Source organism: Muscardinus avellanarius, assembly GCF_963383645.1.
Source record: "Muscardinus avellanarius genome assembly, chromosome: 9".
In the NCBI taxonomy this organism is placed as follows: domain Eukaryota; kingdom Metazoa; phylum Chordata; class Mammalia; order Rodentia; family Gliridae; genus Muscardinus; species Muscardinus avellanarius.
This window is the reverse complement of record NC_137795.1, coordinates 42862117-42926197: the sequence shown is the minus strand read 5'-3', so window position 1 is coordinate 42926197 and position 64081 is coordinate 42862117. Positions and strand designations below refer to the sequence as shown.

At 39.4% G+C, this 64081-nt stretch overlaps 2 protein-coding genes across 2 annotated transcripts; one reads left to right on the top strand and one right to left on the bottom strand.

Moving 5' to 3' along the window:
• Positions 1–12730: 12730 nt before the first annotated feature.
• Positions 12731–21036, bottom strand: THAP5 (THAP domain containing 5; the record flags this gene model as incomplete). The annotated part of the gene is made up of 3 exons (XM_080701546.1): positions 12731–13645; positions 14611–14803; positions 20957–21036. 3 exons carry the CDS (start codon positions 21034–21036, stop codon positions 12731–12733), a joined length of 1188 nt encoding a protein of 395 aa, XP_080557672.1.
• A 2235-nt stretch (positions 21037–23271) lies between these two features.
• On the top strand, positions 23272–25398 carry DNAJB9 (DnaJ heat shock protein family (Hsp40) member B9; the record flags this gene model as incomplete). Its single annotated transcript, XM_080701050.1, has 2 exons — positions 23272–23494; positions 24947–25398. The coding sequence occupies exons 1-2, from the start codon at positions 23278–23280 to the stop codon at positions 25396–25398; spliced, it is 669 nt and encodes a 222-aa protein (XP_080557176.1). The 5' UTR covers positions 23272–23277.
• Positions 25399–64081: the final 38683 nt, after the last annotated feature.

Here is a 64081-nt window from a genome sequence, read left to right as displayed (position 1 = left end):
GGATTACAGGTTCACGGCCAACCTCTGCTACTTAGTGAGGCCCTCCATAACTTAGTGAGACTCTGTTTCAAAATAAAGAATAAAAGATAGAGCTGGGATTGTAGCTTGGAAGTAGAGTGCCCCTGGATTCAATCCCCAGTTCTGAAAAAAAGGTTTTGTTTATAGTACTTATTAACAAATTTATTTCTAAGCCAGGGATGGTGGTGCACACTTGTAATTCCACTCATTCAGGAGGCTGAGACCGGAGGATTGTGGTTCACAGACAGCCTTAGCTACTTAGTGAGACCCTCTGCAACTTAGTGAGGCCCTGTTTCAAAATAAATACAAAATAGGGCAGGGGGCGTAGCCCGGAAGTCAAATGCCCCTGGGTTCCATTCCCAGATCCTCAAAAAAACTAAAAATAAATTAAAAAATAGGGATGAGGGTGTAGCACAGAGGTAGAATGTCTCCAGGTTCAATACCCAGTCTCCCTCCCCAAGTATTCCTGCTGGGAATGATGGTACACGGCTGTTATCCTAGTACTTGGGAGACTGAGACAGGAGGATTGCAGGTTCAAAACCAGCTTCAGCAATTTAATGAGGCTCTTAGCAACTAAGAAAGACCCTGTTTCCAAATAAAAAATAAAATAGGTCTGGGGAGATAGCTTAGAGGTAGAAGGCCCCTGGGTTCAAACCCCAGTACCAGAAAAAAAAATGTATTTCTGTGGTGATATCCAGTAATATGTTTCTGCACACTCACAAAGCAGACTAGATTATATTACCAAGCCAGATTCTTCAGTCTTCTGAGTCTCAGCCTTATGTTTCTCCTATATTATACAATATTTGTTTTCCCTTTTATCATTTCCCAAATTAAAAAAAAAAAAAAGCTAAACAAGTAGACTGGAAGTTCATGTATGTTCCAGACTCTCAATCCACCAAATTTTAACAGGGCAAAAATATTTAACATGTTACTTAAGGGTCCAAGAAAGAGTAGACATTTATTACTGAATGGTTTTCTGAGGATTATTTGAACAATCTGAATAATATCCTTTCCTTGTTATACCTATCGAAAAATTGTTCACTCTTTTTGGTTTGTTTTGTGGTACTGGGGATGGAACCTAGGGGCATTCTATCTCTGAGATACACCCCCAGCTCTACTTTTTTATTCTTTATTTTTGAAACAGGGTCTCACTGAGTTGCAAAGGGCCTCACTAAGTAGTAGTCGAGGCTGTCTGCGAACCACAATCCTCCTGTCTCAGCCTCCCAAATGCTGGGATTACAATCATGTGCCATCACACTTGGCTTGTTCACATATTTTAATAACACGCCACTGAATTGATTGACTTCTTTTTCACCCATGGTTTAGGTACATTTGAGTCTCGTGCCAGTGAATTCATTTTCATCTAGCCTAACCAAGACTGAAAACTCAATAAAATTAACTTCATTTCACATTTATAGTATGCTAATTCATTTTGCATATTTAAGCACCACACCATTTTTATTAATGAAAATATGAACCATGCATTAAAAATACTAAAAGCTAGGTTCTCTCTGAAATTGGCTCTCATTTCATTCCTTTTCATCTTGAATTGTATTTCAGTAATCAAGAAACAAGAAGCAAACTTACATATTATTTCTCAGTGATCCAAAGGAACACTTACCTAACACCAGGATTTACTTTCTGACATTTCTTATAGTAATTTTAATACTAGAATTTATTTCCCAGAAAATTGGGAAATAGCCTTTAAATCTAAGATTAAAGAATTTAAAGATTGTAAGAATATTTTGTAGAATTTATCCAGCTTGCTTTAGATAATGGGCCTATTTTTCTTAAACACAGAGCTGAATTGACATTTGTATATTCAAGTTTATTTATTTATTTTTGCAGTTGTGGGACGGAATGCAAGGGCATTCTACCTCCAGGCTAACCCCCTAGTTCTATCTTATTTTTATTTTGAAACAGAATCTCACTAGGTTGATGAGAGTCTCACTACTTGCTGAGGCTGTACTTGAACATGTGATCCTCCTGTCTCAGCCTCTCAAGTACTAGAATGACAGGCATGTGCCATCATGTCTGATTTATTTTATTTTATTTTACTTTTTGTGGCACTGGAGATTGAATCCAGAGGCATTCTATTTTCAGGCTACCTCCTAGTCCTGTTTTACCTTTATTCTGAAACAGGATCTCATTAGGTTGATAAGAGTCTCACTACTTGCTGAGGCTGTCCTTGAACCTGTGATCATCCTGTCTCAGCTTCCCAAGTGCTGGCATTACAAGCATGTGCTAGCATGCCCGACAGTCCTTTTTTATTTTGAAACAGGGTCTTGCTAAGTTGACCAGGCTGTCCTTAAACTTGGGATTCTCCTGTCTTAGCTTCTCCAGTTCTGTGGTTACAGGTGTGCACCACCGCACCCAGTTTCTGTTCTTTTTTGCTTTAGACAGGATCCCACTAAGTTTCCCAGGCTGGACTAGATTCTGAGGTTCAAGCAATCCTTTGCCTCAGCTTCTGAGGGAGCTTGAACTTGGTAGGTACATACATACCAATGTGCCTAGTGGGAGCCATTCTATTCCTGACTGTTCTGTGTCACTTACTTTCTTTTTCTTCTTGCCAAAAGTCTCTAAGATCTTACTTTTGTATATAAAAAACTTTAAAATGTTTATTTATTTATTATTTATTTTGCAGTACTTGGAATGGAACCCAGGGGCATTCTAACTCTGAGCTATACCTCCAGGCCTATTTTTTTATTCTTTATTTTGAAACGGAGTCTCACTGAGTTGTAAGGAACCTCACTAAGTAGCTGGGGATGTCAGTGAACCGTGATCCTCCTGTCTTAGCCTCCCAAATGCTGGGATTACAAGCATGTGCCACCACATCTGGCTTATTTATTAATTTTTTTGGTATTGGAGATTGAACCCAGGGGCATTCTAGCTTCAAGCTACACCCCCAACCCTATTTTATTTTTATTTGGAAACAGAATCTCACTACTTGCTGAGGTTGTCCTTGAACCATCAATCCTCCTATCTTAGCCTCTCAAGTACTAAGAGTACAAGCCTGCGCCACCAAGACTGGCTAATTTTTTTTAAAAGCAATGTGAGTTCCTATTTTCACTCATACTAGGCACACAGTGGCCATTCCATGTGCAAATGCATATTCAGTTGTAGAAAAATGTCTCATATTATTGCTTTTGCTATTTACTTGGTTTTATTTTTTTCTGTTCTAACTCTAAAAATTTCTTTTATTTAAATATTGAGCCTCCTGGATGTATAGTCATACACTGCATATTGACATTTTGGTCAATGACATTGCATATATAACGGAAATCCCATAAAATTTTAACAGAGCTGAAAAATTTCTAATGCCTAGTGATGCAGCCATCAAAACATTGAAGCAAGCCAGGCATGTTGGATTATGCCTGTAATCCTTATACTTGAGAGCCTGAGAAAGGAAGCTCACAGGTTTGAGAACAGCCTAAGCAAGTAGTGATACTCTCATCAATCTAGCGGGACCCTATTTCCAAATAAGAAATAAAAAAACCTAGCCAGTCGTGGTGGCGCCTGCTTGTAATCCCAGCATTCAGGAGGCTGAGACCGGAGGATCGCGGTTCATGGGCAGCCTCAGCTACTTAGTGAAGCCCTCCGTAACTTAGTGAGACCCTGTTTCAAAATAAAGAACAAAAAATAGGGCAGGGATTGTAGCTCAGAGGTCAAATGCCTCTGGGTTCCATCCCCAGAACATGTCACCCTCCCCCCACCCCAATCTGGCTGGGGGTGTAGCTTGAAGGTAGTATGCATCTACCTTCAGTCCCCAGTAATACACACACACACACACACACACACACACACACACACACACACACACACATGAAAAATTGAAGCATTACTCACCTACTTGTGATGATGCTGGTGTAAATAAACTAACTGCATCAGCCGGTCCTATAAAAGTGCAGCAATATAATTATGTACTAATACTTGAAATGATGTACATTCCTTCTACTTATTAAAAAGGGCTTTCTGTAAGCCAGGTGTGGTGGCACAAATCTGTATTCCCAGTACTTGGGAGAATGAGACAGGAGGACTGCTGGTTAGAGGACAGCCTTACCAAGTAGTGAGATTCTCATCAACCTAGCAAGACCCTGTTTCAAAATAAAATAGAGCTGGGGGTGTATCTTGTAGAATGCCTCTGGGTTCAATCCCCAGTAACACACACACACACACACACACACACACACACACACACACACACACACACAGGTTTAACAGCAGCCAAACACATCTCATGCAGTAAACATCAAGAGGCCACATTGAATTATAAACCTGAAATGTAGAAATCTATGAAAATATACAATATTTACACAGTAACAAAATTATCTAATGACACAGTCCTTAAAATGCATGTCACTAAACAATGCATGACTATATTCATTTTCTAGGGCTGCCATGACAAAATACCACAGACTGGGTAGCTTAAACAATGGTAACTTATTTTTTTCAGTTTTACAGGCTAGAAATCCCATATCAAGATGTTGGCATGTCTAGTTCCTCCTGAGGCCTCTTTTTGTCTTACAGATGACTGGCCTCATGACGTATCCCCTGTGCTCTCCCATCCCTAGTTTCTCTGTGTCAAAATAGCTGGTAGCATAGGGCCCACTCTAATAGCCTCATTTTAATTTAGTCACTACTTATTTATTTAATTTTTGTGATACTGGGGATTGTTGAACCTAAGAACATTCAATCTCTAAGGCACGCGTGTGCGCGCACACATACACACACACACCTTATTTTTTGAAACAGGTCTCACTAAATTGCTGAGGGTCTTAGTAAGTTGCTGAGGCTAGCCACAAACCTGTGATCCTCCTGTCTCAGCCTCCTCAATCCTGGGATTACAGATGTCCACCACCATGCTTGACCATTTAATGGCTCTTTACAAGACTTGATCTCCAAGTACAGTCAAATTCTGAAATATTGGCAGTTAGGGTTTCAACATATCAATTTGGGGGAGACATAATTCACCCATAACCCTCAACTTGCTATATTTGGGTGGACTTACTGATAAGTTGGGTTCCTCCCTGATGTGATCTCACAGCAGAACAGGAGGTGGAATCCCAGAAGCCAGAAGCGGAGACATCACAAGACTCCAGATGCCTTGAGACTCCAAACATCATGAGACTACAGATGTCATGAGAGAATCAGCATGCCTATAAAACATCGGTGCCTCTGATCCACCAAGTGACTCAGACAGCTGATTAGGACTATATGCAACTCTCCAGACTCGTGGCCCATCGGTCCCTTCCCCCAAGGCTGGCTGACTCCTCGGAGGATACTGGGGTTGGAGCTGAATAAAGCAGCGGTCTCTGATAACCTGGTTGGTGTTCTTACCTCCCTCCAAATCCCCTAACTCTATTTTCAACCATTCACTTACTTTCCATTGTTTGGTAATTTTGGCTTACTTTCTGGGAGATTTCTCCAACATGAATCTTCTTTTTTTTTTTTTTATTGGTGCACTGTATTCATACATCATAATGGGACAAAAACTTGTGTAGAAAATACATGCACACATTGCCCAGTTAGCCCCTACTCAATCCCCACCCCATTCCCTCACCATCCCTCCTTCCATGCTTGGCTTAGTGGTTGACATCTAATATTATAGCAATTTGTCTAAAATTAACAATGATAATCTCACATAATAGATTCATCTGTCTGATATCAAACTTTTGATCACTTAGAGATAACATTTCAGTATTTCTTTTTGCTTTCTTTCTTACCAGAGGACATTATTTTTTTTTCAGAAAAAGTCTATCCTAACATGAAATATGAACTCTAAATAAACAAAACAATCTCGAATAAGAATAAAGCTAGAAAATGTACATTTTCTGATTTCAAACCTCATAGAGCTACAATAATTGAAACAGTATAGTACTGCTATAAAAACAGATATATAAATCAGTGGAGTAAAATAAAAAGCCTAGAAATAAATTCTTCCACATATGGTCAAGTTATTTTTGACAAAGTTTCCAAGAACATTTGGTGAAATAATAATCTTTTCACTAAATAGTTAACAGATAAAAATTACATGAAAAATAATAAGATTGGACCCTTACCTAACACCAGATACAAATATTAACTCAAACTAGATAAAAGACCTAAATGTAAATCTTAAGACTATAAACTTTTAGAAGAAAACCTGGGTCATAACACTTCACAACATTGAAACTGGCAGTGATTTCTTGGATATGATTTCAAAGGCACAGGCAACTAAAGAATAAACAAACTTCCTAAAAAATAAAAAAAAATGTACAATGTAAACAGAGTTAAAAGTTACTGATAGAGTGGGATAAAACATTTCCAAATGCTATATCTGAAGGTATATTAATATTCCAAATATAAATCCTAAAAATTAGCAACAATAAAAGCAAACAATACAGTTTAGATATACAATTTAGAAATAGGTAAAAGACTGAAATAAATAATGAATCTCCAAAGATTTTGACCTATAAACACATGAAAATATTCTTCTTTGCTTAGTTGTCTGCTGGATGGAAAATCTTGTTTCTCTGGTTCTGGAGTGTATTACCTATTTCTTCTTTGTAGTTTGAAGATATTATTGATCCTTTTGGTTTCACCTTCTTTTCCCTCCTCTATGCCGATAATTCTTAGGTTAGCTCTCTTAAAATGGGTCCATATTTCTTCAATGTCAGATTCCTGCTGTCTGATTTTTTTTCTAAGTTAGAAATTATGCGTTCGTTTTTGTATTGATCATCTTCTAGGACCGAGATTCTATTCTCCATGTGGTCTAATTGATTGTTTATACTTTGAATTGAGGCCTTTACCTCAATGATTGCTTCCTTTATTCCTTTAGACTCTCTTTCTGAAAGTCCTTTATTATTTCTACAGTTATATTCCTGATTTGATCTTCTGAAGATCTCTGAATTTCTGTGTTATCAGGTTCTGATAATATGGGGTTGTGGGCATTCATTGCTCTATTGTTGTTCCTCTTTCCCATGATTTCAGAATTTTGTGCCTTCCCTGGGTCACTACGACTTCACTTAGTGTGCTCTGTATCTTGAGTCTGTTGTAATCTCAGCTGTCACTACTCCTTTACTGGATTGTATCACAAAGTCTCATACCCAGGAAGTTAATCGAGGCTGTGCAAGACCATGGGGGTGCCAGGCTGGGCATTTTCCCATGGGGAGCTGTGACTAGGGTGTGGTATCTCTGCCACTGCTACTCCTTCACTGGGTTGGACTGCAAAATATCCGACCCAAGGAGATTATCAAAGCTACTCAAGTCCCTGGGAGTGCAGTACAGGGATTTCTCCTTTAGGGGCCGCAATTACACTCATGGTTATTGTGCGCATAGATCTGGAGCTATGGTGGGGCACGGTGAACTCGCTGTTGCTGCTGGCAATATGGTGCCACTGCCACGCCCTCGGCTGTGAGGATTGGCATACTTCTTTTCTGGTTTTGAGCTCCTTTCTGAGTCCCTGGAAGGTGTGATGAGCTTGGCCACTGGGAGTTTTAGACGTTCATTGTGCTGAAAGAACTGCTGAATTGCACCGAAATGATCCACAGCTGCTCACTTCAGCTCCTTGTTTACCTTTCCTCTCTGGAGCCTGGTGTTGTGAGGGAAGATGGCGCCAGCGCGGCTCTGCTGCTGCATTGCAGGCTTGATTTCTGGTCTCTGGTTGTTCTTTTAGTCTTTTTTCCCCTCTGTCCCTTGTGTTTACATTTTTTATTTCTCTGCTGATGGTGTTTTCTGGCTATGAAAAGCACTGATTTTGTGGCAACAGAGATCGAGTTTTAGCAGGACTCGTAAACGATGCTTTTCTCGGTTGCCATCTTCCTGGAAGTTCAACATGAATCTTCTAACTCTTCTTTTAAGTTTTCTGTTTTTGGAAAGGTAGCAGGAATTAAACCCAGGGGCATTCTACCTCTGAGCTATAACAAACAAAACCAGGGTCTCACTAAATTGTGAAGGGCCAAGTAGCTGAGGCTGGCTGTGAATCCGCTATCCTCCCTTTTCAGCCTTCCAAGTACTGGTATTATAAGCATGTGCCACCATGCCAGGTTTTACTTTTCATTTCTGATATCACATTTACAAAATATTTGTTATCTATTTACTTGTTGTGCTGGGGATTGAACCCAGGGGCATTCTACCTCACAGCTACTTTAGATTAATAGATTTTTAAAAAATAATATTCTTCCACTAAAAAGGTATCCTATTTTGTTTCTAGGATTGCAATACTCTCTGCTCTATAAGAACATTAATTATACTCTGTCCCCTAAATTTTCTTGTGTGTGTGTGTGTGTGTGTGTGTGTGTGTGTGTGTGTTACTGGAGATTGAACCCAGGGGAATTCTACCTCAGCTTTACACCCCCAACCCTATTTTACATTCCTTATTTTGAAACAGGGTCTCACTAAGTTGTGGAGGGCCTAAGCAGCTGAGGCTGTCTGTGAACCTATGATCCTTCCTGTTTCAGCCTCCCAAGTACTGGGATTACAAGCATGTGCAACCATGCCCAGCCCTCCATGTTACTATTTTTCATTTATTTTAGTCATTGTTCTACTGAAATGTGTTCCCTGAAATTCATGTTTGAAATTGAATTCCTAATGCATAAGTGTTGGGGTCTTTAAAAAAGATTAAAAAAGAATAAAATAAAGGCATGGTGACACACACTTGTAATCCCAGTGTTTGGGAGGTTCAGACAGAAGGATCACAGGCTTGAGACAGCCTCAGAAATTTAGCAAGAACTTGTTTCAAAATAAAAAAGTGGGCTGGGGATGTAGCTCTCTGTATAATGCCCCTGGGATCAATTCCCAGTTCCAAAGAGGTAGGGGGAATAAACTTTTGTACTGACTGCTCTAGCTCTTATATGTGATCAAATTCCATTTTGTTTATTCATATATTATCTAGGCTTTATTTTTCCATCTAATACACATGCGCATTTATCATTAAAATCTTTATAGATTCGATTTGACTGTTGGTTTATATAGTGCTTGATTTTGCTTTGTTGAAGCCTATCTACCAGACTGCAAATATACTTCTTGGTTAACTTTAGAAATCTTCAAACTTATTATTTAGAAATAATCTTATTGTATGTGTGGTATTGGGAATTGAACCCAGGGGCATCAAGCCACACCCTCAGCCCTATTTGATTTTTTATTTTAATTTTGAAACAGGTTCTAAGTTGCAGAGGGCCTCAATAAGTTGCTGAGGCTGGCCAAGAACCTGCAATCCTTTCCTGGGATTATAACCATGTGCCACCACACCTCGCTAGAAATAAATTTTAACATCTTTCAAAACCGAACAGTTTAAAAAGCCATTTTACTTTACTCATTTTGTGATTAAAGAGTTTGAGAAGAGCTCAGCTAGATGCATTGTCTCTGCTGCACTTGGTGTCATGCTAAGAAATACCTTGTGGATTGACCACAGGATAAACAGAATCACAGAAAATCAGAGATGGTAACAATTATGGCTTTATTTTATAGGAATCAGTAATTTGAGGCATCTTAACTAGAAAAGTGGCGGGTGGACGATAATAGCTATAGTTTGTTACAGTTCAGTGAAAGCAGTAGGTTCCTCTTGGCTAGTTAAGGAAAAAAAAAAGCTGGGAGACATTTTTATTTAAAAAGTTTTTTTTTAATTAAAAAAAGTTTATTACAGAGAGAAAGGGGGAAAGAGAATGGGAGAGAGAAAAAGTGATACACTGCAGAGGGGCATGTCAGAGTGCTGTGAAACGGAACCAAGAAAGACGCAAGTCTTAAACTGGGTTTCTGTTTCTTCCCTTACCTGGGTTGCTAACTCACAGGTTAATGGCTTACTTTCTCACTCAGGGAAGGTGGCAGGTTATTTTGTCATCTTCGTCTGGGTTGCTATAACAACAGGGCAATAACCCCCTTATTTTTGAAGTTCTAGTCACCCCAATTTTTATCTTTTGCTGGACCAATTGTCCACTTTTAACAGCACACGGATTATATACATGACTGGGTGTTTAGGGGAAGAGAAGGGAATACTGACAGGGCTGTGTTATCTTCCTGCTCAAGAGCAGCTTTTCTTTTTGCAGGCTGTTTGTGATTTCTCTGCTCAAGAAGCACAGCACACAGGACTTTAACTAAGTACTGAGATGCAGCTGTCTAGAGAAACAAAAAGGTGCGCTATGTACATTTATACCTTTAGCTATTAATACTGGGTCAGTTTACATAAAAAAACAACAAACATTGGCAGCTGAATTCAGGATGATATGGAGGCAGAAGACTGAAAACTCAGGTGGGATTGGCTAAGAGGGTCCTATAATAGCCCAAATAAGAAATGAAGCAGGCGAGAATATGCAAATGTAATTTAGAGGTTAACTGGGTTAGGTTGAGAACATCTTCAACTGATTATAGATAAGTCATGAAAATATCCTACTTATAATTTATTAGGCTTAAAGAAAAAAAGGTATGTAAATTATTCCTGGGATATCTGCAACTTTAAACAAACAGAAAATCAATATGGTGTACACTTGAAAAAACGGAGTTGAAACAATACATTATTACTTTATTGCGATAAGGTCATTTTCATCTGTATTACTTAAATTATTAGCAAAATGCAACATAGAAATACATAATTTTAAGTCCCACCTCTATGGTCATCTAACAAAACCACCTCTGATCCTCTGATCTGTGTGTGTGTGTGTGTGTGTGGTAGTGGGGATTGAACTCAGGGGCATTCTACCTCTAAGCTACACCTTCCAGTTCTATTTTTTTATATTCTTCTATTTTTTTTATATTCTTTATTTGAAACAGGTCTTACTAAGTTGCAGAGGCTGGCCACAAACCTGTGATCCTCCTGTCTCAGCCTCCCAAGTACTGGGATTACAAGTGTGAGCCACCAGTCTTGGCTTGGTCTTTTTATAATTATCTGATACATTGTCAAATAATACCAATTAATTTTATTAGCTTTGAGAAACTAAGTGAAATATGAACTAAAATAATCATCATGCATTTACAAAACAATATTATTTGCTACTCAGTATCAACTAATATTTATTGAGCACCTCCTATTTTTCTAGGTCCAAAAACACGTCTGTTACTTTGTAGAATTCTCAAAAGCATTTTTAAGATAGATAATAGTATTTTTTATTTAACAGATAAAGAAAACTCAAAACCAGACTGGAGAGAACTTGTTCTATCCATAGGCAGTAACATAATTATATTGATTGCCAATTTTCAGGGAACATATTACCTACTTTTCACATTTGTGTTGCTAACAAAATCTTGCCTTTTACATTTATTTTCCTTACAAATTTGTGTGGATATAAAGTGTTTATTTATATCACCATCACTTTTCTTCCTAATAACTTTGTTTTGCTAAGGTCACTACTTATCTGTAATTTTTTGCTTATAAATCTTATTATACATAAATGAGAATGTATATTACTGTATTATTCTGATTTTAAAAATGACACAAGCACACACTTTTAGATACACACTATGATTTCTAAAATGTATAATTTAAAATTAACCTCATTGAAGTTTTTGGTTTATAAATAACTATAAATAAGGATGTTAAGAAACTTAAATGACTATATAGTAACATGTTTAGCTACATATAAGCTACTGAAATATATATTCGTTCATTTTTAAAGTACCTTTCCTAAGATCTGAATTCAACTGAAATAAAACACAATTGTAGCATTTTTCTTTATATTATAGTTACATACCTAGTCAAAAAGTCAGAGAATTCAATATATATTGAGTATAACCCAATAGTTAATATCAAATTCTAGCCAACTTGTAGTACTATAATGTGAATATACATTATCGTATAGAAAATCTGTGTTAGTAAAAGCATCTTAATAGAAAGGGAAGATGCTATGAAGAAACAGGCTAATGAAGATCTAGAAATTTTAAATATTAGAGATGAGGCTGAAACTTTTTTTTTTTGGTACTGGCAATTGAATCCAGGGGCATTGTAGCTCTGAGCTACACCCCCAGCCCTTTTTATTTTGAAACAGGGTCTAAGTTGTTGAGGATGACTTTGAACCTGCAATTTTCCTGTCTCAGCCTCCAAAGTACTAGGATTAAGGTGTGTGCCACTTGCCAGTCTTGTTAAATAATTCGCACAAGTAATAAAACAGTGGTAGAATCAGGATTGATCTATTCTGGGATAAACATCTTTTTTTCTCTTTTTATGACTGATGCATTACTTGTCATATATATATGTGTGTGTGTGTGTGTGTGTGTGTGTGTGGTGTTGGGGTGGTACCCAGAGGCTTTCTACCTCTGGGATACTCTCCCAGATCTATTTTATATTTTATTTGGAAACAAAGTCTCACTAAGTTGCTGAGAGCCTCACTAAGTAACTGAGGCTGGCTTCGAACCTGCGATCCTCCTGTCTCAGCCTCCCAAGCGCAGGGATTACAAGTGTGCGCCATCATGCCCGGCTTCACTATATTTTAATTTGGAAAATTAGCAAGACCTTTTCTCTTCAGCACAATAGGTCTCTAGTTTTTCTGTTATTAATAAGCATTTTAAGCTGGGGATATAGCTTAGTGGTAGAGTACTTACCTCACATGTGCAAGGCCCTGAGTTCAATCCCTAGTATCACAAAAAATAAATATAAATATGCATTTTAACAACAAGATACAGCTCATAACATTAGAGTACTTTTTTGTTTCATTAAGATGATAATTATTATACAGGAAAAAGTTCACTTTACATAAAATTTGGTTTAGCTTGCAAAAGCATATATAAAATCAGTTTTAAAACTTTTTTATATCATAGTGACTTCGTATGTTGTGAAGTGGTTTTCTATAATCTTGACATTTTCCTCAGACAGCCAATTTTCATGTTTTAGCTGGCTTATAAGAGCTTCCAAAGACTTTAATCTTCCTAGAGTTTGTTGTTCTTGTAGCTCAAGAAGAGTTATTTTTGAATGTAGCTTAGAGACTTTTTGCCAAAGATGTTCTTTATTTATGTCTGGCCTGCAGTAAGAATGTTCAATTTGCAAAACCTCTGCCCCATGATCTACATCTTTATATAAGGAGTCTTCAATGTCTATGTCTTCCACCTCCACTGTTTCTTTGGGGGCGGGTATAAAAGAATTAACTACAGTCTTAGAATTTTCTGTGGGTACAAAAATGGCAATAACAGATTCTTTATTTGTATTTAATTCTTCAACTGTTTGATTAATTGTGCTGAAGAAGAATGGATTTTCTTGTGCTAACTTAATTTCCATGGAATTATTTGTAAAGTTTGGATTAGCAAGATGACTGGTAGTTATTTTAAGCACTTCCTGGGATTCCAAAGACTGGCGAATACTTTCTGAATTTGAAGATGCCAAGTTAATACTTGTAGAATTCTGATTCTCAAAAGATGTGTGAAAACCAGCTATTCCTATATCATGGTGAACTGAAGTTTCTGTTGCACATTCCAGTTTTTTTGTATCTTGCTTAGCTAGATTAAGAGTTAATACTTTATTTTGCATATTTCCTGTTTTGGGAGTTGGTGGCTTCACCATGGCAGATGAGTCAAGGTATTCTGCACGTTCAGGAAGCACATCTGTGTTAACTGCATTTTTCTTTGCTTCACTTGATGCAAATGATTCTTCTTGCTTGGCTTTTAGACATACTTCTTCCTCATTTTCCAGTTTTTTCTTCTGAGATTGTTTTTTGGAAATGTCTTTTCCCTAGAATATATTCAAATTTTAAAAAAGACATTATAGACTTATTCTCTTAATAGTGCTGACTATTTAACTTTCAACAGTATACTGGACAAGCAAATTTATTCAGTTAAAAAAATTCTAAGCATATAACAACTTAAACATATCTTTTTAGTGTGTGTGTGTGTGTGTGTGTGTGTGTGTGTGTGTGTGTGTGTGATACTGGGGATGAAACCCAGAGACATTCTGCCTCTGAGCTACACCTCCAATCCTACTTTATTCTTTTATTTTGAAACAGGGTCTCATTAAGAGTGCTAAGTTGCTGAAGCTGGCTGTGAACCTGTGATCCTCCTGTCTCAGCCCCCCAAGTAGTGGGATTACACGTGTGCGATACCACCCCTGGCTTAAATGTGTGTGTGTGTGTGTGTGTGTGTGTGTGTGTGTGTGTGTGTATTGGCAGTACTGGGGATTGAACCCAGGAGGATTCTACCACCTAGCTACACCACAAGGCCTATTTTTTATTCTTTATTTTTGAAACAGGGTCTCACTGAATTGCAGAGGGCCTTAGTAAGTAGCTGAGACTGGCCCTGAACCTGTGATCCCCCTGTCTCAGCCTCTCAAGTAGTGAGATTACAAGTGTGTGCTACCACACCCAGCCTAAATATATCTTAAATGCTTTTTTAAAAAGCACTAAGCTCATTCAATTATGAAAAACATTTTAGATCATTCAAATGAACTAATATGAAAAGCTTAACTAATTCATTTGTTTAAAACTTAAGAAGGTGTATATGTTATCTTGTTTAACTGTGTTTTCAAGTTTAAAAATTTTAAAAACGATCACCTTTTATACAAGCACAAATTAGTGTTCTTTTTCTCAAGCATGTTTTCCCAAGAGCTATCCTTCTCTTACTCTCTCCACGTGATCACTTGCCTCCCTGTGATGTGCCCTTGTAATGTGCCACCCTGCTCACTGTCACACCCCGCCCCAATACCTGAGAGTCTTCAGGCAAAGAAAATATTGTTGGAATTGCAGTTTGTTTTAAATAACGAATACCCCATCTGATGTCAAGAGAGTCAGGAGTAAAATGGTCACTACACAGGAACTGGTATTTACTGGGAACCCAAGAATCCCGTTTCATATTCTTTAACCACTTTTCAAGTCTTTCTTTGTCATGTAGAGGAAACCTGAAATTAAAAAAAAGAAAATTTCCCATATTTTTGCAATTTTTCAAGATTCCAGGCCTATATATCTATCTGTCAAGTGTTTCAAAAGGTACTCATTCCTACCAAATAGAGAATCTTCATAACAACTACAACTATATTATCTCTATGGTAAGAGGACAAAGATATGATATGTAGCCAAAGCATTATGAGAATAATTTCTAAAACATAATTCTGAGTTCCTTCAAGTAAAATAAGTATTCCTACAGAGGATAAACCTATTCATATTTTCTATGGGTCATGTTCCACTTTTGTTGTATAATTTGCCTAGAAGTAAAAAAGAGCCTTGTATAAATTATAATTTCTCACTAAAATTTATTTTATAATAATACCACAATTCAAATAATAGTTTTTTTCTAAAATTTTAGATATTAAGCTTTAGACTCTTATATTATTGTTATTTTTGTGGTACTGGTGAGTGGACCAAGGGGGCAGATAATACCTTTGAGCCACACTCTCAGTCCTATTTTTTTTTTTTTTTTTTAATTTTAAAACAGGATCTTGCCAGGCATGGTGGCGCACACTTGTAATTCCCGCACTTGGGAGGTGGAGACAGGAGGATTGCGCAGGTTCAAAGCCAGCCGTGCTGGCTTAAGAGACCCTGTTTCCAAATAAAAAGTATAAAATAGGTCTGGGAGTGTAGCCCGGAGGTAGAAGGGTTTCCAGGAACCCCAGTACCACCAAACCAAACCAAACCAAACCAAACCAAACCAAACCAAACCAAACCAAACACAAAACAACAGGGTCTTGCTAGATTGCTCAGAGTCTTAATAAATTGTGATCCTCGTGTTTCAGTCTCCTATGTACTGGGATTATAAGCATGTATCACCAGGCCTGGCTTATATTACTATTTTTGTTTTTTAGTACTAGGGATTGAACCCAGAAGCATTCTACCTCCAAGCTATACCCCCAGTCTGCTTTTATTTATTTGGAAAAACAAATAACTTTGGTGAATAAAATGAGTACTCTTATGAAATCACAAAATATTCTTTTTACTGGCATCAGCTTCAATTCTACACATATGTATTATTCCTTGATTTCTGTAACCAATTGATTAGAAAGCCTAAAATTTAAGTGCTGACAAGGAAACTCTGAGGTAAAAAAAAAAAGAACTAAATACATTAAAAGATTCAGATATTTTATTTGAAACAAATCAGATATAAAAAAATAGCTGGGTATAGTGATATATATTTATAATCCTAGTACTTGGGAGGCTGAGATAGGAGGAGCACAGATTTGAGGCTAGCCTCAGTAACTTAGCAAGACTTTGTCTTGAAATATAAAAAAGGGTTGGGAGTATAGTTCAGATGTAAGACTGCCACTGGGTTCAAAACCCAGAACTACTTCTCCCCCACCGAGAGAGAGAGAGAGAGAGAGAGAGAGAGAGAGAGAGAGAGAGAGAGAGAGAGAGACAAAAAAGTTTAGTATACATCTTGTTCCTGTATTGATAATAACCTGGATTTAGAAATGGGTTTGACATACTGCAAAGTATTTTCTAGGCAAAACTGGACTAATGGTAGAATTCTGAGTAGAAAAAAATTTCCTACCAGTCAATCTTTGGGTTAAAGTGTACCAAAAAATAGTTTACAGTGATGTACATTTTGGTTGATAATTTTTCTTTTCTTTTTCTTTTTTTGTGGTACTGGGGATTGAACCCAGGGGCATTTTACCTCTGAGCCACACCCCAAGCCCTATTTTTTATTCTTTATTTTGAAACAGGGCCTCACTAAGTAGTTGAAGCTGTCTGTGAACCTATGATTCTCCTGTCCCAGACTCCCAAGTACTGGGATTACAAGCGTGAGCCACCACACCTAGTTGTTTGATGATTTTTCAAGAACAAAGTCCAAGACATATTACATAAATACCTACTTTAAAAAACAATTAACAAGCAGGGTATGGTGGCGCATGCTGGGCATGCTTGTAATCCCTGTGCTTGGGAGGCTGAGAGAGGAGGATCACGCAGGTTCAAAGCCAGCCTCAGCTACTTAGTGAGGCTCTCAGCAACTTAGTGAGACCCTGTTTCCAAATAAAGTATAATATAGGTCTGGGAGTATAGCCCGGAGGTAGAAAAGCCCCTGGGTTCCACCCCCAGTACCACAACAAAACACAACACATTAACAATATAAGGCTTCTCATACGAAATACAGTCATTGTACAGGCCCTCTCATCCTAACCGTTTAGTTTCTGCCCTATAATAAATAGCATGTTTTGCCGGGCATGGTGGCACATGTTTGTAATCCCAGTACTGGGAGGCTGAGAAAGAGGATCGTGTAGGTTCAAGCCAGCCTCAGCAACTGAGTAAGACCTTGTTTCCAAATAAAATATAAAATAGGTCTGGGGGAAGCTGGGTGTGTTGGAACATGCTTGTAATCCTGTACTAGGGAGGTGGAGACAAGAGGATCCGTGTTGCCGGCCAGCCTAAGCTATTTAGTGAGGCCCTCCGCAACTTAGTGAGAATAAGGCTGGGAATAAGCTCAGAGGTAGAATGCCCCTGGGCTCCATCCCCAGTACTGGAAAAAAAAAAAAAAATGTCTGAGGGTGTAGCCCAGAGGTAGAAGAAGGTTCCTGGGTTCTATCCCCAGCACCACAAAAAGAAACAAACAAACAAAACCCCCACAAAGCATGTTTTCTTCCTATAAATTCTGGCAAGTTTATAAGATGTCAGGGGGTAGAAATAACTTTTTTTTTGGTACTGGAAATGAACCCAGGTGAATTTTGCAAAACTCTGAGCTATATCCCAGCCCCACTTTTTTTTTTTTTTTTTTTTAATTTTGAGACAGGGTCTCACTAAGTTGCAGGTTTCCTTCAATTGCTGAGGCTGGCCTTGAATATGACATTCTCTTGTCTCAGCCTCCCAAGTACTGGGATTATAGACTTGTGCACCACACTCAGCTAGGAAATAACTTTTTTTTTTTTTTTTGGCACTAGGGATTGAACCCAGAGGCATTCTACCTCTGAGCTAAACCCCCAGCTCAATTTTTTATTTCTTATTTGGAAATAGGGTCTCACTAAGTTGCAAAGGGCCTCACTAAGTTGTCGAGGCTGGCTTTGAACCTGCAATCCTCCTGTCTCAGCCTCCCAAGTACTGAGATTAAAGCTTGTGCCCACTACACCAGGCTCAGGAAATAACTTTTTAATGTAAACAAAAAAGGGTCTTAAAGTGAATAAGTCTAACATTTTGGTACATTTAAAATGAGAATATGCCAGATGTGGTGATGCATGATTATAACCCCAGTACTTGGGAAACAATAGGAGAAGCCTAGGTTTAAAGACAACATCAGTAACTTAGTGAGACTCTATTCAAAATAAAAGATAAAACCAGGCTGGTAGGTAGCTCCGAGGTAGAATGACCCTGGGCTTAATCCCTAGGAAAACATGTGCGCGTGTGTATACACACACACAAACACACATACACAGAGATTATGCCATTTACAATAATGCTTCGTTATGTAAATACACGTGTAAGGATGCTGTTGTTGCCAACTCCTTTTTTTTGTGTGGTGGTGGGGATGGAACCCAGGGGCATTCTACCTCAAAGATGCACCCCCATCTCTATTTTTTCCTTTTTTTTTTTTTTTGCCATACTGGGGATGGAACCCAGGGGCAATCTACATCTGAGCTATACCCCCAGCCCTATTTTTTATTATTTATTTTGAAACGTGGTCTCACTGAGTTACAAAGGGCCTCACTGAGTTGTGGAAGCTGGCTTCGAACCTGCAATCCTCCTTCCTGTCTCAGCCTTCCAAATGCTGGAATTACAAGCATGCGCCACCACTCCTGTCTTCCAATTTATTTCTGTTGTATCTATGTGCTCAGCTATCAGACCATTACAAACATTAATATCTTTAATTGATAATTGCATTGCACTATTTCCTCAACAGATAAATCTTTAAGAAAACTCCTGGAATGTGTTTCCTGAATAACTTAGCTTTGTATTGGTTTAATTTGGTAATTTTGTTATTATATGTAATTCCCCAAAATACACAAAATAATCACAGTACAAACTGGACATGATATGTATTTTACAGAATTACCAAATTCATATGTACTTACATACTATAGCTTATGTTAGGATGAGTAAATTCTATTACTCGTTTGCCGCTATTAAGGGAATAAAATTACTTTTTGTGTGAATTACTTGAGTAATTTTTAACACCCACAGAATAAAAAGCTATAGCTTTAGATTCACATTTTGAGGAAAAATATTTATGAATTAACTTTGTAATTAACTTGACGTTATTATTATTATTTACTAAGTTGCGGACAACCTCAATAAATAGCTGAGGCTAGCCTCAAACCTAAGATTCTCCTGTCTCAGTCTTCCAAGTCCTAGGATTACAAGCATGTGCCACTGTGTCTGGCTGACATTATTATTATTATTATTATTATTATTATTATTATTATTATTCTCTTTCTTTCTTTGTACTGGGGATTGAATATTGGGGACTAAATGCAGGGGCATTCTACCTCTGAGCTCTAACTCTAGCCCTTTTACTTTATTTTGAAAAGGTGTCTCCCTAAGTTGTTCAGAGTCTCACTAAATTATTATTATTTTTTTAATTCTGAGGCTGTCTTTGAACCTGTGATCCTCCTGTCTCAGCTTCCCAAGTACTGTGATTACAGATGTGCACCACCATACCTGGCTGGAATTACTATTTTTTCCTCTTTAAAAACAGTAACTTAGCTGGGCGTGGTGGCACAAATTTGTAAGCCCAGTACTTGGGAGGCTGATATAAGAGGATCTCACCAGTTCGAAGCCAGCCTCAGCTAGTGAAGCTCTCAGCAACTTAGTGAGACCCTGTTTCCAAATAAATATTAAAAAAAAAAATAGGTCTGGGAGTGTAGCCTGGAGGTAGAGAGCCCCCAGTACCTAAAAAGAAAAAAAGAAAAAAAAAAAGTAACTTCGAGGTCTACAAAGATTAAACTTTTTTTTTTTTCTTTTAGTCTAGGGCTTTGCTTCTCCAATCCAAAGTCAGATAGGAAACATTATTTGGACACTATGTTTTGGTACACATCTTCTCCAAGCTAGAGCCATTAATATAGCATTTGATTGACCATGAATTAGATTATCCTCCTCAAAAATCTTTCTACATTTGTAAAAGGATTCTAGGGAGACAATCTTGAATATATTACTCAAGTTTATTATAGCTTTTTCTCAATTATTCAAAATGATGGAAAGCAGCTGTACTTGAGTGAATGAGCACTTCTAAAGTAATATGGGATTCACAAAACAACTGGCGAAAATTTGAAGAAAGTAAAAGACAACTAAGTTCTAAATACAATTAGTTTTTAATACAAAAAATGAAACACTTCAAAATGTTGATTTTCACAGGCTTGCATATTAAGCACTTCCGCCCTACAAATACTGCTTTACCTCTTTACAAAGTAAACGGAAGTACTACTAATTAGTATTTCCACTTTACAAATGGGAGATCTGAGGCACGGACTCTAACTTATATGTCATTCGCAAAGTAACGGAATGAGGGTCTGATCTTAGTAAATCTGGCTTTAGAGCCTGAACTGTTCATTAGTACACAAAACTTCTTCCCTCACCTTCTGCATGCATATCATTATTTCGAGGTCCCAGTAATTGAGAACACCACCTGTTCTCTATACTAATGAAGAGCATATACACCTCTGGGCAGGGCACTGGTTATAATTCCGGCTTTGACACACACCTTTAAGCGTCGGTCAGTTATCTGATCTTTCCGACCTCAGTTTTCTCGGGAGAAAAATGGAATTAATTTATACCTATGCGGCCTATGTCACAGGAGCGTAAATTAAGTTTGCGTGCACCCTTCCAAAGAGCAAATCTGATGTACCCCAAATGGTGCTTATCGTCATTCAATGAAATCAGGCAAGGTGGGGAAAAGGCTCCGAAAACCACAGGGCACGGAGCAAGCTTTCCTTGGTCACCTTCTCTCTGACACCCAAACAGGCCGTGTTTCTCGCCAGCGGCCGGACGCCCTCCAGAGCCGCCTGTTCGCGGGGACCCACCACGCTGCAGGAGCTGAAGGCGCCTTTACAGAACTGACGGGCCACCCCAGGGCCCCGCTACACCGGCCACAGCGCCGCGGCCTAAAGGCGAGGCTGACGCTTCTGTCTGGGACAACTTACGGGTAAAAGCTCAGCTTCCGGTCTGTATTATTTCGTCCTCGCCGGTTCTTACAGCAAATCGCTGCACAATACCGGGGCATCACAGCGGCGAGGCCCGGGAACACCCGGACCCGCGAGGCTGGCAGCCCGGCCCTCCTCCCTAAGGCGGAGCCGCAGGTCCAGCCGCCGCGCCACTGCGCCTGCGCCGGGTGCGCCCCAGGGGAAGGCGCCGGAAGCGTCAACTCACTTCCGCCTCCGGGGGCATCCGCCCCGCCTCTTGGGGGTGTGGTACCGGAAGTGACGCACAGGCCGAGCGGCAACAACAGTTTTCCACGTGCGCGTAGGGCGCCAGAGTCAGGTGGGCCGGCGGGAGCCAATGGGAAAGCGTTTCGTGTAGGTCTTCTCCTGAGGCGGAGGCGCCGGCCGCGGACGCCAGCCAGTGGGGAGCGGGCGGAGAGGGGACGCGGGTGGCAGCGGCGGCGCTGCGAGCGAGAGGTCCTTGTGCAACGGCAGTGGGCGCGCGCCGGCCGCGGGCCGCGGAGCTGGGCGGAGCGCCGGGCCCCACCGCTCAGGGAGCCGGTCGTCAGCCTCGCCGGCGGAGCCGCCGCAGCGCGGGTGAGGGCCGCGGGGGTCGCGGGGAGAGGCGCTGGGGCGGCCCCGGGCCGCGGCGGCGGTCGCGGTCACCTCAAGGGTTTGGGGTCGCGCGTTGGTGGCGGAGGGAATAGCGCGAGAGGGCCGGGCCGCAGGGAGGGCGCTCGGGTCGGGGCTGCCGCTCCTCCCGGGCCGGCGCGGGCGGCGGCGGCGCTGTCCCCTCACCCGCACCCGGGCTGCGAGGCCCGGGCCGCCGGCCGCTGCTGGGCGGCGAGCCTGCCCGAGAGCCCGCCGGCGGGGCGCGCGACCGCGGGAAGGAGCGTTCACTGCGCCCCGGGCGGCCTGTCAGACCCACCCTCCTGTCGCCGGGCGCCGCCTGCGGTCCGCCAGCCTCCGCCGGACGCCCTGTTTGTGTTCTTTAAAGCGGGATGGTGCGCTCGATCCTCGGTACCCGTGACTTCGAGTAATTCTCGGGACAAAAAAGTAATCCACCTGCTAATTACGCTCAGAAAAGGCCCCAGGAGAGGCAGGCAGGCAGGCAGGCAGTTTCAACTAACCACAGCGCTTTTTCGTCAGCCTCGTTATGTCATCAGAGGTTGTTAAGGACTCTAGTCGTACAAGTATTCAAGAAAACAGAATCACTTCTTTTCGAATGTCATGGCTGAGTACATATTATTAAGAATTCTAGGTTAAATTCGTAATTTAAAGTATTTTAGTAATTTAAAGTTAAGGGAGATATTTTATCTTCAGAGAAGTGTTGAAAAAAAAAACCCCCTAACTTCTGTAAAGTGCAGTCATTTGTACTGTACAAGTATATTCAGGTGATCTTTACCAAGTACATTTATTTTTTTCCCCCTGGCAGCCTTTGCAGAAATCTTAAGTTGTGCGTTTTAAACGAAGTTATCTGTACTACTTTGTTAAACATTTGTGATTCTAAGTTTATATATATCTTATAACTCCTAAAGTGTGTTAACTTTGTAAAGACCAAATAGAATTCAAACAAATTGAGATACATCTCTCTTTGGCTTTTCCTTTCCACTATTACTTCTGGCTAAACACAAGAGAAGGCACACAATTTTTGATAACCGATTTTTACCAGATATTATTGAAGAACCATCATATGCAAGCTAGTTTATAAAAAAAATTTAAATAGTATTTTAATGCATTTCTTTCAAGAATTCATATCCTGAGGGGATAACTAATTTTATCTGGGGAGGGGGGATGCATTACAAAGGGAAAGCTCTGAATATCTTAAATTAGTAGAAATCTCTTCCTAAAAAATGTTAGTTCATTTCAGCAGGAAAAGCAAAGACTGCAGATAGAGATTATTAATATCATAGATACTAATACTGACAGTACAATAGAATCTATACAAGATAGTACATGCATAACATCTTCATACTGCATTAAATGTATCTCATAGCCCCAAAGTTCGATGATTTTTTTTTTTGTTTGTTTGTTTGTTTTTTTGTGGTACCGGGGGTTGAATCCAGGGGCATTTTATACCTCTTGAGTTGTGCCCCTAGACCTATTTATTTTTTTATTTTGAGACCTGGTCTTACTAAGTTGAGGGCCTAACTGAATTGCTGCATCTTGTGGAACCTGTGATCCTCCTATCTCAGCCTCCCAAATGCTGGGATTACAAACATGGACCACCATGCCTGGCTCATTGGTTTCTTTTAAAAGAAAAATGTTTTAGATTAGCTCTGAGGATAAAAGTTTCTTTTCCTTTCTCTTTTAGGATATTAGAAATGGCTACTCCCCAGTCAGTTTTCATCTTTGCAATCTGCATTTTAATGATAACAGAATTAATTCTGGCTTCAAAAAGCTACTATGATATCTTAGGTGTGCCAAAATCGGCATCAGAACGCCAAATCAAGAAGGCCTTTCACAAATTGGCCATGAAGTACCATCCTGACAAAAATAAGAGTCCTGATGCTGAAGCAAAATTCAGAGAGATTGCAGAAGGTAAGTAAGTGATTCTAAGGTCTCGTGGGTATTAACTAATAAGGAGAATGATAGCTAAGAAGTCTATGCATTTGAAGGTTTTATGGAGACAGGAGGGTAAGTGAGATTTACATATAAATATTCTGACATTTTTTGGGTGTGTGTGGTACTGGGAATTGAACCCAGGGACTTCTGTTTCTGAGTCAGCCCTATTTTTTAGTTTATTTATTTATTGGGGTACCAGGGTTTGCTCTCCAGGGCTTTATCTCCACGCTATTCTCCCCAGCCCTGTTTTTTTTTTTTTTTTTTTTCCAGTACTGGGCATGGAACCCAGGGACATTCCACCTCTGAGCTATACCTCCAGCCCTATTTGCTATACCTCCAGCCCTATTTTTTATTCTTTATTTTGAAGTAGGGTCTCACTGAATTGCAAAGGGCCTAAGTAGCTGAGGTTGTCCTCCAACTGTGATCCTGTTTCAGCTTCCCAAGTACTGGGATTTCAAGTACACACTATCATGCCCCGCCTCCCAGCCCTATTTTCAATTTTTATTTTGAAGCAAGGCAAGGTTTCACTAGGTGGTTGAGTCTAACTACTTGCTGAGGTTGTCCATGAATTTGTAATCATCCTGTCTCAGCCTTCCAAATACTGGGATTACTAAAACATACACCATTATACTGGATTTGAGATTTTTTTTTTTACAATACTTTGGTTTCTGAATGAATGAGATGAATACAGATCTAAAAATGTTGAAAGTATAATTTTATTCTGTTATTATTTATGAAGCCAGTATTGTTTCTATATAAAAATAAATTTTGGTACCCAAGATTATTGTCAAGTATATGAAAAAATTAAAATAGGCTCTAAAGTTTTCTTCTTCATTTAAGTGAACTACATTTAAGAGCCATATTTGTCTTTAAAGGAAAAGTATGAAACATTTTTTATTAAGATTAATTCTGAAACAAACTATACTTCTTAAACATTTAGTAACTAATGGTTGTTTGTGGTTATTGACTAGGGAGTTGGGATTAAACATTTGCCTCAGGTAGTAAGGAAATGAAAAATCAGAACTATTATCTGGCTATATTTGACCATTTATTTCTTTAATGCAAGTGTCATCCAATATGAAAATTAAAGAGCTTTGTAATGCCACATTTTTAATTGTAGTAATGGTAGCATTCATTTAATAAATAACTTATTGGCTATTCATTTAACAAGTTACTTACTGAGTATTTACTAGCAATGTTATAGAGCCTAACTACTGGTAATACATCAGTGAATAAGACAAAGTCCTCACCTTGTTTATAACCGTAATTTTTAACTTAATTCTTAGACTCATAGTATTTTGCTTTTACTTTGATGTGAAATACTTCCCTAAAATATAGAGTTGAAATCATGTATTTGAAGATTCAAGTTTGAATTGAATATTTTACCTTCAGTTTTTAAAAGTGTTTCTTTTTTTCTATCTCTTTCAGCATATGAAACACTGTCAGATGCCAATAGGCGAAGAGAGTATGATACACTTGGACACAATGCTTTTACTAATGGTAAAGGACAAAGAAGTAGTGGAAGTCCTTTTGAGCAATCATTTAACTTCAATTTTGATGACTTATTTAAAGACTTTAGTTTTTTTGGTCAAAATCAAAACACTCGGTCTAAGAAGCATTTTGAAAATCATTTCCAGACACACCAGGATGGTTCCAGTAGACAAAGGCATCATTTCCAGGAGTTTTCTTTTGGAGGTGGATTATTTGATGACATGTTTGAAGATATGGAGAAAATGTTTTCTTTTAGTGGGTTTGATACCACCAACAGACACACAGTACAGACTGAAAATAGATTTCATGGATCTAACAAGCACTGCAGGACTGTGACTCAGCGTAGAGGAAATATGGTTACTACATACACTGACTGTTCGGGACAATAGTTTGTTCTTTTTCTGTATCACTAAACCCATCTAGTTGAGTCTTCTACAGTATCTTTGATGTAAAACAGTTTTCTGTGAACTATTTTGACAAGTGCATGATTTCACTTACTTTAAACAGTTTGATAATAGCTTTTACATATATTTAAATTGTTTTTGACAAATTCAGCAACTTCCCGCCAGTAGACAAATATCTAATTACTAATTTTTCTGTTTAGGAAAGGTTCTTTAAAGATTAAAAATATGGCCTTTTTTTTTTTTTAACCTGCCTTTGGGCTCATTAATGCAGCCAGTTTTATTATCAGGGGAGAAAGAGGATTAAGTTTGGCTGATATATAAAGATTGAATGTTAAAAGTTATTATAGACATAAATTGTGTGAACTTGAATGATTTTTGCAGTGAAATCTTTACTAATTTAACATTGCATGCTCTAGTATTTGTGACTTGAGTTGCTAAATGTATATAAAGTGTATAATTGAGTCATGCAGCAAGGAGGAGCACTATCTTGGTTGATTGCCAACAAAAGCTTTAGAAAGGGATGGTTTGATAATTTATCACAGAACTATACCTTTCTGTTGTAGAATTGGGGTAAAAGAAATGATTGTACTGCTCTTAGTTAAACTGAAGAAAAGTTGAAAAATATGAAATATTGCCAAGAGATTGTTATGTATTTAGTCCCTGGCTGATGATTTTGTAGGGTTGGAAAGCCTAGCCACTTACACATCTTTTCACATTTCTTAGTTGTTGGCACTGTAGGTCTTAATATAAATTTATGTGGTGTGTGTGTGTGTGTGTGTGTGTGTGTGTGTGTGTGTGTGTGTGTGTTTGTGTGTAGTTCCTCCTCTTAGCACTTGTCTTTATCTAGAGATTGACTAATACCTCATTCTGTTTGTAAAACCAGCCAGTAATTTCTGTGCAACCTTATTATGTGCAATATTTTTAAATCCTAAGAGATGTGTGCTTTTGTTTCCAGATAGACATTTATTTCTTTAGTTCTGCACTTTTCCACTCTACTCCATATGAGTATTAATCCTATGGATACATATTAGAACTATACAATGTTATGTTAAGAGAAATATAAACATTTACGACATGATAGTCTGTGTTGATATTTTATTGTTAAATTTTTATTGTTTTTTGTGCAATTCTGGAGATGTAGAGGATACATAAAAAATGGAGCATATTCTCATGGTAGCCCATATTCCCCATGAACTTAATTTTGTCTAACCTGAAAACGCTGCTTAGAATATTGTTTCTCTTTAATAATTACTACTGCTGTCTTATTTTCTTCTGTCACAAATTTATTTTGTTAACTGATTTTGGGTATTTGCTTTCCCAGGGCAAATATTCTGTTACCAATTCTTTCCTATTTAGATCTGGTTGTGAAAAAGACAAAACTGCATAAAGCCATAATTGTTATCACCTTTACTTTGAAGGTTTTTCTTTTTTTTCCTTTTTGCAGTGCCAAGGGTTGAACCCAGGGCCTTGTGTATGCTAGAAAAGTATTGTACCACTGAGCTACATTCCCAGCCCTTGAGTAGAGAATTGTTAAGAATACAAAGTTATTATATTTATGTACCTTGTTTCCTGGAAGTTATACTTAATACTTACATTTAATAAAGACAGTCATCATACCTTGAATTTTGGACCAAGGATCATTCATAATCTGTTAAACAGAACAAATAGGGGAAAGAAAAGATCTCATTTTTAAATCAAGATTAATTTTAAGAATACATTTTTTGTTGTTTGTGGTACTGAGTATTGAACCAGATGCATTTTACCTCTCACCTCCACCCCCAGCCTTCTCTTTATTATTTTGAAATGGTTTCACTAAGCTGTGGAGGGTCTCACTAAATTATTGAAGCTGGGCATGAACCTGTGCTCATCCTGTCTCAGCTTCCCAAGTATTGGGATTACAAAGGCACACCCCACCATGCCCAGTTTAAAGATAAATTATTTTTATATTGCTAATGTGTGTCTTCCTTTTCTCCAAGGCCTGATTATTCCCCCCCCGCCCCCATATTCTGAATATTTTGGTTTTATTCAAGGACCCTGAATCATAAAACAAGATATAATCCCAAATAGATGCTTAGGTAATTTTTAGTGTGTACGTGTGCATATGTGTGTGTGTAAATGTTATGAGAGGTAAGAGATAGGAAATTAATGGCCATAAATTTCCCCAACAACTTAAATTATTCTATGGTTTGTACAGATTGAATGCACAAAGACAAAGTGACCAATAAAGTAGCTTAATTTACATCTCTTACACAAAGTATATCAAAGTCTTAATTCTGGTAAGAATAGTGATTTTCATATGACTTTTCATCTTTTTCTTGAACAGGTTTGAGTATCTTTTGAATTAGATATTACAGGCATGTGGTAGGCATGTGATCAGATTAGTTCCATGTGAGTTCAGAACATTCAAGGTCAATAATTTGTACATTTATATGAAAGTTATTTTAAGTAGTTTTTTGTTGAGCAATTAGGACACACAACGGAAAATAAAATTGCAAAACAAGAAGAGGAGATACAATCAGTCTCCTCATACATAGTGGATCTCCAAATATTTATATTCTTTGTGTTATTGCTTGCATTTCAGTTTCAGATGATAGGTTTGTTATGGCCAGTCGATTATTTTCTTCATTTTCAATCCCACTGAAATGATAGGAAATATAAGAATGAAGACATAAAGGTGCTGCAAAACAAGAGCCAGAAGTTCTGAGGCCTTTTAGGAAGGTATAAAACAGAAGAGATTGGTTGGGAGAGAAATAAGGAAAAAACCAAACCAAGGCATTGATACTTTCATGGTCATATGAGGATGAATAGGCTCAAATTGAATCATGTTAATTTAGCGAAGAACTACATTAGAAACTCCAGATTTTTCCTCTTTTTCAGGTAAACAGTTGACAGAAGTAGCTTTCTCATCTGACTAGGGACATAGAACCACTCTTGAAAGACAGGGATTATCTCCACCAATAAAAGCATACAAAGATAGCCAGGCATAGTATACATGCTCTAATCCCTGTACTTGGGAGGGTCTCAGGTTCGAGGCCAGCCTCAGCTACTTGGGTCCTTGGCAACTTAGACAACTGTTTCAAACAAACAACAACAACAACAAAAAAAAAACCCAAAAAAACCAAACCAAAACAAAACCAGGGATAGGGTGTGTCTCAAAGGTAGAACACTTCTGGGTTCAGTCCCTAGTACCATAAAAAAACATTAGCTGGGTGTGGTAGTACACTCTTTAATCTCAGTACTTAAGAGGTTGAAACAGGAGGATTGCGATTCTCAGGCAACCTCAGCTACTTAGACCCCCTGAAATTTAATGAGACCTTGTTTTAAAATAAAGAATAAAAAGCCAGGCATGGTGGCACACGCTTGTAATCCCCCCCCCCCCTTCCCCGCTTGGGAGGTGAGATGGGAGGATTGCACAGGTTTGAAGCCAGCCTCCATGGCTTAAGAGACCCTGTTTTAAAAAAAAAAAAATTATAAAATAGGTCTGGGAGTGCATCCTGGAGGTAGAAGGGCTTCCAGGAACCCCGGTACCACCAAAATAAATAAATAAATAAATAAATAAATAAATAAATAAATAGAATAAAAAATAGGGCTGGGGTATACTTGGGATGGAGAATGCCCCTGGGTGGTTCAATCCCCAGTATAGAAAAAAAAAAAAAGCTAATTAATACAAATAATGACTTGAAACTAACTGACCATTGTTTTATTTAGCAATACAAATGTCAAAATTAACAAGACCAATTTGTATCAAGTATTGGGGATATACTTGATTGGAGCAGGTTTAAAATGAAATGGCAGCAAAATTAAGTGCTCTTAATGGAATTATTAATTGATAGAACATGTCTAGGTAAAAAGAAATATTTTTGGTACTGGGGATTGAACCCAGGGGCATTCTACTTCTGAGCTGCACTCCTTCCCAGCCCTATTTTTTATTTTTGTTTTGAAACAGGGTCTCATTAGGCTGCTGAGAGTCTCACTACTTGCTGAGGCTCTTTTTTTTTTTTTTGTGGTACTGGGGGTGGAACCCAGAGGCTTTTCTACCTCCGGGCTATACTCCCAGACTCATTTTATATTTTTTATTTGGAAACAGGGTCTCACTAAGTTGCTGAGAGCCTCACTGAGTAGCTGAGGCTGGCTTCAAACCTGCGCGAATCTCCTGTCTCAGCCTCCCAAGCGTGGGGATTACAAGTGTGTGCCACCACGCCCAGCTCTGAGGCTCTATTTAAACCTGTGATCCTCCTGTTCAAACTCCAGAGTACTAGGATTAAAGGTGTGCACCACCAAGGTAATTTTTTTTGTGTGTATGTGGTACTGGAGACTGAACATGGGCATTCTATCTCTGGGCTACATCCTCAGCTCTATTTTTTATTCTTTATTTTGAAACAGGACATCACTAAATTGTGGAGGGCCTCACTAAGTAGCTGAGGCTGGCCACAAACCTGTGATTTTCCTGTCTCAGCCTCCCAAGTACTGGGGTTACAAGCATGTGCCACCATGCCTGGCAGTCTAGGTAAAGTTTTTAATGGGGACATTTTAGTAGTGTTTTAGTTATGATTTCATCCATGTAGCAACAGCTTATTTTTCAGAATGGTGTGCCATAGTATATTAAGTATGCTATGGGAAAAAATCATGTAAGCTACATTTGTGAAATCTATATTAATACTTGAAACTTGTTAAATATGGTATATTTCTTTATAGGTGCTTACTATGGCCTGAATGTTTGTGGGCCTCAAAAATTCAAATGTTGAGAACCTTGTCCCCAGGATGATGGTGTTAGAAGGCAGGGAATGTGGGAAGTGCTTAGGTCACTGGGGCAGAGCCTTCCTAAATGGCATTGCTGCCTTTATAAGAGACGTCAGAGAGACTGGCACTTTCTTCCCTTTGACATTAGAGTAAGGAAACAGCTGTCTCTGAGCCAGGAAGAGGGCCTTGGGGCCATCAGTAGACAGAAAATCATGAACCTCCCATCCTCCAGAACTGTGAGAAATACACTTTTTTTTTTTTTTTTATAAACCACTGACTCTGTGATATTTTGTTAGGTCTGGAAAGACAGTCTGAAAAGACTAAGACAGTGGGCTTCTCAGAGCTTTCAGTATGCTAATCTATATTGTGAATCTCTCTTAGAGATACCCAGTATTGTTTGACAAACTTTCCAGGCTGTAGAAGCTTTTTTACCAAGTTCTTTTATCCAAGTGTTCCATAGTAAGAGTTGGGTGAATACTAGATTAAACCAAACATAATGAATATTTCGAATATATATGTACAAACACAAACCAAATAGTAAAAGTAAAGGAAGGATGATAGCATATATTATGCTAATTGTGCTCTCTGTAGGCATGGGTTAGCTATGACTGAGAAAGTTACATACTATCATAGTCCATTAGGGTTATCTCTAGCCTACATATTATTACTGCTCTAACTACTTGAATAATACTGTTTTTTAAGAACTTTTACTTCAATAACCATCAAGTAAATTATGAGAGCATAATTTAAATAAAATTTCCTTCATTTTACCAAGAAAATAGAAATCATTATTGTTACTAAATTATGTTTTGAAAATAAGACAGAATTTGAACACAGACTCATACTGTGCCTTTTAGGTTAAAGGGATAATCATTTGAACCAATTGGAGTAATATTAGTAGTTGGTGATGTCAAACATACTCTGAGATTTGAATAGTGAAGTATTTTATTTCTATTGAGTGAGAGAATGGACAGTCACACACACACACACACACACGTGGGTATTTTCGGTGAAATATCCTTTGTGTCTGCTAAATAAAAAGGTAAATAAAAATAACTCAAAATATTAATAAAGATAAGAATCAGAGTCTTTCAAGAATTATTTAATATTCTATTCTGCATGTATGAAGATGTAAAAACAACATTCTTGATGTAAACTTTCTTAAAGGCTCTGGTAAGTGCTGGTTAGATGGTCTCTGCCGTGGAAGAAGGCAAAGAATTATTTTCTCTCCTAACCCCCAACCACATTAAAAAAAATATTACAAAAGAGTGAAAGTGAGAGAGGATGAGAATGGGGGGAGAGGAATTGAGTACACCCAGTCTAGAGAAGCAAATGTAGACGGTTTTCTGGAGCGCTGGGGGATGCACTGCAGAATAGTGAGCAATAATGGTTGGTGGAAAATGTGGTCAAATGATGTTACCCTATAAAGCTGGGTGTGGTGGCTCACGGTTGTAATCTCAGTACTTGGGAGGCTGAGACAGATTCATGGATCACAGATTCATGGCCAGCCTTAGAACTTAGTGAGGCCCTCTGCAACTTGATGAGAACCTGTGTCAAAATAAAGAATGGAAATAGGGCTGGGGAAAGTAAAGGAAAAAAAAAACCCACAAAGTATTAACTAGTTTAACTGACTTCTGGAAAATTATACTAGATGCTGAGAGGAATGAGCAATAGCTGCATAGATCTAAAGGAAAATGCTTTTGAACCTAGAATTAAGCAGGCACATTACTAATTGAAGGTGAGACCCAAATAAAGACATTTTGAAAAGATAACTCAGAAATTAATACTCATACCTTTTATGAAAAACACAACTTTTTTGTTTTTACTTATAAAAAGTATAGCATGGGGAATGAAATGAAGAGAGCAGAATATATACTCTCATGAAGAAATTTAAAAAGCTAGAAAGAAACTGAGAGCATACATTAGAATTTGGCTTTTGGAAAGTGGCTGTGTTAGTGCACACCTGTAATCCCAGTACTTGGGAGTTTGAGACACGAGGATTGCAGACACGAGGACAGCCTCAGAAAGTAGTGAGACTCTCGTTAACCTAGTGAGACCTTGTTTCAAAAACAATTGGCTTTTGGAAATTTCTCTTTTTTTCAGAAAAAATTATTTCATGGATATAATTGCTTAATTTAAAGAGAATCAATCCAAATTAGTAAACTAAGATATTAAAAAGATATTACCACAGACAGCACAGAAGTCCAGAGGATTATCAGAAACTACTTTGAAAACCTATACTTCAACAAAATATAAAATCTAGAAGAAATTGACAAATTTCTAGACATATACAACCTTCCTAAATTGAATGAAGAAGATAGAGAAAATTTAAACTGACCAATAGCATAGAGATTGAAACAGCAATAAAGAAATACCATCAAAGAAAAGTTCATGTCTAAATGGTTTCCCAGCTGAATTTTATAAAACCTTTTTATAAAAACTAGAAGATCTAATCCCAATACTAATCCTAATACTTCCTAATCTATTCCATGAAAAATAGAGACAGAACTCTCTCGAACACATTTTATGAAGCCAACATCGCACTGAACATCAAATTGAATACACAGCTCAAGAAAACTACAGACCAATATCGTTGATGAACTTAGACACAAAACTTCTAAACAAAATATTAGCAATGCACATTCAAAACCACATCAAGAAATTATATACTATGACCAAGTCTGGTTTATCCCATGGATGCAAGGTTAGTTCAACATGAAAAACAACCCATGTAATTCACAACATAAACAACTCAGGACAAAAATCACATGATTATTTTAATAAATGCTGAAAAAACATCTGATAAAATACACCCACTTATTTTTATTTTATTTTTATGTGGATCATATTGAAAATGGCATACATTCACACAGTGCTTGGTGTCCTCTCCCTGCTGCTTTTACTTTCTCTCTCCCAACAATGAGTGTCCAGGTTGACCGTGCTACATTCACACTTTAACACATATTTGAATGTAGCTCCTCCATTAATCAACCTCAGCTTTCTTCCTCTCCTACCCTTCCTTTCAAGCTTTGCTGAGGTTTCCCCTCCATTATCTGGTGTTCCTCTGGTATCCCCAATACTCCCTAGTTTGGGCATATTAGAGCAAACATATGTCCCTTCTCTTACTTTGCTTTGCTGATCTCACTTAACATAATGTTCTCCAGGTCTTTCCATCTTCTTGTGAATGACATGATTTTGTTCTTTATAGCTGAGTTGAATTCCATTGTGCGTATTTCCCATAATTTTGCAGTCCATTCTTCTGTTGATGGAGACCTGGGTTGGCTCCATATTTTGGCTGGGAGTATAGATTGGAGGTAGAATGGCCCTGAGTTCAAACCCAGTGCCACACACACACACACACACACACACACACACACACACACACAATGTTATTTAAAAGAAGAGTTAGGGGAGTGGAGAGGAAGGATATATATACTCTAACCAGTTGAATATATTAAAACTTAAAAAGAATTTCAGTCTGCTGGGTGTGGTGGTACACGCTTGTAATCCCCGCACTTGGGAGGCAGAGACAGGAGGATCGCGCAGGTTCGAAGCCAGCCACGTGCGCTGGCTTAGGAGACCCTGTTTCCAAAATGAAAATGTAAAAATAGGTCTGGGAGTGTAGCCCGGAGGTAGAAGGGTTTCCAGGAACCCCAGTACCACCAAAAAAAAAAAAAAAAAAAAAAAAAAAAGAATTCAGTGTGAGGTGAACATGATAAACACTACACTATGAAAATTAGACAACTCTTTTATAATACTGTTGGTGGGAGTGCAAAGTAGTTCAGCCACTATGAAGATCAGTGTGGAGATTCCTTAGAAAACTGGGAACGAATCCACCATATGACCTGGCTATTCCACTCCTGGGTATCTTTTCCAGAGAATTGAAATCAGAGAATTACAGTAACATATGCACACCTATGTTCATAGCAGCACAATTTGTAATAAGCGAAAATATGGAACCAACCTAGGTCTCCATCAACAGGTGAATGGATTGCAAAACTATGGGAAATACACACAATGGAATTCTACTCAGCTATAAAGAAGAACAAAATCATGTCATTCATAAGATGTTAAGTGAGATCAGCCAAGCACAGAGATGGAACAAATGTTTTCTCTAATATGCCCAAGCTAGGGAGTATTAGGAATACCAGCAGGACTCCAGATAACTGAGAAGAAACCTCAGCAAAGCCAGGAAGAAAGGGTAGGGGAGGAAGAAGGCTGAGGGGTTTTTTTTTTCCAATGGAAAAGCTACATGCAACTATGTGTATTCATGTGAATATAACATTGTTAACCTGGTCACTCAGTATTGGGAAGTGGAGAGGGGGAACCAAGCACTGTGTGAATATATGCCATTGTCAACGCTATCCACATTATGATTTGAGACTATAGTGGACCAGTAAAAAAAAAAAATAAATAAATAAATAAAAAATAAGGATAGGCACCGCAAAAAAAAAAAAAAAAGAATTCAGTGATCTTGAACATTTCATCTTTATTTGTGATTTTTTTTTCTTTACCAATAGACCAATAGATTACTTAGATTTTTTTTTTTTTTTTTTTTTTTTTTTTTTTTTTTGGTGGTACTGGGGTTCCTGGAAGCCCTTCTGCCTCCGGGCTACACTCTACACTCCCAGACCTTTTTTTTTTTTTTTTTAAACAGGGTTTTTTAAGCCAGCATGGCTGGGTTTTGAACCTGCGAGATCCTCCTGTCTCCGCCTCCCAAGCGCGGGGATTACAAGCGTGCGCCACCACGCCTGGCTACTTAGATGTTTTAAAAGAGCATCATGTTCCTCTCTTTGTACCCCTGAATGAATGCTGAGTTTTCATTTCAATAGGAACCAACCTTGCCTTAAACAGTATAAAAACCTTGGCATGAATAGATTTAACATTTTTGGTTTCTACTATTTGGGACAGATCTCAAAGTTCCATGATAGAACAATTTATGAATTTTCTGAAGTAGAAAACTGAATTGCATGCTGTGGTTGTTTACTATGAATTTAAGTTAGTATGTGGTAATAGCTACCTATTTAATATCGTGTATCAAGACATCTTTGAGTGGTTTGTAAAGAAAGAAATCTTTATCTTAGGTTCAAGATGACTGTAGGTGTTTTAATTGGGAAATTATTTGCTAAGTGATGTTTACTATATTTGACATCCATGTCACTCCCATCCAGGTCAGGACTATTCTTTTTTTGTCTGGTGGTGTTTGCTTCTACTGCTCACCCTTTTCTGTCAAAGTCGAGCCTAAACTTCCCTCACTTATTTGAATACTGGCTTTGAATTTTAAATGGCTGGCCTTTGGGGAGTCAAATCAACACCTGGCGTATTTCCCTTAGTCTTGGCCCTGTGAACTTTTTGTTTTCACTCTTTTGCCACCAATTTATGCTGCTGAGGTCCCAAGAATCTCTCCTGGTAAAGTCTTTCTGAATTATGACACATTACAGGATTACCACTCACTAAATTTTCAGTTTCAGGACTTCCGGGAAGATGGCGACCGAGAAAAGCGGGGCTTAAGAGTCCCGCTAACAACCAATCTCCATTACCACAAAAAGAGCGCCTTTCATAGCCAGAAAACACCATCACCAGAAAAACAAAAAAACCACCAGGCTCCAGAGAGAAAGCGAACTGAGAACAGAGCTCAGGGCCACAGAGGAGACACACGCACCCGAGGACGCGGCAGCAGCGCCATACTGCCGGCGGCAGCGGCGAACTAAGCGGACGGCTACAGCAAGCCGAGGTGAGCCGATGCGGAACAGCCAGGCGGGATCTTTCGGCGCAGACAGCATTTAAAGCTCCCAGTGGCTGAGCTCAGCACACGCTGCAGGGATTCAGCGTGGAAATCAAAACCAGAGAAGAAAAAATACGCCAGCCTCATGGCCGAGGGCGTGGCAGAGGCGCCATATTGCCACCGGCGGCGGCAGCAGCAGTGAATTCACCGAGTCCAGTACAGCTACATCTACGTACTCAAGAACAGTGAGTCAAATTGCGGACCACAGAGGAGAAATCCCAGTATTGTGCCTCCTGGGACTTGACCCAGTGAGGGAGTGGTGGTGGCAGAGATATCACACCATAGGAGAGCGTGCAACCTGGCACCCCCCATAGTTTAAAGCAGCCTCTATCGACTCCCTGGGTCGGAGACTCTGTGATACAACCCAGTAAAGGAGTAGTAGGGTCTGAGATAATACAGACTCGAGATCCAGAGCACCTTAAGTGAAGCCATAGTGACCCAAGGGAAGAACCCAGAGAAGGCACAAACCTCCGAAATCATGGGAAAGAGGAATAACACTGAAGTAATGAATGTGCACAACCCCACAACATCAGAACCTGATAAAACAGGAAATCAGAGATTTCTAGAAGATCAAATCAGGAAAATAACTGTAGAAATAATAGAGGTGCTTCGAAAAGAACTCAGAGAGAGCCAAAAAGAGATAAAGGATGCAATTAATGAAGTAAAGGCCTCAATTCAAAGCACAAACAACCGATTAGACCACATGGAGAACAGAATCTCGCTCTTAGAAGATGAGCAATCCAAAAATGAATGCATAGTTTCTAATCTAGAAAAAGATATCCAACAGCAGGAATCTGACATTGAAGAAATATGGGCCCATCTTAAGAGAGCTAACCTAAGAATAATTGGAATAGAGGAGGGAAAAGAAAGTGATACCAAAGGGATCAACAATCTCTTCAAGGAAGTAATAGCAGAAAATTTTCCAAATATAGAGCAAGAGGTTGATACACAGATCCAGGAAACTTATAGAACTCCCTTTAGACAGGATCGGAGAAGAGGATCCCCACGCCATATAATTGTCAAAATGACCAATGTGGAAGCCAAGCAGAGAATCTTAAAGGCAACAAAAGCAAAGGGCCAAGTGACATTCAGAGGCAAACCAATTAGAATCACTCCAGACTTCCCAAACCAAGTCATGAGAGCCAGAAGGGCTTGGAGTAACATATTCCAAACTCTGAAAGAAAACAACTTCCAGCCAAAAATTTCCTATCCAGCAAAACTTTCTATCAAATTAGATGGAGAAATAAGAAGCTTCCATGACAAACAGAAACTGAAGGAATTTATGTCTTCAAAACCAGCGCTAGAGAAAATACTCAAAGAGATTAACTACAAAGAAGAAATAGGTAACACTCACCAGAACCAGAGAAACAAGAGTTTCCATCCAACAGACAACTAAGATTGGTTATCTGTGGAGATTCATTATTTATGTTAGTCTTTTACCTATCTCTAAGTTGTATTGTTTGCCTTTATTGTTGTTAATTTTTAGGATTTCTAGTTGGAATATTAATATACCTTCAGATATAGCATTTGGAAATATTTTATCCAATTCTATTAGTAACTTTTAACTCTGTTTACATTGTCTTTGGATATACAATATTTTCTTTTATTTTTTAGGGAGTTTGTATATTCTTCTGTTGCCTGTGCCATTGAAATCATATCCAAGAAATCACTGCCAATTTCAATGTTGTGAGGTTTTATGACCCAGATTTTCTCCTAAAAGTTTATAGTCTTAAGATTTATATTTAGGTCTTTTATATATTTTGAGTTAATACTTGTATGTGGGATTAGGTAAGGGTCCAATTTTATTCTTTTCCATGTAATTATTATTTTTCAACAATATTTAGTTAAAAGATTATTATTTCCACCACCAAATCTTCGTGGAAACCTTGTCAAAAATAACTTGACAATATAGGGAAGAAGTTAGCTCTAGGCTTGTATTTAACTCCAATGGTCTATATATCTGCCTTTAGAACAGTACTACACTGTTTCAATTATTGTAGCTTTATATGGTTTGAAATCAGAAAATATACATCTTCTAGCTTTGTTTTTGCTTCGAGATTGTTTTGGGTATCTAGAGTCCATATTCCATATCAGGATAGATTTTTTTCTGAAAAATAAATATATGATAGTTTCACCTAAAAAAAAGAAAAAAATATTCTCTGGTAAGAAAGAAAGCAAAAAGAAATATTGAAATGTTATCTTTAAGTCATCAAAAGCTTGGTATCAGACAAATGAAACTGTTATGTGAGATTATCATTTTTAATTTTGGATAAATTGCTATAATACTAGATGTCAACCACTAAGCCAAGCATGGGAGGGAGGGATGGGGAGAGAATGGGGTGGGGATCGGGTGGGGGCTGACTGGGCGATGTGTGCATGTATGTCTACAAAAGTTTGTATCCCACTATGATGTATGAATACAGTGCACCAATAAAATAAAATTAAAAAAAATAAATAAATAAATAAAAAAAAATAAATTTTCAGTTTCAATTAGTATCGCAAACACTTCAAGCTATTCCACGTTTAAAAACTTAATTTACTATTACTTAAATATAATTTCACATGATAATAATCATTTGAAGAAATGTTACATGATTCATTACCTGTACTAGGGAAAGGAACATTCTCTGCTGACATTTTACAATTTACTTTTAGATATGACTTAATGTATTAGTACTTAAGTAATTATTTAAAATTGCTACATCATGCTAGGTGAGGTGGTGCACACTTGAAATCCCAGTACTCGGGAAGCTGAGACAGGAGGATCACAGTTTCGAGGACAGCCTTAGCGATATAGCAAGATCATCAGCAACCTAATAAAATCCTGTTTCAAAAACAAAAAATAAAAAGAGCTGATGTGTAGTTTGGAATGACCCTAGGTTCAAACCCTAGTACCACACACTCATACACACAAAGCGAGAGAGAGAGAGAGAGAGAGAGAGAGAGAGAGAGAGAGAGAGAGAGAGAGAGAGAAGGATCTGGAAGGACCTACTGTGTGAGTGTGAGCTGTGACATAGAATGGAGCTAGATGATGGTAAATGTTAGTAATGTTTATTTCACAGAGCCACTCTGTAGGTCATAAGAAATTTTTCAGAAGGCCAATTATCTCCAATTTTGTGGCACTCAATGCACTCAAAGTGATTTTGTGTGAAAGTAAATAGCGTCGCTGCAGTGGAATGTATGTGTTTTTCCATGCAAGGATGGAATAGGCAAGGGTGATAGAACATGCTAGAGTTAAGTATATTTCATGCTTATTTTCTTTAAAAATTTTTTATAACAGTTTATATAACTCATGAATCATCCTTGTATAAAAATCCACACAAAGTTGCTAGAGAGTATACACTTTTCAAAAATGATTTGTTTTTTTTTTTATTACATTTGGTTTTCTAAGGATGCCCTCAAGTCAATGGTAAAGTACAGACATTACATGGTATTTCATTATCCTTAGTAAAACTATTTTCATATCTACTTTGTACTATGATATCTACTTTGTACATGCTCTGCTCTTACTAGGATGTCAGAAAATTAAGGCTAGATTTATAAAAGGCAAGTATTTCCAAACAGCTGTCACAACCTCTGGGCCCCAGATTGCTTCTGAATCTCTATAGCCAGGCAGGGCAAGAGAACCCTTCTGCTCAGGAAAGAAGTAACCTTTTGAGGGAAAAAATAAAAACTGAGTCTATCTTTTACAGGAGCCCAATTGGTCATGCTGAAACACTCACTTTGAAAAATAGTAGAATAATAGTATCAAAATAAAACACTTCCAGTGATTGTAATATGGAATACTGCATTTTCCAAAGGACTAGTGGTAGGTAAACCAGCCTTTTCCAAAGCATGTTATATTTGTGTTCATTGCAAAGTTAGGAATTCTATACCAAGTATAGAAAATATTGTTTTAAATGTTTATTATCTCAAGACTTTCCAGATACTTTAATACACCAATTTTCATTGAACATCTCCAATAAACAGATCTCGTTTGAGGCATTTATAAATCTATGATCAAGAAACCCTTTTTCAAAGAGGGTTTTCTGGACCAATAAAGTAAAAGAAGAATTTTGGGTAATGCTCTTTGAAAATTCTAGTGAAGATACCTTTAAATCTAATTAAAGAACCAATTTTTGTGGAAAGGGAAACTTCAGCTTTTCTGTAAAAGCTCGCCATGAAAAAGGGCTACGTTAATGTTTTCTACAGAGTTGCTGTGACCACTAGAGAAGATTTACTAGGAGAGTGACTTGAAAAGAAAGAGTCATAGTTTTATTTATTTATTTATGTTTGTGGTACTGGGGGTGGAACCCAGGAGCTTTGCTACCTCTGGGCTCTACTCCCAGACCTATTTTATATTTCATTTGGAAACAAGGTCTCACTATGTTGCTGAGAGCCTCACTAAGTAGCAGAGGCTGGCTTTGAACTTGTGTGATCCTCCTGTCTCAGCCTCCCAAAAGCTGGGATTATAAGCGTGCGCCACCACACCCGGCTAGAGTCGTCATAGTTGCTTTTTTAATTTTTATTGCTGTATTTCCAGGAACTAGGGTTCCTGGAAACCCTTCTACCTTCAGGCTACACTCCCAGACCTATTTTATATATTTTTTTTAAATTTGGAAACAGGGTCTCTTAAAGCCAGTGCGGCTGGCTTCGAACCTGCGCAATCCTCCTGTCTCTGCCTCCCAAGCGTGGGGATTACAAGCGTGCGCCACCACGCCCGGCTTAACTTTTTTTATTCTTTATTTTGAAACAGGGTCTCACTGAGTTGCAGTGGGCCTCACTAAGTAGCTGAGGCTGGCCGTGAACCGCGATGCTCCTGTCTCAGCCTCCCGAATGCTGTGGGATTACAAGCGTGCGCCACCACGCTCAGCTCAAAGCCTATTTCTAACACATCAAAACAAATTCTTTTGGCTCTCCTCTCCAACCAACTACTGCCTTGCTTCTTCATTCATCTTTGTAGCCACATCTCTCCTACGAGCTTTCGTTCTCACCCTCCACCAAACCCTGCTCTCCAAGGATTCTGAATCATTAGCTGCACATTGTGAGACGAACAGCAAACAAGTAAGTTGATGATTTCTCACCCCTTATTTTACACACAGTTCATTGCTCTCCCTTTGAGGTACTTTCCTCTCTTTGCTCCCTGTTGGGGTCTGCTCAAACTGCCTGACAGCACTTCTGATGAATCAGCTACATGTAGCGTCTAGCGCAGGTACAACCACCTGAACTTCCGACGAATGAATCTGCACCATGTAGTGCCAAACGGATATGGAGGGCATAACTACTCTCCTTGCCCCCGCTAGCCCAATTTGGTAATGATGAGCCTCATTGGCTCAAATAATGCTTCCGTGCTCGTGAACCCCTCGTGCACTGGATAATGATTGGCCGCAAGTTATGTGCTTTGCACATGCACGAGTGACCTTTAGCTTGATAGGTTAGAATAGTTTCCTGTTGGAAATTCCCCTTGCAGTTTTTTGCTTTAAATTGGGTTGCCTGAGAAAAAATAAACGAGATCCTGCTTGACATGTCACCTGGCTCCATGTGGTTTTGTTCGGGGCCCTCGGCACTCAACCTTCCTTCTCTGCCCCACAGCTGATGGGCTGGACCTGTCAGCTCCCCAAACACCCAATTCTTGTTTTCCCTTGTTTTTCACTGGTTTCTCCTTCTCAGTGTTCTTTGTGGATCCCTCCTCTTTTCCTTTGCATCTTTTAATTCCTGGTCTTTCCTGTCCTCTCTTCGTTCTAGTTCTTTTTTTTTTCTCCCCTCCCTCTCCTCTTCTTTCTCTTTTTCTACCTTTCCTTCCCCTTCATCAATTCTGTTCTCTATTCCTGATTAGATTCAGTCCCTAAGTGACTTCTTTTCATCTTATAGTTTTAATACCATCATTATACCTATCTCCAGCCAAGGTTCATACATTCAAAACTCCAGATCCCTGTAGTCAGCTTGTCTAAAGTACCCCTTGACTTGTCTAGCAGGGAGATATTGATATTCTAACTCAAACCTGCTCCATCACAGCTAATTGCAAACCCATCCTTCCCGTTGGTCAAGTACCTTGGAGTGATTCTCGGTTGTATCCAAGCTCTTGTACTTGTGCTCTGTCATCAATCCCACTGGCTACACCTTGAAAATATCTTCATAACCGCACAGTGTTTTATCATCTCCTACCATAATACCGCTATCATCTTTCATATGGATTATTAGGTATATTTCCATCTTTTGCCCCTGGTATTTTATTATTAAGCCAGCAGCTAGAATTACTCTTTTAAAAGGTAAATTAGAGGGTGGGACTGGTGGCCCACACCTTTAATCTTAGTACTTGGGAGGCTGTGACAGGAGGGTGGCAGGTTTGAGGCCAGCCTCAGCAACTTAGTAAGACTCTCAGCAACTTAGTAAATTTCCAAATAAAAAATTAAAGAAGGCCTGGGGGGGGGAGTAGCTTGGAGGTAGAATACCACTGGGTTCAATCCCCAGCACTACACACACACACACACACACACACACACACACACACACTAAAAGGTAAATTGGAGATTATTTTTTCTTTGCCTAAACCTTTCCATTTGCTCCCTTCTCATTCACAGTAAGAGCTTTATAATTTGCAATTATAATTTGATCTATGGTTCAGTGCAATCAGCCCACCCTCCTGCTTACCTAATTTAATCTTCTAATCCTTTTCCCTTTGTTTATTTGGTTCCCGCCAAACAGGAGTCCTCACGGGCACATGCCAGGTATCCTTCCTCTTTAGGGCATCTGCACATGCTGCTCCTACTGTTTGGTCCATTCTTCTATCACATATGTGGTCAATTCCTTTGGCTTCTGCTGGTCCTAGCTCACATGGTACCTTTACCATGGGCCTCCTCAAGCATCCTATATAATTCCACATGGTATTTCTCTTCCCCCATACTCCATCTCTCTCTCTCTCTCTCTCTCTCTCTCTCTCTCTCTCTCTCTCTCTCTCTCTCTCTCTCTTCCCCCTTTCTTTTTCACATGGCAATTATTTTATTCCTTATCATGTTATTCGGCATTTGCTCGTGATAGAGTATAAGCTGCATGAATATAGAGATCTTTATCTTCTAATTTGTTTTGTTCACTGTCGTACCTTAAGTGTCTAGATCTGGGACTGTCACAGAATGGATTCTAAATGACTGTTTACTGAGTGATCAAGATGTCTCTTAATGCCGGGCGTGGTGGCGCACACTTGTAATCCCTGCGCTTGGGAGGCGGAGACAGGAGGATCGCACAGGTTCGAAGCCAGCCGTGCTGGCGTCAGAGACCCTGTTTCAAAAATATAAAATAGGTCTGGGAGTGTAGCCCGGAGGAAGGAGGGCTTCCAGGAACCCCAGTACCACCAAAAAAAAAAAAAAAAAAAAAAGAAAAAAGATGTCTCTTAAGATGCACATAACTCATAGTTTGATTTTCTGAAATGCTACAGAGTTTGTTATTACATGGTAAAATAGGTTTAGCTGAATTGGGACATCTTAATTATTACACAGAAATCACATCTATTCATAAAGATATTGGTATGCTGATCTATTCAGCTATCACATAATTTTTTGCATTATTGGGGATGAAACCCAGGAGCATTCTACCTCTGAGCTATACCCCCAGGCCTATTTTTATTCTTTATTTTGAAATAGGATCTCACCGATGAGTTGTGTCTGTCCCTATCCCAATAGAGTTCTACTATTTGATGTTCATGCACTTCTCCCTTTTGACGTTACCCTTATCAGCAATACTCTATTTTTGTTGATAACTGTCACTAAATATTTGTTCAATTTGCATCCACTTTGAGCAGTATCTACTAATCACAAATCTTCTCTTCTCCTATCCTCCAGCACCTCTCCTACCTCAGTGAACCAGACGAGGCCCAAGCCCTCCTGGTCTCTCTTCTATCCTTATTTCCAAGGACATCCTGTAGTCCTGCTGCCTTAAAGGAAAAGATCATCAGAAAGTATTACAAACTTATCCTATGGTAGGGTTCTAACTAGTCTTCTTACTATCTAAACCCCACAGGTTGCAGTTTGTCAAAAAGTCTTTCTTTCTTTCTTTCTTTCTTTCTTTCTTTCTTCCTTCCTTCCTTCCTTTCTTTCTTTCTTTCTTTCTTTCTTTCTTTCTTTCTTTCTTTCTTTCTTTCTTTCTTTCTTTCTTTCTTTCTTTCTTTCTTTCTTGCACTACCAGAAATTTAATTCAGGAGCATTCTCCTTTTGAGCTATACCAACAGCCCTATTTTTTTGAAACAGAGTCTCACTAAATTGTGGAGGGCCTTACTAAGTAGCTGAGGCTGGCCATCAACCCATAAGCCTCCCAAGTACTGGGATTACAAGCCAGCTGAAAGCCTTTTTTTTTTTTATTCCATTCTCAGATCTATTTTCTTTTATTTTCCACTGAACTCTAAGCATTGCATTATGAAAAATAATTATAATTTCTTTTTCAATTGCCCCAAACTTTAATTACAAGTTGATTTGTAACATTTATATAGGTTCTGTCATAAAACAAGAACGCAGAAACATGAAATTCAATTTCCTTTCAGATGAAAGCACACTGCTAATTGGACTACAAAGTTCTCATATTAGTAGTCACGTTTTGGCCGGTTGCTTTTCTTTTCTTAGCTGTTCTGTGACTATTCAGAACACACACACACACACACACACACACACACACACACACAGCTGAACCCAGGGTCATCCTACCTCTGAGCAACACCCCCCCCCCAGCCCTTTTAATTTTTTATTTTGAAGCAGGGTTTTGTTAAGTTGCTGCGGGCCTCACTAAGATGCTGAGGCTGCCCTTGAACCGGTGATGATTCTACTCTCTCAGTCGCCCAAGTACCATGGTCTTAGGTATGTGCCACCATGTTCAGTCACAAGAAGATATAAACTCTCAGAGACAAAATTTTACTTGCTAACTGTGAATGGGTGGTCACATGCGATTTTTCACATATCTTAAAGTATTTTCCATAAGAAAACCATGGCAACTTAGTGAGGCCCTTTGCAACTCAGTGAGACCAGTTTTAAAATAAAGAACAAAAAAGAGGTCTGAGAGTATAGCTCAGAGGAAGGATGCCTCCAGTACCACAAAAAAAAAGAAAGAAAAAGAAAAAAGAAAGAAAGAAAGAAAACCATGACATCAAGAGTGACTCTGCAATCTTTAGTGCTGCTATTATTTCTTATAAAAATCACTTGGTATATGTTGATTGAATTGAAGGTCCAGTGCAGCATTTGCTTTAATCAGATGAATTAGCCAATATATTGCTCTAGGGCTAAAATGTTTCATCAAACATTTCAAAATGGTCAAATTCTTCATTTTTTCCACTATTACCAGGAAAGAAGATAAAATCGGCCTTATTATGTTTAACTGACTGCCTGAGGGATAGATTTTTTTCCTTTATTTTCACTGATGCATTAGTGTTTGTGACACAGCAGAAGCTGCAACATAACAAATGTCTGTAATTGTTTGCATCGCTGTAGGGAATATAATGTTGTTAATATCTATTACTGGACTAAATGAATGAATTAAGTAGCCAGAAACAAATATGATTGTCAAGCATGATTTAGTTGGCGTATAGCTTTCGAAAAGCTGCCAAGTTTAATATGGAGGGTGGAGGAGGTACGATTTGCAAATGCCAACGTTGGAACCTCTGCTTCTCCACTAGATGGAGGCCTTGCGTTACTTTAAAGCTTCCTGCAGCCTGGACTCTGCAACGTGGTATAAAATGGATACTGTTCTATTAATTTTTCTGTTCCCATCTGTGTTCCATTGTGCACTCTCTCCCTCCCTCCCTCCCTCCCTCCCTCCCTTCCTTCCTTGGATTGAGCCCAGGAACATTCACCTCCAGCAGGCTACATCCTCAGCCCTTTTTATGTTTTTTTTTTTTTTCATGAAACAGTCTCACTAAACTACTAAGGATCTTACTAAGTTGCTGAGGCTGGCCTCAGACTTGCCATCCTCCGTGCACATCACCGTGCTGGGCTCCATTGCTGTTTTTCTATCGCTACCTAGTGTGTGTTTTTGCTGTTTGGAGCAGGCCATAAAAGTAAGAAAAGATCAGATCAGAAAAAAAAGGGAAGCCGGGCATGGTGGCGCACACTTGTAATGCCAGCATTCGGGAGGCTGAGACAGGAGGATCATGGTTCGTGGCCAGCCTCAGCTACTTAGTGAGGCCCTTTGCAACTCAGTGAGACCCTGTTTCAAAATAAAGAATAAAAAATTGGGCTGAGGGTGTAGCTCAGAGGTAGAATGTACCTGGGTACCACCCCCTATACCGGAAAAAAAAAAAAAAGTGGGAAGCCAGAGGGTGAACTGGTACTAGCACAAGCTTCATGATGAGGGAAGTAGAGATTTTACCTTAGTCCCTCAGTTTCCCCATTAAAAACCCATGTCCTGCCCTTGGATTCACTTAAACAGGGCAGCCTGGAGCCTCTCTTCTTTGGGCATTCCTAATATGTATCAACACATACGTGTCTGGTCATACAGACTCAGATTCCTGTTTGGGTTTGTCTAGGTCTGTTCCTGTGCAGCAGGTTTTCTGCCCCAGGCGGAGTGCTGGGTACCTTTACTAAAATCAGCGTCTCAGTCTCACAATTCTGGGGGGCAGAGGCTACGATCCATCTCTTAGGGTTAATATGGAAGGCAGTTTGCTATTCTGGAAAGTTAATTGGCTAACAGTGAATTCAAACTGATGTGCTATGGACATTTCTACTGTTTTCTAATTTAAATAAATTTAAAGCATGTAAGGATAGGCTTTGTTAGAAATGTTTATTTATGTAAAAAAGAAATGCCTATTTATTGCATTATTTCTTGCAAGATTTCCCTGAATCTTTAACAGCTGCTTCTTATTGCGGAACGTCCTCGCCCCTTTACCCGTCACTGATATTGCTGCTGAGTTAGGATTCAAAGCCCTTTGCTAGGTGACTGTGGTGTTTAAGGATCTCCTGGTACAAAACAATTCTTTTGGAGGACCAACTGTTTTCATTAAAAATGACAATTAGAATGCCCTTAGCTCTGCAGCTAGCACCTCCATAGCACTTGGGAGGAAGAGAGGATTGGGAGGGAGCAAAATCCCAGGACAGGAGAGGAGCCGTGGACCTTCAAGCAGGGAGTGAGGTGGACGCGTCTCTCCTGCATCACTTTCCTTTGCTCCTGTACGAGAAGCTCAGTACCTCCTGGGGCTCCACTAGGTTTAATGAGTGATGTGACTTGGGTTTTTATCAATTCGTGGATTATGGGTTTCAGTTGTCCCAGGTTGTTGGAAATGTAATGGCTGTTATTTTCCAGAAATCCTGGATGTTAACACATACTCATCTCCAGGCTGCATTGTGTGAGAGATTAATAAACAATAATGTTTCAGTAAATCAAGTGCTCCATTCCACAGCAGGGCTATTAGACATGGGGAAAATGAAGCTGTGAGTTTTCCAGTTCTCCACAGACAAGGATCTTTGGATTCCAGGCAATCTTTGGTGAATCTTTGGATTTCTGCCTTGAGAAGTGTTAACAGCCAGCCTCAGATAAGACCTGATGTCTCTGTCACTGCCCACTGATTACCCACTGGGTGCTAGGCCCACCTCACTGGCTCTTTTCTTCTCTCTTGGTGGTTTTTATTTTTTGTGATACTGAAGATTGAATCCAGTGGTGCTTTACCACTAAGCTACATCCCCAGTCCTTTTATTTTTTTATTTTGAGACAAAATCTTGTTAAATCACCGAGATTGGCCTAAACCTGTGATCCTCCTGTTCCAGCCTCACAAGTAGCTGGGATTATAGGTGTGTGCCACCACAACCAGCACTTTTGGCATTTTTTCCCCCCTTTTGACCCTTGGGATTGAACTCAGGGCATCCTACTTCTTAGCTACAACTCCCCCAGTCCAATTTATTTAATTTCTTTCTTTCTTTCTTTTTCTTTCTTTCTTTCTTTTTTTTTTTTTTTTTTTTTTGCGTGCACCACCACGCCTGGCTAATTTATTTAATTTTTGTTTTGAAACAAGGTCTTACTAAGTGGCTGAGGTTGGCCTTGAACCTGTGATCCTGTGTATTGAGGATACAGACCTGTGCCAACATGCCTGGCATCTCCTGGTGACTTTTTTTTTCTTTTGGTTCTGAGGATTTAACTCAGGGGCATTCTATCTCTGAGCTACATTCCCGGCCCCATTTTATTTTTTATTTCGAAACAGGATTTCACTAAGTTGCGGAAGACCTCACTAAGTAGCTGAGGCTGGCTTTGAACCTGCAATTATCCTGTCTCAGCCTCCCAAGTACTGGGATTATAAGCATGTGCCACCATGCCTTGCTTAATTTTTTTTAATCAAAAGATCTTTTGGCTTTCTCTAACCTTGGACTTTGGTCAGTGCCAGGATAGTCCCTAGATTTCAGTGGTTGAGTCCTAGGAGAAAAGATTGAAGTTTGACTTCCTTTTTTCTAGAAGGCTTCTTCTTGGAGATTGAACTCAGAGGGTTTCTACTTTGAGCTACAACCCCAGTCCCATTTTTAAAAAATTTGAAACAGTTGCTGAGGCTGGCCTCAAATCCCTGATCCTCCTATCTCAGCCAAGTACATCCTGCATTTGCAGGTGTATGCTACCAAGCCTGGCTTCTAGAAGACTTCTGAGCTACTAATGCACATTTGTTCACGCGCCCCCCCCCCCCAATCTTCTGTAGCTTTTCTTGCTGTGTTGGTCACAATTTCCATAATATACATGTATATTATTTATTTCATTTCTGTATCGTTAGACATATTAAGCCCCAAATCCATCATTGGATACATTCAAGATCCCCAAATAATGAACAACAACAAAAAAAATCTTTTGTAACAGGATGCCAAATACAGGGCTTCCAGTTGTTTTAGAGGAAGGCAGAGATCTCAGAGGCGGGGAATAATGCAGTAGCTATCATGTACTCCCTGCATCTAAAGCAAAGAGCTGAAGCCAGGAGTGGTGGTGCACACCCGCAATCCCAGCACTTGGGAGGTTGAGACAGGACGTCTGAGGACAGCGTCAGCAAATAGTGAAACTCTCATCAACCTAGCAAGACTCTCTTTCCAAATAAAAATAAAATAAGGCTGGGGGTGTAGCTTGGAGGTAGAATGTCCCTACGTTCAATCTCCAGTGAGACATACACACACACACACACACACACACACACACACACACACACACACGTGCACGCAAAGAGCCAGACAGAAGAAAACTCTGTGAAGTCTGGTTCCACCACAGCCAGTGTTTCAAATCCCACATGGAGGTAGGCTGGAAGGCTCAGGACACCCTTTCTCAGCTTACCTTTCTGAGATTTAGTATTACTTATACCAGTCCTGAGCCCCTTGCCCAGAAAAATGGTGAGGATGGTTTGACTTGAGCCTCCTAGAATGTGAAAATTCCTGGGACTGGAATCTGATATGCGTTGAGAGGGCCTAATGAGAGGCTATGACTAGAGTTCCATGGGGCAGTGGGGAAAGAGACAGAGCTATGCTGGGAATGGCCTCCTCTTCCAGGGTGCTGGAGCAGGGCTGTGGCAGCATGGGCTAGGTAGGAACACCAGGAAAGGCAACTGCGTGGGCTCATCTCAAGAGAGTTTCCATTCTAGAAGACTGCCCCCAAAGTCAAAGTGACCCACTCCAGAGCAAACAGACCTGTGGGACCAGAGACGCAGCAGGAGGATGAGTGGTACCTGCTGGAGGAGTGCCCCGGCAGGGGATGCAGAGGAGAGGTCCTCTGGGCGAGTCTCTCCTGGTGCTCTCTGTGTAGCTCCGCACAGCTCTCCACCATCTGCTCATCCCCGTGGGCCTGAAGCAAGATGATGCCTGTGCCCAGACAGCAAAGCCTTTCGTGCCTTTTCTTCCTCTCTTCCTCCTCTTACCCAGGCCCCACCTGAGGTCCCAGAGCATCCTAGCAGGTAGATCAAAGAAGAGAGAAGAGTGGACCATCCCCTGTGATTCTATACTGAACGTTTCTGGCCTGAAGAAGGAAGGGGAGATTAAACTGGATAAAACCTGAAGTTTTAGGCTAGACATGGTGGCACATGCCTGTAATTCGAGTACTTGGGAGGCTGAGACAGGAGGGTTGCAGGTGCAAGGCCAGCCTCAGCAACTTAGTGAAACCCTGTCTCCAAATAAAATATAAAAGAACTGAGGGTATAGCTTGTAGGTAGAACCCACCCACCCCCAGTTAAATCCCCTGTATTAAAATGTAAAGAAACAAAACAAACAAACAAACCCAAAGACAACCCAAAAGCTATGGGTTCCCAGAGCCCTGGTTCATATTCTATCTTTGTAAAATCTTCCATATCTCCTCTGAGCAAAATGAATAAATCTAGGGCCTTGAAATGGAATTTTTTACTTTGTGTAGGTTTCTCCTTTCTATTTCTCTCAAAAGTCAGTACTATAAGAATAGAAAGAAGCTCAGGGACATTCTCACTATGCCAAGTTTATCAAGTCCTTCTTCCTATCTTTTTCAGTCTCTATCATATGGCTGGTGTTGAGGTCAGATTGAAAAGTGTTAAAGTCTGCAGCTTAAAGAAATGCTCATGGCTTGTTTTCCTCTCATTGTCCAAACTTTTCTTCCTGGGAGTTTCCTGTTGAATATACAGTGGTGCAAAGGGACATCTCTTATTTCTTCTGCTTTCCCAGTAGTGGAAATTAGTTCTAATTTAGCTTTTTATGAACTTCATTTGTTCATAAAATGTGTTCATAAACTTCTACAGCCATGGTCTACACTTAAGCAATTAAAGAGAACTCAGACGAACATTTTTCTGGCTGATAATGACCGAATGAAGTAGCTCAAGGCCCAAGGTGAAACTGAGGTTCCTCTACCCAGCATTAACCAGCGATATTAACTGATAATTGTCTGAGGTTATTCTTAGCACTTTGCAAATATTAAACCTAATACCTTTGAGAGGCAGCTATTATCTTTGTTTTGACAGCTGAGGAAACTATGTTAAAAATTAAGAAGCAAAATACTATACAAGAGTAGCTGCCTAAGGCTTTGGTTTGTCCCAGTCATGTAGTGAGTACCAAGGGGTCAATGACACTGTCTCTCCTTTTCCACCCCTTCATTTTCCCACTAAAAGACCGCTTGGATTTTCAAGGGCATTTTCGAAACGTTACTCCCCCTCTCCCCCTTTTTTTGTCTAGATCTTTGAAGAATTTCGAAATCAAGGAATATAATTAAAATGTGAAAACAAAAGCTAACTCTCGCAGAAAAAGCATCCCATTAATGTGATTCCTTGTGCTGGATTGACAAGTTCAAAGCAGGAACACATGTTGCCATGGGCACCAGATCCTATTTGCTCTACGGGTTCGTTTTACTTAGCTGCTGAAGGAGGAGGGTAGCATCCAGCCAGGAGTCACCGAGCACTGTTAGGATAGATTTGTAATTTCCATGTAATCCCTTCTCTTTATAAATCTACACAGACAACAGCTGCACACTGTTTAGAGATGCCTTAGGGGTAGAGTTTTCAGAATCTCTTAGGAATACGGACAGCAAAGAAGCAGGGAGAGTGTCTTTTCTCCCTTCTCTAATATTGTCCCCCATCACAGGTTGCAAGTAAATATTTGTCCAAAAGGCAGGCGACAGGTGAAGGGACAACACATTGTCACACACTAGATGCCTGGGCTAAGCTTTTGAGTTCATAAAAAGGGGGGTTGGGACAGAAATGTCAACAAAGAAGAGAGAGTAGAGGGAGGAGACATGTCAGGAGAGAAGCAAGCAGACTTCTGGAGTGGTTTATAATCTTTTATTTTGTATTTATTTATTTTTGGTGCTGGAGGTTGAATCCAGAAAATTCTACCTCCGAGCTACAGCCCCAGCCCTTTATTTATTTATTTATTTATTTATTTATTTATTTATTTATTTATTTATTTGAAACAGGGTCTCACTAAGCTGCAGAGGGCCTCACTAAGTAGCTGAGGCTGGCCGCGAACCTGTGATCCGCCTGTCTCAGCTTCCCAAATACTAGGATTAGAAGTGTGTGCCACCACCCCAGCTTGGTTTATAATCTCTTAGACACAGGGGTAGAGAATTAAATCTGTCTTTTTGCAGAGCCAGAGGGGGAAAGAACAAGAACAGGGCGAGAGATAAGAGTGCTACCTTTCCCAAGACCACTGTATGTCAAATACACAAAAAGCAATCAAGCAGTGCTAGGCTGGTAATGTCCCGTGTCCACCCTCATCTAGCTCTCTTCCTTCATTAGCTGCTTAGAGCCTCTAATGGGAAGTGACACACGGAGACAAAAACTCGCCTTATCTGGAGGGACAGGAGTAGTTCCGTGGCGCTGAACCAAAGACTGAAATTTTGCTTCATTTGTTTCGTGTTATCAGGGCCAGGTGACTTTCGTTTTGAATTATGCAGTTTCCTTCCCTGACAGATGAAGCCTCCTGCCCATCCCTTCAGATGAGGAAAGCCTCCTGCTCTCTGCGAGCCACAGCAAGCATCTGCAATCTTCAGTGATGCTTCCAGAACTGCAGGGGAAGTGGCAATATTTCATGGTGATTTTTTTCCTTCCATCTCGCTCCTACCCCCTTGTTCAGGCAGTGCCCTCTAAGCAAATTCTGACAATCTCTTTCGTATCTGCAGGATAAGCAAATGTTTTCCAAATCTCTATTTATCAGGAACACAAATTGTCGTTCCATCTCTTTTGCTTGATGCAAATAAGCTGACAGATGTTTATCATTGGCAGCAAATCTTAGGACTGACACGGCCCTGTTGCTGTGAATATATTTCTGCATTTTTCCTAGGAAGTAAAACAAATTTAAAATGTAAATAATTGGTATAATATTCCCTGACCTCTGTACTGTACTTCCCCTCCCCAATTAGTCCTCCAACATACTTTTTTAGAGCTCCAGTCCCTGGAGGTCTAAGGGCTGGCTGCCCCCCACCCCCCGGGGGGGGAGGGGCTCAAGGTCATCTTCTTGGTTGACGTTTTTTGAGTTTTAGACTGTTCTTTCTCCCTTGCATATATTTCCTCCTCAGCTCCCAACCACCAATTGATACCAGTTACTCACCCTTTTCTCGGTTATTCTTTGGTGCCTGTAGGTGTAATTTTTGAAGATCTGATAAACTAATTCATAGCAATACTAGTAGATAATAATAGCATCAGGCCTAACTCCTAGAGCATTCCCACGGAAATCATCTAATGATGGGAAAAAATGAGAGGCACAGAGATGCAGGTGGGAGGCTGGGGAGCAGGGCCTAGGGAAAGAAGGCCTGAAGAAAATGGCTTAAAAATCTGTTTTATGTTGCTCACCATTTAAGTTACTCAGTGCCTTAGCCCTTGCAAAATTCACTCTCTAGAAAGATAAGCCTTTTACGCAAGCATGGTGGCACCTATACTCTCAGTACTTGGAAGGCTGAGATGGAGGATCCTAGATTCAAGGCCAGCCTCAGCAATTTAGCAAGAACCTCAGAAACTTAGCAAGACCCTGTTTCAAAATAAAAGATGAAAAGAGGCAGCCGGGCGTGGTGGCGCACGCTTGTAATCCCAGCTTTCGGGAGGCTGAGACCAGAGGATCGCAGCTCCTGGACAGTCTCAGCTACTTAGTGAGATCCTTTGCAACTCAGCGAGACCCTGATTCAAATAAATAAATAAGTAAATAAATAAATAAGAAAGAAAAGACTAAAAAAATAGGATTGGGGGTATAGCTCGGAGGTACAATTCCCCTGAGTTCCATCCCCAGTACCTCAAAACAACAACAACAACAACAACAACAACGACAACGACGACGACCACGACAATGAAAAGAGCTGAGGGTTCAGTTTAAGTCAGCCCTTAGCCCTCGGGGACTGGAGCTCTGAAAAAGTATGTTGGGGGATTAATTGGGGAGGGGAAGTGCAGTACAGAGGTCAAGAAATATTACACCAATTATTTACATTTTAAATAAATAAATACACAGAACGTCCTGGGTTCAATCTCCAATACAAAAACAAAAACTAAGCAAAACACCTGGTTAGGCCTTGTGTACCCTGCACTTGCCTTAACCTCCTGGCATACTGCTATGTACTTCTGAAGGTGTCCCTAAGTAAATATTTAATTCAAAAAAGTTATCTTCATTTATTATTTATATTTTCCTTTAAAAAGTTGTATTAGTGTAAATATGTATTACAAAAGTAACATTTGTCTTTGTAAACTCTCCAAATTACTCAGAATAATATGACGAAAAATGTCCCAGCTTTCCAATGTCCATTTGTGTGTGTGTGCGTGCACACGTGTGTGTGTGTGTGTGTGTGTGTGTGTGTGTGTGTGGTGTTGGGGGATTAAACCCAGGGGCACTCTACCTCTGAGCTATACCCCCAGCCCGATTTTTAAAAATTCTTTATTTTGAAGCAGCTTCCTACTAAGATATGGAGGGCCTCTCTAAATAGCTGAGGCTGGCTGCGAACCCAGATCCTCCTGTCTCAGCCTTTCAAGTACTAGAATTATAAGCGTGCACCACCATGCCCGGTTTTCAATTTCATTCTTTTAGAGATTATTGCTAATAATAATTTTCTGGTTATTCTTTCAGACTAAAGAATGTATATCATTATATGACTTTTAACTTGTAAAATACTTATATACTGCCTAAGTGCTTTATCTTTAATCAATAACTTAGGGCTGATTAATTAGCCTTTGACAGTCTCTAGTCAATATAGACATTCCAGGGATGGCTAGGTGTGGGACAGGGGGACATTGACCCTGTCCAGTGGAGCAATAGTGAGTGGTCTTGGGTACAGTTGGGGAGTGTTAAAAATAAGGGGGTGGTGAAAGTACTCTATGGGGTATTGACCAATTTTTTTTCTCTGAAAAGGAGGTAATGAGCCATTAAATTTGGGAATCCATGTCCTACAAGAATTACCGCAAACTTTCCAGTTATTTATTAACTTTTTGCATGCTGGATATTAAAATTATCAGTGCTCAAAATATGTGAATTGGCTAGAAGTATCTCACAGGCACTTTGCCCTTTATAAATAGGGAGCAAGACCCTAGTTAAATCCAGTGCCATCCTTTTGCATGGCACATGAGGTCTAGGATTCCATGGTGTTTTCTCTATAAGGGGAAAATATAATTTACCTCCAACCAGGTGTACTGAATGCTGCAGCTAGATTATTGTGTTATCTGTTTCTGACCATAAATTTAATACAAGGTCATTGTAGTGCCTCAAAGAAAAGAGAATTGGCACTTCCTTGAACTAAGAGAAGAGATCATGACTGTGTTTGTGTCTCCTGCTGATAAATCTTTGTCTCTTCAGCTAATGTAGATCTGAGACTCAGTTTCACTGTACCCTGGTGAAGCGGTTGCCAGCAAAGAGACCACAATTATCACCAACTTTACCTTTAGAGTCCACAGCTGTCAATCAAAAAGACCCTAATGGTTATCCAGAGATTGATTTGGGTCTGTTCCAAACACATGTATACAATATAGAGAGATAAGAAATAGCGCTAGGCGTGGTGGCACACGCTTGTAATTCCAACATTTGGGAGGTTGAGACAGGAGGATCACGGTTTGCAGACAGCCCAGCTACTTAGTGAGGCCCTTTGCAACTAGTGAGACCCTATTTCAAAATAAAGAATAAAAATTAGGTCTGGTGGTTGTAGCTCAGAAGTAGAATGCCCCTGAGATCCATCCCCATTACCACAAAAAAAGGAGATATACACAGAAATTAAAAAACATAATTTATATGTGTGCTGGGATTGAACCCAGGGGTGTTCTACCTCCAAGCTATACCCCCAGCCTTTTTCTTTATTTCAAAACAAGGTCTCGCTAAGATTCTGAGCCTGACATTGAACCTGTAATCCTCTTGTTTTAGTTTTCCAAATATTGAGATTACAGGTATGTGTCACTATCCCCAGTTAAAATATGCTTATTTTATTTTATTTTATTTTTGGTGGTACTGGGGTTCCTGGAAACCCTTCTATCTCCAGGCTACACTCCCAAACCTATTTTATACTTTTTATTTGGAAACAGGGTCTCTTAAGCCAGCGCTGCTGGCTTCGAACCTGTGGGATCCTCCTGTCTCTGCCTCCCAAGCGCGGGGATTACAAGCATGCACCATCATGCCTGGCTAAAATATGTTCATTTAAAAAATAAATAACCCAGAGGATTATATAACCAGTAATGCTTATTCGAATATATTGTGGAGCAAATCTCTATGGGAATTTTAGGTACCTGTAGGACACTAATGAAAAAGATTTTTTCTTGTGGTACTCTTTTGTGCTATACCCTCAACCATATTTTATTATTTTATTTGGAAACAGGGTCTTACTAAGTTGCTGAGGGTGGCTGCAAACCTGAGATCTTTCTGTCTCAGCCTCCCAAGTACAAGGCTTACAAGTGTGAGCCACCACACCTGGCCAATGGAAAAGATTTTGGGGTAAGATGGACTTTTGTAAAATCTTCTCAAATATCTGTCACCTAACTGAATGTCTGTTCTGCTAATGAGTGGAATTATCTCTTCCTAGCAGGTCAGGCACTTAAACATGTTTGTTTTCTGCATTTAGTATTAAACCATGATGGAATGGTTGAAAAGGTACAGAAGAAAATGAAAATCATCACTAATCCTCCTATTAGGAGAAAAGTTATTGACAATTAGATATTTATTTCCTGTGTGCAATTGTATGTCTAGACATCTGTGCACAAATGCTTATCAATAAAATCATATTTCTGGTACATTTCAGTATCATGATTCTTTCAATTAACATTACATGGTGAGCATTTCTTCAGATCATTAAAATGACTTGAAAGAATGGTTTCAATATCTCCTAATAATTCGACCTTACAAACATACCATAACTAAACCATTTCCCTGTCATCGGACATTAAGATGTCTAGATTTTTTTGTTTTAATATTTTCAAATTGTGATCTACATCTTACCGCTGGAAGCTTTGCTCTCATCTCTTATGCTAAAGTCCCGGTATTTATTGTTTGGGAAAGAGTGTGTGCATGACCTGCTTCCACCTGCTCAAACAGATAATGCTGTGACCTCAAGCCACGCTGTTTTGAAATATTTAAAAGATTTAAGCATTCTAAGTAAGAGAACTGTTGGTTTTGGGAAAAAAGGAAAACAGCCTCTTTATCCTTTGACGGTTGGTTTACGTGTGGGTCCAGGGATCTAGGCTGACTGTCCCCGCAGAGCCTGGTGCTCTGCATTTTTTCCGCCCATCTGCCCCCGCTCCACCACTGCAGCGCCATCCATGCAGGTACCGCCCCTTCATCACTGAGTTTAGGTCACTGCTGCCTCTTCATTCCTGTTTCCTCGAGAGGAATGAAGCATTTAAAGCTTATGTGTGGCACCCGGCGGATGCCAGTGGTACCCATGGAGCATTCTAATTTCAAGCTCTACAAAGCAGGGGTGAAGTGGAGCTAGCCATCTTGTTTCACAGTGAAACAGAGAGAAGTCGCAGCTGTTGTCTGCAGGGCCCTCTCATCTTTCGAGTCTGTGAAGTGACAGTTTCCATGGGCTCTAAGTAGGTGTTGGGAAGCTTTCTAGAGTCCTCTGACCCTGGAAGCTGCTAATTAAAGTGCCACCAAGATGCTTCCAGTGACTCGGAGCTAGTTACACATACATTTTAAAGAGCCGACCTTTCCCCTTTCTCTCTCTTGTACCCCATTGTGAGTGCTACGGGTTGTCAGCAAATATTAACAGATAATAACCCTCTCCTATTCTCTCAAATCTCTGCAGAAATGCAAATCGCTGCCTTCAGAAGAAAGCACACAGGCATATGCATTTTATATCAGCGGGGATTGCCAATGAGTTACGCTTGATGTTGTTGTAAAAACCAATCCAGGTTGGAAGGCTGGTGCTGTAATAGGGAAATACAATGGGGGGAGACTCCCTCTCCTGAATGTTCAATAATGGAAGAGCGCAAAACGTAGAGCCACTCACTCGTCTCACAGAACAGACAATTATGTAAAATATTTGTCAGAGTCACCACAGGAAGGAAAATTAAACTCTTCAAAATCAAAATGGTTATCACAGTGCCAAAGAGAGTGAGTCTGCAAGGCGATAAGCAGTGTTAATATGTGAGTGAGGGCCAGAGCCCATGCAGATGTGCGTTATTTATGCTTTTAATTGTTGTTTCCCATAGATGCCTGGCTGCTGATGCACATGACTTAAGTACTGTAAAATAACAGATGTCGCACATCACGAGAACAACAGGGAGTCAATATAAGCAGCAGTGTAAATCTGACTACCTGAGATAAAGAGGAAAAGAAGGGAAAGTACATAAAACACAGAGGAGCCCATGCCTATAATTTATAAAGCAAATCATTTCATTCGAATATGTTCTGCAGTAATTATGAATCCACCCTGAGTACACTAAGAGAGAAAAGCCTTCCTGGATTTGCATCTTGTTTGGGTGACAGTTTTCCTTCATCCTTTTGTGTGTGTGTGTGTGTGTGTTACTGGGAATTGAACCCAGAGGCATTCTATCTTCAAGCTACACTCCCAGCCTGATTTTATTTCTTATTTTGAAAACAGGAAACAGTCTCACTAGGTTGATGTGAGTCTTACTACTTGTTGAGGCTGTCTTTGAACCTGCGATCCTCCTGTTTCAGTTTCCCAAGTTCTGGGATTACTGGTGTGTGCCATCACACCCAGCTCCATTCTTAAGAGAATAATAATAATAAAAAAAGAGCTAACCAGCCAGCAACATTTTCTAGCGAAAAGCATGTGGGATGAAAGAAAAAGGCTGAGAGAAGCCTTGGATGTAATTGTTAAAAGCATCCTGAATGGTCTGGCAGGAGATGTGCCAGTGGGGTTTACAACGTAGCACCAAATGATAGCAATGCAGACACCCACAGTCTGAGAGCCACAGACAGAGAGTTTACAAAGACCTAAGGGAGCTCAGAGATTTGAGGGGAGAAAAGAATTAACAAAACAAGATTCAACTGAGAAAAGTGAACACAAACACATCTGGGGAAAATAATCTTAAAGAAAGATACCCAGTTGGAGAAAAAAATGTGTAAACCCAGATCTGGAGTGAAAGCAGATAGTAAATCCTATCTGAATTGCAAGGTATTACAACAGCTTGGAAAGGTGAGAATTCCCTTTTGGGGCTTTAGACGCAGAGCTGTCTCATTATGAAGACTTGACAAAAGAATTCATGTCCCTTTTTACAAACAGAATGAAATCCTCATTACGTATCTGAATAAATGAATCTTGTTCGTGATAGCACATTTTGAGGTGTATGAATATGCACATGTAGCGGACACTGTTCTAACTCCAACTATCATTTCTACTTTTCATTTTTTAATTTTATTGGTGCATTATAGTCTCGCATCATAATGTGGATCGTGTTGACAACGGCATCTATTCATACGGTGCTTGGTGCCCTCCCTCCCGCTCCCTTTTTCCCTTCCTCCCAATGCTGAGTGTCCAGGTTAACTAAATTATTTTCACTTGTATACACATAGTCAAATGTAGCTTTTCCATTAATTAACCTCAGCCTTCTTCCTCTCCTATGCCTCCTTTCTGACTTTGCTGAGGTTTCCCCTCCATTATCTGGAGTCCCTCTGGTATCCCCTAATACTTCCTAACTTGAGCATAGTAGAGCAAACATATGTCCCTTCTCTGTCTGTGTTTGGCTGGTCTCACTTAACACAATGTTCTCCAGGTCTTTCCATCTTGTTGTGAATGACACGATTTTGTTCTTTAATGTTGAGTAGAATTCCATTGTGTGCATTTCCCATAATTTTGCAATCTAACTATCATTTCTAATAGAACATTAGAGAAACTTGCCTATACCAAGCTATAATTTTTAGATCTTGAGGAGCTATTTAATAATAATAGCAATTCCTATGTGCCAGGCACAATTGTAAGCACTTTACATACTTAAGTCATTAAATCCTTACAACAGACCCTTTGAGTAAATACAGCTGTTTCTTTCCTAAATAGACGAGGAAACCAAGCCAGAGTCTTCATGACTTTCCCAAAGCCATGTATTGAATAAATAGCCATTCTGGGATTCAAATACAGGCAAGACTTCCTGTCTCTGGGCAGATAAAAAAGGCTAACTAGATAATTCTCTGCAACTTGGCAGATAAACTTATCTCTGAGTGAGAGTGGAAGGGCCCATGATATATCTTCCTGTAAACCATCGGAAAGCAATGATTATGCTCCGGACCTCTTTTCACACCACTTGTCTTCACTTAGTCAATTCATTTGGCAAACACTGCGTGAACACCTACTATGTGCCAGGTACTATTCGAGATGCTGGAGATTATATATAAGTGGTTAAGATATGGCTCTCCTCTTTTTTTTTTTTTTGTATTGAGGATTGAACCCAGGGGATATTCTACCTTCAAGCTATACCCTCAGCCTGATTTTATATCTTATTTGGAAACGGGGTTTCACTAAATTAAGGAAGGCTTCACTAAATTGAGGAGGGCTTCACTCAGTTGCTGAGGCTGGCTTTGAACCTGCGATCCTCCCGTTTCAGCCTCCCAAGTACTGAGGTTGCAGCGTGCACCACCACACCTGGTATAGCTCCCCTCTTAATGAAGTCAAAACCTAGTAGAGAAGACAGACAGGCACACAGTAATTATAAAATAATGTGTGAAGTCCACTCTTAGTTTAGGAATAAAGTGCTAGCATATGTTTGAGGGAGGAGAATTAATTGTGTCTGGCTTTGGAGACACTCTGGCATTTGAGTTCTGCCTTGAAGGACAAGACAGTTTCTCAGCATATCATTAGCTTGGCATCCTGAATATAGCAAGCATTTAATAAATGTCATTGCCTAATAATCTCTGTGATAGAGGAAAACAGAATTCCCTGAAGCTTAAGTCAATTGTTACTTCCCTCAGTTTTCTGCCTGGATTGATCAAACCCCTGCATGGTACTAGCATTTGACCCATATAAATAATAAATGTTCCTGTGACGATCATATAGACACTATATAGGATTGAGGAATTGACATATTGTGAATGCCAAATTAGTTTTGAACTTGTCATCTCTCCTATTTTTTTCCTCTTTGAGGGTTTTATATTTTCAAGTTTCTGGTCTTGGCACCACATTCAAAACCTCAGTAATTCATCCCAGAGTACATTCTGATGAATGACTAAAATTTATTGCTGCAGTGACACTTAATCTGGCCCCAGTGAGAAGTCAACTTAGAGCTGTAAGTTTTAGATTTTATAATGAAATTTTGATTAAACTGGGATTTTTTCCCTAGTGATATTTATTTTGTGAACTAGCCCAGTAGTCAGAAAATAAATGGTGAAATGGCCACCATAAATTATTCTGAGTAGTTATTAGCAACTCTGTATTTAACAGTAATAAAAGAATTATCTTGCTATATTTAATTTTTATTTTTAGGCATTCTAAAAGAGACAGTTTAATGTTTGAAAGAAATTGGCTATTCCCATTAGTTGTTTTTGTTTGTATCTAGATAGTATCATATACCTGGAGGAAAAGCAAAAAACTTATACCAATTTTAAGACATATAAAAATAACCAAATTTGAATTATATCAAGAAGTTGATGAAATGATCAGTTGAATTTTTCAATTTTTCTTTAAACTCATCACTGGGTATAAAGCATGGGGTTTTTTTAAGCCTTTGAGTTCAAGAAATGCTAAAATTCTCATTTTCACCACAAGAGGGAAGTAGAACACTAAAAATGTTATGACATGGGCCAATGAAAAGATGTAATATATATATTTATGTTAAGAAAAACTGTACTTTGAAACAAGAAATGAGAAAGTTAAAGAAAATGTCAACTAAAATTTAGTAATCTTTGTTTTCCTGTATCAGATTAATTTTAGCCTCTTTGAAGTTTATAAAATTTCATACACATCTTATTTTTAAGCTAAGTATATGGCTCACAAAATGAACAAAGAAAAGGAATAACAATTTTTAATGAAAGAAAATACTACATTTTATTTTGAATAATAACATGATATCTCAAATATTTGGGGATTTATTATCTTTTTTCAAAATAAATGGCTGTTTTTTGGGATGAATGTATATATAATATATAATATATTTTACACACATGTAATACACATGGCCTTGAACCTGTGATCTTCCTGTCTCAGCCTCCCAAGTACTAGATTTATAGACACCAACGTGCTCTGCTTGGAATGGTATGCATATGTATATATCTACAGATATATGTGGGTATAGAGTGTCAGATAAATGCATGCACGCAGTTCTGGTGCCCTCCTTCCCCCTTCCCAAGCATGTCTAGATATTAGAATTGAGAGTTTTGTATACATTCATACCCTCTTTATGATTTCATCTCCTGTCCCTGATCCTCTTCAGTCTCTCCCCTGGAATCTCTGCTCGTCTATCTGATGTTGGCCTTATTTCCAAAAATCTCTTTACCTTCCACATATAAGAGAAAACATACATCTACTTGCTTTTTGAGACTGGCTAAGTATGAGCCATACTTGCTTAGTATGATATTCTTGAGTTCCAGCCATTTTCCTGCAAAAAGTAAGATTTTGTTGTTTATGTCTGAGTAAAATTCCATTGTGTATATATACCAAAGTTTTGTGAGCCATTTATCTGCTGATGGTTACCTAGGCTTGTTCCATGATCTGGCTATTGTGAATTGTTCTGCTATGAACATGGACATGCAAGTGTTATAATATTCTGATTTCACTTCCTCTGGGAAGATGCCCAGGAGTGCTATCGCTGGGTCGCATGGTAGTTCCATTCTTAGTCTTCTAGAAACCTGCACACTGATCTCCAGAACAGCTATACTAGTTTGCAGTCCCACCAACAATGTAATCAGGATCCTATTTCCCTACAACCTGGCCAACATTTATTATTATTTGTGTTTTTGATGATTGGCATTTTTACTGGAGTTAGGTAGAATCTTAGTGTAGTTTTATTTTGAGGCCACAAATATCAGTGGAAAATAGATTGACCCAAGTAATTGCATGGTGTGCTTTAGCACTTATCCAGAGGCTAAACTTATTTGAAAAGGTTTTAATTTTGATCTTCTAATCTTGCTTATTGAACCTTTTATGGTTGGGAGAGGGGTTCAGGAATGTCTTCTATTTTTTGCCAAGAAACACAAGGTTCTCTTCCTTCAGAAATTGTTCCTGATCTCATGTCACCTGAAGCAGATACCTCATTCTGTGTGGATATCAGAATCCTCTGGAGAAACTGTAAAAACAGATTCTTGAGCCCAATCGCCAGAGTTCTGGATTCCATGCATCCAGAGGAGGGGCCCAAGATAGGTACTTCTTCTTTTTTTTTTTGGTGGTACTGGGGTTCCTGGAAGCCCTTCTACCTCCGGGCTACACTCCCAGACCTATTTTTACATTTTTATTTGGAAACAGGGTCTCCTAAGCCAGCACGCGGCTGGCTTCGAATGTGCACGATCCTCCTGTCTCTGCCTCCCAAGCGCGGGAATTACAAGCGTGCGCCACCACGCCCTGCCAAGATAGGTACTTCTAACCAGTTCCCGGGAGGTGCTGATGCTGCTGGTCCAGGAGCACATTCTGAGATCCATTGTTTACTGTGTATTCCTGCAGTTTATGCCATACACTATGGTCACAGAATATAAAGAATCTTTCTCATTCATTACACTGGAGTTTAATTTGGCTACATGTTGTTTGAAACTAAGTGTTGACTTAAGACTCAGAGTATTTTTTTCTTCATGGGTCTTCAGTTGGACATTAAAATTTGACTATTGTCTCATACTTTTGAGTGCACTGGTTTCTCAGGCTGTATTATGAACGTGTATTGTATCTTTTTTCTTTTCTTTCTTTTTTTGTGGTGCTGGGGATGAAAACCAGGGGTACTCTATTTTCAAGCTATACCTTGATTTCTGTTCTATTTGTAAAATTTCAAAACAGGGTCTCATGAAATTGCTGAGAGCCTTGCTAAGTTTCTGAGGCTGTTTTTGAACCTGTTATCCACCTATCTCAGCCTCTTATGTGCTGGGATTACAGGCACGCACCACCATGCCCAGCAGTCGTATCTTCCTATGCACTAGGTCACTAGTGGGCCTGGAGCTTTTGTTCCCGAGCTGGCCTTTATTCCTCCATTGAGCTGTGGTGCATTCAATTCTCAATAGCCAAGACACATTTATCTTCCAGTACATGTACTATTAGTGAGTCATTCTTGCCAAAAGTATTAGTATTGATATAAAATGAGGCTTAAGAAAGGAGTTCGCCTAAATCCATTCAGACTCTGTTTATCAATCAGAGTTCTCCAGAGAAACAGAAGCAACAGCACTTGGCTAGCTAGAAACCCAA